Here is a 71,756-nt window from a genome sequence, read left to right on the forward strand (position 1 = left end):
GGGTGGGGGGGTGGGCAGGGGGCGGGCAGGGGAGCCAGCGGAATAAATGCAACAGATGGGTCCAATTGTACTGCCTAGGCAAATGAAGGAAGACATCTGTAGCTCCCGAATACTGGTGGTCTGAAACGCAATTAGCCCTCTGTGAAAGGGGCCCCTCACAGCCCCCTCGGCCAATCCCCTCCGAGGCACTGCTCACGTTACAATGGCCTTGACCACAATCCATTGAGTAGAAAAAGGAAAAAAGAAAAGAAAGAAAGAAAGAAAGAAAGATTAATCCAGGAGTTGCTGGGCGGTGGGGCTGCAAGTAGAGTTGCTATGCTGGAAAGGAAAGATTACTTACGTTTCTGCTTTTCTCGTTTTTTGCTTCTCAAGATATCTACTGTAGGTCCTTATTCAAGAGAAGGAGAGAGGGGAGGGTCTCACTTTTTCGCTTGGTGAGGTTATATGGACCCACATCTCCAGTGGTTATTAATCTGCAAATTGCTCAGAAACCTCAATTTTCCACCGACTTGTTTGGGAAATAATGAATGAAGACACAAGTCCCTGCAGTTGAGACTGGGCCCCACCCCCTGCCCCCTGAGGAGTGAGAAAGCTGTTATGTGATAAGACCCCTTCTGCAAGTGATAATTATGATGGCTGCTGTGAGTTCCAGGGAGTTGTCTTGCACAGTTGGAAATGTGAGTTCTACCCTATTCCTCTGAGTTCCTGCCTCCGAATTTCCTTCTTGTCCTGAGTCGTGGGAGCCCCACTGAAGAACTGGGAAAGGATTTGGGCCTCGGTTATTCTTGCATATTTATGATTGGTGGATCCTGGTAGAAAAGCGGGTAGGGAGTTCAGTACAATGGTAGGGACTACCCATGGAGGGGGTAAGACAGGAGTACCTTTAAATTACCCTCCTGGCTTTGTTCCCCTCTGGGCTGGTCCTTGGCTGTCTGATGGGGAGATGGCCGCTCCCCCGAAGAAGGTGAAAGAAAGCCCACATTCTGGCGACCCCTTCTTGGGTTTCTCTGTCCGTGCCCTGGAGAGCCATCAGACGACTCTTGAAGCGCCTGGGCCGGTGTCACAGGGTCCCCTCCAGGACATCCACAGCAGCTCAGTGTCTCCCTCACAAAGAATCTTTACAGACTAAGAACCCTGGGGCACACTCCTGTGGTTTGTTTGGTTTTATTGTGGTAAAATATACATAATGTAAATTTTACTATTTTAACTATATATATATAGAAACGGAGTTTCGCTCTTGTTGCCCAGGCTGGAGTACAATGGCACAACCTCAGCTCACTGCAACCCCTGCCTCCCAGGTTCAAGTGATTCTCCTGCCTCAGCTTCCCAAGTAACTGGGATTACAGGCATGTGCCACAACGCGTGACTAATTTTGTATTTTTAGTAGAGACGGGATTTCACCATGTTGGTCAGGCTGGTCTTGAACTCCTGACTTCAGGTGATCCACCCGCCTCGGCCTCCAAAGTGCTGGGGTTATAGACGTGAGCCACCACGCCCAGCTATTTTAACCATTTTTGAGTGTACACTTTAGAGGCATTTAAGTATATTCACATTGTTGTGTAACCATCACCACCATCGATCTCCAGAACTTTCTCATCTTCCCAAACTGAAATTTTGCAACCATTAAACACCAACTCCTTATAGCTGGCTCTCCCCAGCCCCTGGCACCCACCATTCTGTTTTCGGTCTCCATGGATTTGACTACTGTAGTGACCTTGTATTAAGTGGAATCATAAAGTATGCGTCCTTCTGTGACTGACTTATTTAACCAGCATAATGTTTTCCAGGTTCATCCGTGTCATGGTGTGTGTCAGAGTTTCTTTCCTTTCAAGGCTGCATAAAATTCGGTTGTATGGATATGCCACATTTTGTCCATCCATTCACCTGTATATAGATGGACACATGGGTTGCTCCCACTTTTTGGCTATTGTGAAAAGAACTGCTATGAACACGGGTATGCAGATACCTATTCCAGTCCCTGCTTTCAATTCTTTTGAGAATATTCTCAGAAAAAGAACTACTATATCATATGGTAATTGTGTATTTAATTTTATTGTTTTTTTAATCTTGTTTTTTTTTTTTTTCTTTGTACCTCAAGTCTGGAAGCTCCACACGAAGGAGATATCAATTCAGTCCCCAGCAGATGTCATTTAAAGACCATATTGATGATGATTTCTAATAACCTGAGAAAATGGATGCTTGGATTCATTTTGAATTCAGGTCCTAGTTGTTTTGGTTTGCTTTAATTTAGAATTATGCATGATACAAGCCCTGGGTTCTCTGTAACACTGGACTGGTTGCTGAAGCTGGTTTGGGCTTCACATTCCACTCGGCTCAGGTCTCCATCAAAGCCTGGCTGTCCTGGTCTTTTTCTTTCCCCAGGTCGGCTAAAGTTGCTTTAATGATCCAGCTCTTTTTGATTTTTGTTGTTATCATTGTTTTCACAATTATTCTCGTATGTGTTTAGACAAAATAGTGGACACTTGCACTTAATTTTTCAAGCTTCATTAAGCAAGTGCTCTAAGATTCAGGGATTGTTCTAATTAGTCAGCACCTGACACCATTTGGTTAATCAAGGGAGCCAGAATTGAAATGAATTATCTGCACTGGAATAGAGATGGTTTGAAAATATTAGCAACTGCCCCCACTCCCAATTTTCTGGGCTGACTCTGATTTTCAAGTGCTGTATTCTGTTGTGTTATTTCCATGAACTCTCTGCCCTGCACAGTCCAGAAATCATAGCATTTTATCATCCAAACTACCTCTCCTGTCCTGGAAATAAAACAAAAATATTGTGTCTGGCCATAGGCCCCATGATTTGGGGAAAAAAAAGTTACTCATACCTCAAGAGTGCAGAAATCACTGGAGCCTGAGGGAGGTAAGTGAATTGCCTCTGCTCAGGAATATTCCTCAAATCTGAGTCAGTTCCTCCAAGGAAGGGCATAAAAATCCCAAAAGGCATTTTGCCTCAGGGCCCTTTGGAGCAGGTTGACCAATCAATGCTGTTACCTCTTTCCTGGGCCTACCACTGCACCCTCTTTCAAGGGCCAACTACGCCTACTGAATTATGTGGACCTTCACCCTGCTCCCAACCAGGCTAATTTCTCTATTAGAAATTCCACCCCCAACCCAACCCACATCAGAGGTCAGGATCCAGTGGGGACTGGCTGATAAGACCAGCATTCTGGAGGAAAAGGGCAGGGCTGCAGAGCTAACGGATCACACCTGGGCCATGCAGGTGTGGCCATTTCTGCAGGAGCCTCCAGGGCTGGTTCTCCAATATCCCTCACAGAAGCTGCAGCCCAGGCTTTGCCCACAGCTGCAACTGGCTAGGAGAAAAGGGAGCTCTGACCTGCCAGATAGAGGCCTGCCCTCCTGGTAAATGGGCTGCACTCCTGCTCCTCATCATGGGAGTCCTTTCCCCGCCTATGTGGACCAAGGCTCCACCTGCAGGTATGGACTCCCCAGGTACACTTTGGCCAGCACCAGCGTATCTGGATGAAAGGAGCCCCATGTGCTTACTTACTGCACATCCTGCACTATAGGGCCAGGAAGCACTTTGAGATGCAGCCCTATTGAGCCTTCAACCACCCAGAGAGACCAGGAGTCAGCACCCTTACCCCATTCATCTTTGCTCACACTTAGTCCCTCCTGTGGCCCAGACTCAGTTCTAGGCACTGAGGACAGAGAAAGGAACAAGAGACAAGGAACCTGCCCTCAAAGAGCTTACATACCAGAGGGGCAGCTAGTTGGTAGCTAATATGACTAATATGGCTGTCAGAAAGTGATAGGTGCTGTGATAGGTGCTATGAAAAACTCCGAAGTCAGGAGCAATAGAGACCACTGGTGCTCAGCCTCTACCAGTTCTCTCTTTCAGGGCACTGACCAGAGAGAGGCTTGTATTCTCCCCAACCTGCAGTTAGGCAGAGCCATGAGGCTAGGAATGGCCAATGAGCTGTGAGTCCAAGTGATCCCTGCCACTTCTTTGTTTTGTGTTTTTGTTTTTGTTTTTTCTGAGACGGAGTCTTGCTCTGCCGCCCAGGCTGGAGTGCAGTGGCCAGTTCTCAGCTCACTGCAAGCTCCGCCTCCCGGGTTTACGCCATTCTCCTGCCTCAGCCTCCCGAGTAGCTGGGACTACAAGTGCCCGCCTTGTCACCCGGCTAGTTTTTTGTATTTTTTTAGTAGAGACGGGGTTTCACTGTATTAGCCAGGATGGTCTCGATCTCCTGACCTCGTGATCCGCCCGTCTCGGCCTCCCAAAGTGCTGGGATTACAGGCTTGAGCCACCGCACCTGGCCGATCCCTGCCACTTCTAGGCTGCAGCACTAATTGCTAGTATGAGACTCTCCAGCTGTCCTGCTCTGTCACAGTGACCCACAATGTTCCAGAGAGCATATTGTCATTCAGCCTAGTTCCCTGAGGGAAAAAGTGGGAGACAACCCTCCATCAATCCATGGTAGACATATAGCATGAGCAAGAAAATATTCTTTGTGCATTCAGCTGCTGGGGTTTGGGGTTATTACTGACACACAGCCTAGCCCATTCTTTTTTTTTTTTTTTTTTTTGGAGTCAGGGTCTCCAGTCTATCGCTCTAGGATGGAATGTAGCAGCACAATCAGGGCTCATTGCAGCCTCGACCTCCCCGGCTCAAACAATCCTCCCCACCTCAGCCCCACTAGTAGGTGGGACTAAATGCACGTGCCACCACACCCAGCTAGTTTTTTAAAAACATTTTTTAGTAGAGAAGAGGTCTCACTATGTTGCCCAGGCTGGTCTCAAACTCCTGAGTTCAAGTGATCCTCTTGCCTTGGCCTCCTCAAGCAGTGGGGTTACAGGCATGCGCCACCATACCTGGACCCTTAGCCTATTCTTATTAAAACACACTGTCAGGGGCTAGAGTGGCAGTTTTCAAACAATTTGATCTCTTAAAAATTACTGAGGATCCTGGAGAACATTTGTTTGTGTGAATTGCATCTATTGATATTTACACTTTTAGAAATCAAAAGAAAATTATTTATTTTAAAATAACACCATTGTATGTTAACATATAAAATTCTTATGAAAAATGTAGTTTGCAAAACAAAAAATTAGTGAGAAGAGTGACATTGCTTTATGTTCCTGAAAATCTCTTGAAATAAATGGCTAAATACAGTACAACAGAGTTCATATTATCTTCTTCTGCATTCAAGCTGTTCTGCGATGTTGTTGAAGTATATGAAGATCCAATCTCACACAGATACGTCGCTGGAAAAACAAGGAGCATATAAACCTCCTTAGAGGATCCTAGGGACCCACTCCCCAGGGGTCCTTGTAACACACTTTAGAACCCCTGGGCTGAAGAGGACTGAGAGAACTGGCAGCTAGAGTAGGATTGCCCAGCCCAGAGGCAAAGGCGCACTGAAAACAGTGGGTCAAGAGACGATGGGCTGCAAGATTGAAACAACTGAACTTTTTGAATTGGGGCCTGGCTCTTTGGAGGCTCTGATAGGCAAGAAGGCCAGAGCGGGCAAGGAAACTGTGAAGCCAACGACTGGCCAGTTTTTACAGCTTTTGCCAGGTAGAGCAGAATGTGGGGCTATCTGGGCTTCTAACACCAGCCTCACTCTCTGCCCGCTTAGACATTTAGAACAGTCTTCACCTTTAAACATCTCCCCACCATTCTCTGGTAAAATTATTTGTCAGTTGCTAAGGTCTCATTAGAAGATGGACCTCCTCAGATGCTCCCCAAAGCATCTGCAAAGGATGAGTCAGGGAGAATTTCAGCCTTATTCTCGGTTCCTGGGATGTGCCCCAGAGACTCCAGGACATCAAAGACTCAGCTCTGCTGACCTTAGGACCAGTGGTGAGGAACTGGGACGTGGGCACAGGGGTCAGGGCAGGGGCCCAATACATGACCAGGAGCATGGCACACATCCCCTGATCCAAAAGAAGGACAAAGGAACGAGTCCTCCTTCCTTGTAAATAATTATAAGTGAAAGTAGACATTAGTAATAAGAATCCATCTCCTTTATTAAGTTCTAACAAAATGCCTGGTATTTCCTCCCAACCTCCTTCAGAGGCAGATATTATTATCTTCATAGATATTTAAAAGCCCACACAAGAGTGTGTACAGGTTGTGGATTTTCTTTTTTGGTAACTTGTTATTTTAATAATTTTGAACTTTCAGAAAAGTTTCAAGAGTAGTAAAAAGAACTCCCAAATACTCAGATTCACCAGTTGTTCACATTTCCCAGCATGTGCTTTCTCATTCTGTCTCCCGATAGACAAACAGATGCCCACTCTTAAAAAACTGAACTATGTGAGAGCAAGTTGCAGACAGCATGACACTCAGCCCTAATACTCCAGTGTGTATTTCCTGAGAAAAGGACTTTTGTTTGTTTGTTTGTTTGCTTTTTGAGACGGAGTCTCGCTCTGTCACCAGGATCGTGGTGGCACGATCTCTGCTCACTGCAACCTCCGCCTCCTGGGTTCAAGCGATTCTCCTGCCTCAGCCTCCCGAGTAACTGGGACTACAGGTGTGTGCCACCAGGCCTGGCTAATTTTTGTATTTTTAATAGAGACAGGGTTTCACCATGTAGGCCAGGATGGTCTCAATCACTTGACCTCGTGATCTGCCTACCTCGTCCTCCCAAAGTGCTGGGATTATAGACATAAGCCACTGTGCCTGACCAGGACATTCTCTAACATAATTTTAGCACTATGATCAAAATCAGGCAATTCAACAGTGACACAATGCTATCATCTCACACCTGGTCCATAGTCAAGATTATCCCACTGTCCTGGTAATGTCCTTCACAGCTACTTCTCCCAGGCCAGAATCTCATTCAGAATCCTGCATTGCTGGGTTCTGCACACCTATTTCCTGTCTCCTATGTCCCACTCTGTTGTTTTGGCGATGAAATTATTTTCTGTCCTCTCTTTTATCTCCTTTCACTTGGATTAATTCTTCAGCCTTTCTTTATTTTTCATGACCTTGACATTTTGGGGGAAGTACAGACGAATTATTTTGTATAATGTCCCTCAAGATGACTTTTCTGTTCTTTCCTCATAATGACATTCAGGTTACATGTTTTGGCAGGAATACCAAAGAAGTGATGTGTATCGTATCAGAAGGTGCTTGATGCTGAATTGTTCCATGTTGGGGAAGTTAATTTTGATCACTTAGTTAAGGTAGAGTCTGCCGGGACTCTCCACTGTAAAGCTTTGTAACTAATAAGTGAAAAGATATTTTGAGACCGTAAATATCCTGATCCTCACCAAACTTTCACTCATTAGTTTGAGCATTTATTGATGATTTTGCCTGAATCAAGAATTGATTTTGCAAATAATATTATTTAATAACTTATTGTTTGCAAAATGGTGATTTTTGAATTTCATCATTCTGTGTTTATTAGTTGGCATTTTACTGCACAGAAATGCTTTTCCTTCTATTCATGGATTATTAATTTATTTATGCCAGTTTGGACTCATAGATTCTTCTTTTATTTGACTGGGTTACAATCCTTTACTATCATTATTTATTTGATGTTTAAATTGTTCCAGATGCGGCTTGTGGGAGCCTCTTCAAGCTGCTTTTCCTGTCCTTTCGTGCCTCCATCCTTTTTTGCACACTCCCTTATTCTCTGATGTAACAAGGTGCTGCAGGCTTATCTTGTACTTTTCCCGTCCCAACCCTGAAATCAGACAGCCTACAAGGAACCCTGGTTCTTTTTATTCGTCAATGGCATTTAGAAACTGAAATCTGAATAAGTGTGCTCATTGCTACTGTGGTTTTATTGTTTCTAGACCATTTCATTATACAGAACTAGGAAATATATGTATGTATATATACATGTGTGTGTATATATGTGTATATATACACACACATATATATACACACACACACACATATATCTGTGTGTGTGCGTATCTCCAATCTTCCAGCTCCAATCCAACTCCATAGAATTATTCCTAACCTTCCTCAGTTCACTATTTGTGACTTTAATATATTCATTTATTTGTTCAGTCCTACAATACACAGTATATGGCTATACCCACAACACTGTGAAGGCACACTTTCTACGTAGAGTTCAATATTGGTGTGCAGCTTTCTTTGCCTTTACACTGGGGGTATGTAGTCAAAAGTATTGGGTCCAACAGTTACTTGGGTTTCCTTTTCTTCCTTTAGTATGGTTATTCTGTTCCATAGAAGTACAAATTAGGTTTATTTGCTTCTGTTTGTATTTCATTTTAATGTTTTCCCCCTCCTAGTTGATTTAAAGGAGCCTGCACCCTTAACCACTAACTTGTTATCATTCTTATTCAGCTGTGGGTCCAGGTAGTACAGGGCTTTTGGACTGCCCACACACTGCCCATACTACCTGGGCCCACACCTGAACAAGAATTATAACAACAGTTAGTGGCTAAGGGTTGTTGTAGAATTAGATTTTTCCTAATCCTACAATATCACATATGTTCACCCTGATTTATAATTCTGAGAGACCTTCCTAACCATCCATTCCAAACGTAGCTGCCACAGACCCTGTTCTCTTCTTCCAAACTTGAGTCCTACTACCTTACTTCCTGGCCTTTGCCCACACTGTTCCTCGACTCAGACATCTCCACTATGTCCTCTTAGGTGCCAAACCCTTCAAGGCCCAACCCAAATTCCACCTCCTCCAAGATTCTTTCGAGAAACCTTAGGAGAACCAGACCCCAGCTCAACATGGTTAGGATTATAGGCTGGGCCCAAGGAGGTGGGGGGGAGCCCCTGTGAATGAAATACCAAGTGGCCCTGGGTCATGTCCAGGCCCTAAGGTGCCACCCAAGTGGCTCCTATGACTGTGGGTGTTCTGCTCTGCTTTGGCTTCTTTGAGGGGAGACTCAGAGGCAGGAAGTTCTTGTGAAACTCATGCACTTAACCAAGTCCTCCTACTATGTGAATGGAGCCTATGGGGGGTGGGCCCACTGGCAGAGCCCTGGTATTAGGAACTGGAGCAAACCAGTTCAGTTCCCTCTGTGCAAAGTCCATCCCGGAGGGTGGGAGGCAGTGGGCTCTGGGATGTAGGGAATCTGAAGGCTAGGTTTGGGGCAGAATCCCCCTTCCTATCCACATATATACACCCCCAAGTCCAGATACTTATGCTCTCAGCAGCTCTGGGCAGCCCTGTATCAGGGCACATGCCCTCTGCAGAACCCCATATGGAGAACACAACACAGGAGAGGGGAACTTAGAGTTAGATGTCAAATAGCGTCACCCCATAGTTCCAACAGTAGCCCCATCACAGAGGTCTCTCTTGTTTCTTAGCCCCCACCTTGGTTCCCAGGACTCTGGTCAAGCCTTGGAGGATTCCCACTCTCCCTTTGCCTGGGCTTTGAAGCATGCAGGCCTCGTGGTGCTGAACGCCATCAGAGGCTCATGAGGGGTAGGCGCAGTTTGGGTTTTTAATGGCTTGCCACTGGGCACTCCTGCCTGGTCAACTGGTAGCCCTCACTCCAGATCCCTCCAGATACACACCCTCCTTGGATCCATGGCCTGCAGGATGCATCTCTAATGCCCCATCAGCCCTCCATGGCCTGTCGGTGTTGCAGAGACCAGCAGATGCGGCTGAGCCCTGAAAGGTAGAGTTTGGCATTCTGGACAGTCTGTTTCCACTTGGGGACAGTGAGTGAAATTTAGCTCTTATTACTCAGACAGTCCTCCCTCTGCATGCACATCTAATGAGGCAGCGTGTACCCCCGGACACACAAGCTGTTAAACTGCAGACAGGCTGCAGCTTTCCAGTAAGAGTGGATTTCAAGGGTGTATTTTTATAAGGAAGAAATGACATAAGCGTCCCTCTTTGTTATTTAAATTTCATGAAAATCAACTATAGATGGTGTGTAATTGAGCACAGAATAGGGCCCAGAATATATTCTGAAATAACGGGAGCCCTTTTATCAGGTTATATATGAAAAAAATAGTCAAAGAAAAGCAAAATCTCCGTGCAAAATAATGAACTATTTGAAGGAAGAAAAAAAAGAAAAAGGGGATGAAGTGTGCCTAGGAGAGTATTCAAGCAGCCGGTGTTTTTTTCTTGAGAAGTTTCTTGGGAGTGGCGTTTAGAGATGGGTTGGGTTACAGTCAGCATTGGTTGACTTGGGCTCAGAATCAGGCTGTACACAGTACCAGGCCAACAACATCACAGGAGCCTTCCGAGGTGGATTACCCTATGTGAGGCCTGGAAGCACTACAGGTCCTAAGAGGAGGCCTCCTACTGACTCTTCTCCCCACCCTACCCTCTGCACTCTGTCCTGTGGTCCCCAGAGGCCATGAACCTGGGTAGCCAGGCACTCTGTTGGGAAATGAGAGCCAATCTGGGGGCTTGAGTTGGGTGTAGCCTGGTGGCGCCTGTGATCAGGAGCTGGCCTGACTCCAGGAGGGTGTTCGCTTGCTGTTGTGGAAGGCTTCCTTGCACTGATATGTTCACAAGTGGCCCACAACAGGTCCCCTCTCTATCACTAGCAAAGGAGGGGCCTGACCCTGGTCTTCCCCAGGTACCCTACTCCATGTGCTCACAGCTGAGCTTCTCCTGATGGGCCACTCATCTCATGCATGAGATTTGCCTTCTCTGAACCTCCATTATCTATCCCACATGCCTAACGAGGACGAGAACGTCTCTTGAAAGGGTTGCTGTGAGGACAGCGTAGGAAACAGCGCTCAGCGTTCAGGTTCAGTAAGGTGCCAGCCACCTGATCGGTACTGAACGCAGACAGCACCTCCCCTTTCTGGCAACCCCAACCCCCTCCACTCATTCCCTGCCGCTCCTGCTTGCTCTGGTGGCTGCCTGCAGCTGGAGCTCCCTGCAGAGGCCAGGGCCAGCCCTGAGGCCTGGCTGCGGTGGACGCCCTCACAGCTAGGACGCCCATCTTCCGGAAAATGTACCCAGGCTGAACTTCGTCGTTAAACTCCGTAGAGCCTAGAGGTGCAAGGGGAAAGAACATGTACCCTGGAAACGACCCTGCTGCTGCCATCGCCACTGCTGGTGCTGGTGCTGCGGCAGGCCCTGGCTCTCCATGCAGCCTCCAGAATGCCCTCATCTACTCCCATTCATTTGTTGAGTACCGCCTGTGTGTTTGGTGGTGCCTGGTCTTCTGAGGCACAGCCCTGCGGGAACACTAACTCTAGCCTTCTTCCCAGAAGGCGCAAGGCCACCCAGTCCAGAAATCAAGTGCTCTCTGGTCCTAATTGCGGTCACACTGAGTTGCAGTGGCCTTGCGATGGCCTTGTATATCCTCTGCTAGGAAGGCTGAACACTCAGCACACAGGACAGACCCCGGTGCTCAGCAGGTGCTCCATAAGCGTCTGCTAAATGCAGGACTGGAGCAGTGCAGAAACAGCCCTTGCTCTGAAAGCGCAGGCGCTGCCCGGGGAGTTCCGCACCGGCGCGGACGGCGGATGCAGGGCGTGGAGGGGGCCAGGAAACGGGCTCAGAGCGCCATCTACTGGCAGTTCCTCAGACCGGCAGGAAAGGCCTTAGTCCTGCGGCGAGATGGGGTCCTCCAGCCCGCCCCTGCGCTGTTTGCGACGCTGCTCCGGATCCAGTCACTCTCCGACCACTCTGCAGTTACTTCGCAATCACCAGTAAACTTGGCCTCCTCCTTGAGAAGAGAAAGGTGGGGCCCAGGAGTAATTAGCAAGTCCCGAATTGTGCTGAGAATATCCAGCAAGGGGGCTTGTCTTTCACCAGTTTCTCCTGCAGAAGGGATTTCCCCAAAATTCTCTTTATTGGGAGGCTTTGAGCAGGAGCCAATGACTGCAGTTACTGCAGAACTGGGGCAAGGGCCTGCTCCCTGGGGGACCAGCAGGCGCTGGGGTTAGTCAGACCCGGTAGACATACCAACTCTGCCACTTACCAGCTGTGTGACTGAGAGCAAGTTACTCTCTGTGCCTTAGCTTCCCCATCTGTAAAGCAAGCCCCATGATAGTACCCCATGATAGGATAGTTATGAGGATGTAACCCAGATGTAACCCAGATGCCAGACACCCACTGTTCCCAAGGGTCCAGCTGCCTTTTAGTGTCCAACCGCAGAAGAGACCCAGCCTTCATCCTCCTTGGTCATCGTATAGCCAACTTTCATCCAGCTCCCCTCCCTCTGTACCCTGGGAATCAACAGTTTGAGCTTGCCAACCCTGGCAACACTGGCTGGTGGCTGATATTCCCTCATCCCACCTCCTGACTCCAGCTGCCCACTCTCCTTATCTCGGGTGATCTCTCGACATCTCATAACAAGTTTTCCCAGGCCCACCGCTCCCCAGAACACCTCAGCTCACACGTGGTCAAGACTGCTCCTACATCTTCAAGCAAAGTAGGACCAGACTTGACTGGGCTAATATTAGGAGGGAACAACAGAGAATGATGGAAACCTGCAAACTAACTCCTGAGTGCTACCAGGCTCAAAGTCCTAAAGCCACAGCCCACACAGGGCTTAGCATCCTCTCGAAGAGGGACAGCCCCAGCCATATGGCCCCCTTCTCCAACGACAACACTCCTCCAGCTTTCTGAGGCTCTGTGAGGAAAATCGCTTCCTTTCTATTTCTGCAATTTCTCACATTTGTGCCCTGAGTGAAGACAAGCTTTGCTGTGATTCTATAAAACAAAACTCTCAAGTGTTTTTCTTTTGCTGCCTGGAACTTCTCCATCCCAGAGCTGCAGTTTGGCTTTTTCTATGTAAAGTCAAATGTCCTGTTAATGTTTTTCCTTTTTTCAAAGCACGAAGAACAGCCTGCTCTCAAAGATGCCTCCTACAGAAACTAAAAGTCTAATGGGCCAGTCATGGTGCCTCATGTGTGTAATCCGAGCACTTTGGGAGGCTGAGGCGAGAAGAGGATCACTTGAGGCCAGAAGTTCGAGACAAACCTGACAACATAGGTTGGTCTCTACAAAAAAAAAGAAACAAAAATTAGCTGGGTGTGGTGATGTGTGCCTGTGGTCTCAGCTACTTAGAAGGCTGAGGTGGAAGGATGGCTTGAGCCCAAGAGGTCAAGGCTGCAGTGAGCTGTGATCACGCCACTGCACTCCAGCCTGGGCAACAGAGTGAGACTGTGTCTCAAAAAATAAAATAAAGTAAAATAAAAATAAAATGACAACGGTTAACATTGATTTTCTGATTCCTAGTCCACGATCCTGTGCTAAGCTGTGTGCCTGTTTATCCCTTCACCAGTTCCCAACAATGCTGTAAGGCAGTCACCATTTTGTCTGCATTTTTTAGAGGAGGAAAATAAGCATACAGAGGTTATGGGGGTCCCCCACATTCACATGGTTCAGTGTCTGTCTCCAGATTCAAACCCAGGCAATCTGGCTTCTTAAAGCTTCCCCTTTAGCTTAAAGGTAAAAGCACAGGATCTGAGATTTCAAAAATGCTGGAGTCCCATCTTGGCTGGAACACCCTATTACAAATGTGGGTGTTGAGTTTTCACAGCATGACTGGAGCATGGGAGGTGCCCAGCATAAGGGGCACCTGGAGCCAGCAAGGCCGGTAGCCGGGCAGTGGTGAGCCAGAGAGGCAGACTCCCATTCCACCCCTACCTCTCCAAGGGGTGATATCTGAGTAAGGGGTATCTGTTAGCCTTGCCCTGTCTCAGGCACCATCCTCAGTGGCTCACATCCCACTACTGCTGACATCCTTCAACAGCTCCTTTATTGTCTTGGAATAGAATCCAAACCCTCTACTAGAGTCTAAAAGGCCCTGCAAGGACTGTCTGTCCCTGCCTGGTTTCCAGCCTTCTCTGTTACTGCTCTCCTCTTCGCTTGTAGGCAGTTCCCCTGCTGCTTCAGGGCCTTTGTACTCAGGGCCTCTCAGCCTGCTGCCTTACTTCCCTCAGCCTCCGGTGAACCAGAATCTCCCCAGGGGAGGTTTCTGAATGCACAGTCATCCCCCACCGCAGCTACATGCTGACCACCCCTTTCGTTTCCTCCTTCCCTTCCAGACTATCTCTAGAATGCAAGCTCCCTGAAGGAAGGCTTGCCAACCGTGATAGGCTGAGTAATGGCCCCAAAGACACACCTACTTCCTAACCCTGGAACCTGTGAATATCTTCTCATGTGGCAAAAGATGGGATCACATTAAGGATCTTGAGATGGGGAGATTTCCCTAGATTATCTGGGTTGACCCTAAATACAATGACAGTATCCTTGTCACAGGAAGGTGGTGGGAGATTTCACACTTGGAGAAGAAGGCCACGTGAAGATGGAGCAGAGAGATTCGTCCCAGTAGAGAGACCCTGAGCACTCCAGTCTGTCTAGAACTAGTACCAGCCACCCAGGCTGTCTGCCTCATGCCCCAACTCATGTGTAGTCCTTGGCTTCTTCGTGGTGATTTCTGTTATTTGGTTCTGTGAGGACTCATGTCCTAAGGAAAAAAATTACATTTTGGCTAACTAGGGGTTACCACACCTCACAAAAGGACTGCAAACTCAAAGGCTTACAGGAGCCTAGAACATAAAATAAATATATGAAGCAGGCCTGGGGGGAACTGAGGCAGACCAGGATGGAGCACCAAGCTCATCCTGAGGGTAGCATGTGCACCAGCAGACGTGCCCTGCAGGAACCCGAGCCCAGGCCAGCCTCACCTCCTGACTTTTCAACTGAAGGTGCAAATTGAGGGTTTTATTTCCAGGCTTCCAATTTTAAAATGTTGACAACTTGGAAAAAATGTATAAAATATCATACTGGGTGGTCCATAGTAGCTGCTAGTTTCTTCTTTGTGGACAGGGACCCACTGAGGCAGAAGGCACCAAATCCCAGGTGGCTCCCAGCTTGATTGGGGTGCCTGACCTGAACATTAGGACCACTTTCCCTGCAGGATCCATGGCAGAATTCGATTCTCCCAAGTTGAAACATCAGAACTCAGTTGAATTCCGAGGCAGCCTCACATTTGCAACAACACTTCCAACAAATAATAGAGTTGTGACATTTGTCATTCCAACAATGACAGCAAATATCAGAATTGAATAAGAAGTTGTGTCCTTGATTTTCTCCTTGTTGTTGGAGAGTGGTGGGGGCAGGCGAGGAACTCAGCTTCTATCTGAAAAATCATCCAGGCCAAGGAGTTGTCAATTAAAGAATGAGAAAGGGAAGAGGGAAGGCAGCTCTACTCACATCTTGCAGGGCAGTTCTCCACCTGAGCCGAGGTGGGCAGAGTTAATGCCTCCGAGAGCCAGCAGGCTGAAAAGGTGACATAGAGGGAGCTCTGGCCCTGCAGGGGGAGCAACTATGCCAAGTCCCTAAGAGCTGACTGGGTGGCGACAGCTGTCCTCACCAAGCATCCTGTCCTCTGAAAACACACAAGCAGCCAATTTCCAGTGCGCAGAATTTGCCCAACACTGCCTTCTAGCACTCATGATGACATACCTTCTTATATTAGAGTAGGGTCTTGGAGGTTTCAGAAAGTTATCTGAGAGAGAAGACTGGGGAAGAATCTGGTTCTCCAAGTCATACTTGCCAATAACATGTGGGTGTGTTGGGGTCGGTGAGTAGGAGTGGGTAGGGGATGGGGGAAAGGGAAGGCGGATTAAGGGTGGCGTTTATCAAGCACTGGGCCTAGCATTCGAGCCAGGGTTCCCTGTTTCCAGGCTGACCAGATCATGGCTTATACTGAAGACACATTACGGCTTGCCAAGATTGAGCTGAGAGCCCCAGGCTTGATTTAAAGGTATTGGAGGCATTCCATGGTCTGTGGCAATCCCATCAGCAGTAGAACTTACCTGCAAATGGCTGAGCCACGATGGCCCCGAGCCTCGATTAGAACCTCTTCAGCTCTACAAGCCACTTCTTACTGCAGATGGGCTCATAGCAAAGTATGTGCCCATCCCATGACATGGCCAGCCAATTGCAGGCAGACAGCCAAAGGCCAAACACCAATGACAGATTCTGAGGTAGGTTCCCAACACGTACACAGCAGACACCCTTCAGGTCAATGGCCAACAAAAAGAAATAGCCAATGTCACTCAGTGAACCACTGGGTGACAAGTTCCCCAGGCCCAGTTGGTGATTTACGATTCATGAGGTGATGCAGTCCCAGGGAGCTTCTGGAAAACTACTTGGAGAGAGTTCTATAGGCAGGATTGCTCTTTTTCTCATCACTTTTCCATTTTCATGATATAGTTTCCTCCTGGGGCAGAGGGAGGAGGAAAATGCTTTTTATATTACAGTAGTGGCCATGTGGAAAAGACATATTTCCCTCAACATTCAATTCTGAATGAAGACGCACATTTGTAAAGCATATGTGAAACATGTCATGCACGAAGGGTATGAAATATTTATTGTCATGGCTTGGGTTCGTTTTGTGAAATATCATAGGACAGGGAGAAAACTGTTAAAAGTGAGAAACTGCTGGGGAGAATGGGAGCTGCTGGCCTTAAGGACACCTTCACAAAGCAAGGCACCAGACAGTGCTGGAAACAGAGCAGGGTGGCTGGAATATAGATTCATATGTGCTTGTGCTCGCATCAAGACTCTCTGGAAGGATACACAGGACACCATTACAGCAGTTACCTGTGGGGAGGAGTGAAAGAGAGACTTTCCTCTCTACTTTTTGTTTTGAAAAAAAAAAAAAAAGTGAACTATGTGAACATGTTACCTTTTCAAAATGGGGCATAAAAATAAAACAAAGCTTTTCATTTTAAAAGCCTCAATCATTGAACAGAACTAAAACATTCAGAGCATATTTTGATTGTAAAAATTAAAAAAACTTCGAAAACTAAATTTCCTCCCTCTCGCCATCCCTTTCTGTGTATCCAAAGGTTGTCCATCAGCTATCCTCCAATTGCTGCTGACCTGCTTCTCCAGCTCCTAGTCCTCTCTTTCAGGGCTGTCTTCCCCACAGCAGCACGCCAGCCCCATGCTGCTGTCCTTGGCTCTTGGCTCTTGTTCTGCACTCTGAGGACGTGGAGGACTGACCATGGCACTTCTCAATGCAGCAGTTCTGTGGAGCCAGTTCAGCAATCAGTCTCTCTCAGTGAACAAATCTGCAGCCGGGGAGCCCAACGGGGTGAGGTGCAAGTTTGAGAAGTCTTTCCAACCCTTGAAGAGTTGCAATTCAGCTGGGAAAAGGAGACTCAGTTGTCTTTCAGTATCTGTTTCCCCTTCTCCTATAATAATAGAACCCTTCTTTTGTCATTGATCACACAGCTCCCAGCCACCTGACAGCTAGGACTAGCCATTCCCTGAGACAAGGCCAATAGGATGCAAGCAGAAGTGATTGGGCAATTTCCAGGACGCGTCTTCTGAAGGAAAGGATGTGCTCCATGTTTGCCCCTGCCCGTTCCCCTGTTTGGATGTGGGTATGGTGGGGGGTGAGCCATGTGAGGCCACATGAGCAAGGGCAATGCTCTAGGGTCGGCAGCATGGCAAGGGGAAGGAGGCTGGGTTGTCAACACTGTGGAGCGGCCATCGGGGCCCTGGGCTGCTCACACCTGGCCTATTAGGTGACTCTTGTTTAAGCCACTGCTTGAGATTCAAGTTTTCAATATAACAGAGAGAGAGGGAAAGAGAGAGAACATGTAGAGAGAAAAATTTAGTAAAACGAAATAATGTAGTGAATCCTGAAAAGACAAAACAGTAGATTGCCACTTTGTCTCTCTTCGTCCAGGTACAGTCAGTCAATCAATACAGATCACAGTGGTGGATAGTTATTAGGTTGGTGCAAATGTAATTGCAGTTTTTGCCATTGAAAGTAATGGCGAAACCACAATTACATTTGCACCAACGTACTATTGACCCACTTATGCCTAGTGTTCCATTATTGGAACACTAAGCATGTGGGAATTATCTATATCCTACTGCTCAAGGTCATTACCAAGGTGTGATTGCAAAAATTCAAAAAATTCAACCTCAGGCATAAATGGGTTAAGCTCTCACTCTAACAGGCTCCATGTTCTGTGCTTTAGAAGCACAATCTCACGTAATCTTTATCGACATTTTGCAAAGAGAAACTGTGGCTCCATGAGGTTAAATGACTTGCCCAATTCCCTTGGCTCATGAGAGGTGGTGCGGGGATTGGAACTCAGTCTCCCTGACCCCAGAGCCCATGATCTTGGCCACTGAGCCACATGGTCTCCCAAAGGACCTAGGTTTCAGGTTCTCTAGATGTGATATATCCCAAGCTTACAGCTGGACACTTGGCCTCCTTAGTTTGATGGCGTCCCATGTCCTGGGGGCAGTGACAGCATATTTTTTATGAGGGACTGTGGCTGTGCCCTAAGATGTAGGACACTCAGGACAGCAGAGACAGGAAAATAAATTAGGTGATGAAGGTCAACATGCCACATCATCCGTCCTCTAGGGCTTTGGTGGAGTCAGGGGAGAGACTGGAGGGAAGACCCAAGAGGGCTCAGGGCTAATACAGCAGAAACTCTAAGTACCTCTGCAACAGCTTAGGAAGAAGTAGCCTGATCCAATTCCCTGTAGTATTCTGGGGTCACTGGCTCTCTCACACTTCTGCTCCTTTGCACGGGAAGGTCCCCCTCTTGGAATGCCCTCTTTTCTTATCAACTTAATCACTCCTACCAGTTCTTCAAGACTCAGCATTGACATCAGCTCCTCAAGGAAGCCCTCCTCCACCCCCAGGGGTGATTTTGCAGCTCACCAGGACTCCCCCCATGGCACTTGTCCTACTGGTGCAGAGCCGCCCAGGGCTGGGTGCAGAGGAAGCTGGGGTCTCTCAGGGCCCAGCCCTGAGAGGGCTTGGGAAGGGCAAGGAGGCTTGGGAAGAGATCCAGGAGCCCCACGGGAAACACAAACAAACATATAGGAATTTGGCTTCAGAGGCATGTGGGGCAGAGTCTTGAAGCTGAAATCTGGCAAGCATCAGGCTCCTGCCTCACTGCTGTTCTGTTCGTGGTCATCTATCAGTCCCATGGGTTCAGAGCACATGTACACATGGGGATGGTCCAGGAGTCCCAAAGCCTAGGGAGCCTACCACTAAAGCCGCCACTCCCTGGAAGATCCCAGCATCTCACTTCCCTACCCCAGACCCCAGGTCACGTGGGGTCTGTCATCTACTCCAAAGTGAGGTTTCTGTCATTCACTGGATTTTAAATTCCAATTTTTTTAAAACTGGTATGGGGGAATTAAAAGCAGACAATTCAATTTTGCAAAACAGATTCACAGAAATTGCTGCAGGGATTTTCCTTTCTTTTGGCAAAATCAAGCCAGGTTGTAATACCCATGGCAATGGCAGCTTCCTAGGGTGCATTGGAGGCTCACACAGCAGTGAAGCTGGGCTGGGCTATTTTTCTTGGCACCAGATTCCCCCTTGATTTTAGGGTTCTTCTGAGGAAGGCTCCAGCTCACGATGACTATTCCAGATTTGGGAGATGGCTTGAAGGTGTTAGAGGCAGTGGGAGGCGGTAGACACTCTGCATGGGCAGCACAGGCCCCTCAGGCTCCCACAGTGGAGCTCAGTGTTCCTGTGGGTATCAGCCAGCATTATAATGGATCAGCCTTCTGGAAAGAGTTTTAAATGAGGAGCAAATAGAAAAGTCCAGAAACGCTGTAGACCCTCTGGGTTTTGTGCATCTACCGTATTGGGAGCGTAGAACTTTGCTCGTGGGCTTTAAGTCTGCAACCCAAACTCATTAGAAACGGTGTTTTGTGGTGATGGTCTGGCTACAGCTTTATGTAGAAGCCCATTCTGGGGGAAAAAAGCATAATAATCTCATAACTCTTGCCCTCAAAATGTGTGACATCAGGAACACTTGGGAAAGTTCAGTGAGCGAGTGGCACAGAATCCAGTTCATGGGCAGTGAATGGCAGAAGCCCTGGCAGGGAGCTCGTGGCATAGAAGATTCATGGTTTTAGGTTTTTAATGCATTTTGAGATAATTTTTGTATATGGTGCAAGGTAAGTGCTGTGGTTTGAATGTTTGTGTCCCCCCAAAGTTCGTGTATTGAAATCTTAACCACACTTAACTGCTAAGTGTGGATTGCTGGTGTGGTGGTTCACGTCTGTAATCCCAGCACTTTGGGAGGCCGAGGCAGGCAGATCAGCCTGGCCAACATGGTGAAACCCCGTCTCTACTAAAAATACAAAAAATAGCTGGGCGTGGTGGCGGGTGCCTGTAATCCCAGCTACTTGGGATGCTGAGGCAGGAGAATCGTTTGAACCTGAGAGGTGGACGTTGCAGTGAGCCGAGATTGCGCCATTTCACTCCAGCCTGGGCGACAGGGTGAGACTCTGTCTCAAAAAAAAAAAAACAAAAAAAACAAAAAAAGAGTATGCCTATTAAACAATATAAAAATGGGAATATAAAATTAACAAAACCTGCAAGGTGAATTTGAATGTTTTTATTTTGCATTGTAACTAAGGTATGTAAAATATTCTACTCAACCAAATATAGTCAAATATGGTAAATTGTGATCTTCAATTATAAACTTAAGATAACTATTTGTAGGGAAACTGGACATCTACATGCAAAAGAATGAAGTTGCACCCTTACTTAGTCCATTTGGACTCCCATAAATTGGGTGACTTAGAGACAAGAGAAATTTATTTCTTACAGCTCTGGAGGCTAGGAACAGCAGAGACAGGAAGACAAAAGACCTTCATCACCTAGCTTGTTTTCCTTTTTCTGCCGTCCCAGCCTCCGGAGATATAAGAAAAGAAGGTAAAAGTACTGGAAGATTTTGTTTCTAGTGAGGGCCAACTTTCTGGCTCATAGATGGCAACTTCTCATTGCAATTTCACAGGATGGAAGGACTGGTGAGCTCCCTGTGGTCTCCTTTCTGAAGGCACTAATTTAATCACCTTCTCAGGGCTCCACCTCCTATCAACAATACCATCACTTTGGGGGTTAAGATTTCAATATATGAACTTTGGGGGGACACAAACATTCAAACCACAGCACTTACCTTGCACCATATACAAAAATTATCTCAAAATGCATTAAAGACCTAAAACCATAAAACACCTAGAAGAAAACACAGAGGGAAAGCTTTATGATATTATATTTAGTAATAATTTCCTGGTTAAAAATGACACCAAAAGCCCAGGCAAAAAAAGTTAAAAATAGATAAATAGAACTTTATCCAAATTAAAAACTTTTGTGTGTCAAAGGACACAACCAGCATAGTGAAAAGGCAACTGACGGAATAGGAGAAAATATTTGTAATTCACCGATCTGATAAAGGGTTAATATTTAAAATATCTAAAGAACTTCCCCAACTCAAAAACAATAACAAAATAGCCTAATTAGAAAATAGGTAAAGGACTTGAATAGATATTTCTTCAAAGAAGATATGCACTTGCCAGCAAGCATATGAAAAGATGTTCAACATCACTAATCATTAGGGAAATGCAAATCTAAACCACAATCAGGTATCACCTTATACCCTTTAGTATACTGTCCAAAAAATAAAAACAGAAAATAACAAGTGTTGATGAGGATATTAAGAAGTTGGAACCCTTGTGCATTGTTGGTGGGGCTGTAAAATGCTGCAGCCACTATGGAAAACAACTTTTTTTTTTCGAGACAGTGTTTCGCTTTGTCACCCAAGCTGGAGTGCAGTGGCATGATCTCGACTCACTGCAGCCTCGAATCCTGGGCTCAAGTGATCCTCCTGCCTTAGCCCCTTCCAAGTAGCTGGGACTGCAGGCACATGCTACCATGCCCGGCAAATTTTTATATTTATTTTTTTGTAGAGGGGATTTCACCATGTTGCCCAGGCTTGTCTCAAACTCCTGAGCTTAAGTGATCTGCCCACCTTGGTCTCCCAAAGTCCTAAAAAAAATTAATGACAGAATTACCATATGATCCAGTAATTCCACTTGTGGATATATACCCAAAAGAACTGAAAGCAGGGACTCAAACTCAAACAGATATTTGTATATCCATGTGCATAACATTATTCATGATAGCCAAAAGCTGGAAACAACCCAAGTGCCCATTAATGAATGAAAGGATAAGCAAAATGTGGTCCAGACATACAAAGGAATAGTATTCAGCCTTGAAAATAAATGAAATTCTAGCCGGGCGCGGTGGCTCAAGCCTGTAATCCCAGCACTTTGGGAGGCCGAGACGGGCGGATCACAAGGTCAGGAGATCGAGACCATCCTGGCGAACACAGTGAAACCCCGTCTCTACTAAAATACAAAAAACTAGCCGGGTGACGAGGCGGGCGCCTGTAGTCCCAGCTACTTGGGAGGCTGAGGCAGGAGAATGGCGGGAACCCGGGAGGCGGAGCTTGCAGTGAGCTGAGATCCGGCCACTGCACTCCAGCCTGGGCGACAGAGCAAGACTCCGCCTCAAAAAAAAAAAAAAAAAAGAAAAGAAATGAAATTCTGATACATGCTACAACATGGGTGAATCTGAACGATGTTCTGCTCAGTTAAATAAACCAGTCACAAAAGGACAAATACTGTATGATTCCAATTATATTTTATGTACATAAAATCTACGACATATTTTCTCCTATTCCATAGATGGGTGTCTTTTCACTGTGTTGATTGCGTCCTTGGATGCAAAAGTTTTTAATTTTGATAGAGTCCTATTCATCTGTTTTTAACTTTTGTTGCCTGAGGTATCTAGTCAAACTCATAGAAAGCAGAATGGTAGTCACCAGAAGTAAGGGCAGTGGGAAGTTGTTTAATGGGTATGGAAAACTTCTGGAGATTGTACAACAATGCAAATGTACTTAATACCACCAAAGTGCACACTTAACCATTGTTAAAATGGTAAATGTTATATTATGTATATTTTACCATAATTGAAACAAAAAGTTACTATTTGCAGAGAGACCAGTTTTTCTTCTCCTCCTACTTTCAGATCTGTACCCAGTACTTACAGGCCCTGGAACCACCTAACTCTCCACACAAAGGGTTTGCTTGCATGGTATGTTAGAAATCTGCCTCTGAAGACACACGAATTCCAGAATATGCCTTATTCCTAAATTTTAGTAAAATGCATTTATGCCAGGCTTCACCTTACTTAAAAATGAAAAGCCCATGTTCAATGTGTGTTATGTTGTGTTGAGACCATGTTTCCTGGCCAGCTGAGTCCTTTAAATAAACCCAAGCTGCTTCTTCAATCCAAGTTTTTGACTGAAAAAGAAAAAAGCTCTTTGCAAATCCTTTTGACCAAAGGAAAGTGAACCCCTTTCAAAGTGTTTAATGGAGATGTTGGCTATAGGGCAAGAGAAGTTGTGCAGGCACAATTATCCTCATTCTATAGTTGAGGAAACTGAGACCTGGAGAGGTAAAGCCACTGCCACAAAGTACGTTCCATGGAGGAGGCGGAGCTGGGCTCTCTGTGAGGGCTCCTTCCTGCCCTCTGGTCCCTCTGCTGGTCTGGATGCTGTGGGTAAAGGTAGAGGAAACCTCCCTCAGGGCAGGGCGGTAGGATGCCTCCCCCTCTTCCAAGTCCCTGCTCCTCAGGCAGCCTGAGGGTCTCCTCTTTAGCTTAGTAGACAAAAGGAGGTATGAGCTCATTGCTGGGCTAAAGGGCACCAGTCTCCTGTGGCCTGACCTCCTCAACCCAAGGTAAAAGTCAAGCATTCCTGTGAGAATTCCCAGGCATCCCCTCCCCAGGTCTACCCCAGGCATTAGTCAGGGCTCCAGTCATTATTGGATCTGGCATTTATTAGTAGTGAAATTGACATAGATTAGCAATTTGGCACTATAATGAAATCGGGCTTAGCAATGAAGCCTAGAATAGGGGAGGGAGTCTGGGCCGGGATGGCAGCAACTCTTAGGGATTCTTCTCCCTACCATCAATGGCTCCTTGGCAAGTAGAGGCCACACAGGTCCTGCTGGCCAGCCCCACCTCTGCAAGGAGGCCCAGCCAGCACTCTGAAGGGGAATGCATCAGTAAGCACCACCTCGATAGCCATATGCTTCCCGCTGGGGCTCAGGCCAGAGCCTGGTAGAGTTGGTCAAATCCTAAGTAATTACCACTCCAGCTCCATTAGCAGAAGGAGGTGGAGAAAGGGCTTGCCCCTTAGGGTGGCCATGGAGCACAGGAATTGAGGATAAGGATTTGGGGATCAAATCTGGGTTTGAGACACAGCTCTACCACTTAATATCTGGATTATCATGAGTGAGCTGCTTCCCTAACTGTGCCTCAGTTTTCTTATTTGTGAAACAAGATTACTACCAGAATCTATCTTGGAGTTGTAGTGGTGATTCAACAAGGTAACTCCTACAAGGGTTTTGCCAGAACACAGCAAGGAATCACTAAGTGGGAGTTTATTGTTGTTTTCAAATTCAAACACACCCTGACTGTGGTCACCATTTTTACTAGGCAAGGGCGGCAAGGCAGAGCCTTTCCAGAAGCAGGACCTCCCTCCACCGGGCACCATCCCACATCCCAGCAGTGCCAGCTGGACAACTCCTAGTCACTAAAGGAGCCAGCACCAGCTTATCCTCCTCCAAGAGGACTTCCCCGGTGACCCCTCCCACCCCTGGTGGGTTAGGTCTCCCTCCTGGGGTCTACAGTCATGTGTATAGCAACCCCCATCCCTCTGAGTTACCAAGGCTCTTTCTCTTCCCTGAGGGCCTGGTTGGAGCAGGATGCGGCGTTCTGTCCTGATGGTCACAGTGACAACAGCTCCATCCACATGCTGAGAGCCTCCCATGCACCAGGTCAGCCGGGGCTGAGCCTTGGGGTGCATTTCCCCACCGGGTCCCTCTCTCTGGGGAGGATGTTACAGGTAGTGGCTGTGCATCCTCGCTCTGCAGGCACGAAATCTGCATCCTCGGGCGGGTTGCTTCACCTCTCTGAGCCTCCTGTCCCGGCGCCCGTGACTGCGATGGCTACTTCCCCTGCCTCTGCTCTGACTCCTACTTTTAGCTCCATGCTCATTATGAGTGGGAGGGGATTGGGTGTGGATTCACCTGGGGTCCATTTAGGGCATTTTGAGTCAGAGAAAGGAGTACCTCCCCCGCCTCCTCCAGCGCCACCTCCTGCCATGGCTTCCCCAACCTTTCAAACTATCCTCCCTCTTGGGATCCAAGAGAGGATCAGTGGGTTTAGTGATGCTGCCACCTGGTGGCCACAGGCCATTGGGACTCAACGGACAGCCACATTAGCTTGCTAGGGCTGAAACCAAGCACTCTCCTCTGTGTCACTGGTGGCCAGCGGACTGGAGCACACATTTTGAGAAGGCCAAGCAGCTGGACTCCAGAGACCCCCTACCTCTGAGGACTGAAAGCTTCATGGTTAAGCCCAAGAGTCTCAGAGACTGTGTTCAAATCCTGGCTCTGAAACTTCCCAGAAGAATGACCTTGAGCAAGTCAACTACCTGCTCTGAGCCCCAGCTTCCTCATTTGTGAGATGGAGAGCCTTCCTGGATGTCAAGGACACAGGTCCCAGCAATTACTTGGAGAATTCCTTTTACTTTATTATAATCTAAAATGGAATTTATAGGAAACTCATGCACATTAGGAATTCAACTCTAAAGCCATGCTTATTTTAAGCAAAAACAGGAGCTGTCTGAAAACTTATGTTTTGTGTGTGCGTTGTTAAGTCTCCTCTGACAGCCCCTGTCCCCAGGGCGCATTTTTACTCTACCGCCAAGGTTTCTACTAAGAGCAGTTCTCACTTATCAATTCTCACCGCATGCTTGGCACTTTCCACATATCTCGAGTCCTCACAGCAACAGCAATTTGTCCCCATTTTACAGAGCAGAAAACTGAGGTGCAGAAAGGCTGCATAACTTCCTTGAGTTGTTACATGTAGGAGCAAAGCCTCAGTCAGACCTGAGTCCGTCTGGCAGCAGAAACCTCACTGGTCTAATGTTGGAGAAAGCCCTGGAGGTGGGAGTTTCAGGGGTTGCCTGGGGAGGCAATTGTTCTGTCCTTGAGCCCTCCCTGAGCACATGATGGGGGACATTTGCTGACTGATGTAATATGCCCCAGGATCCCAACACCAGATGCCCAACACCCAACCAGAGACTGTCCTAGCCAAGGGGGCCAGGCTGAGTGAAACCGGCACTTCCCCAGCTCTCGCCCTTCTGGGCTCTCACTCTCCCTTCGCGAGACTTCCAGCTCCTATCCGCCTCCGGTAAGCCAACAACCAGCACTGTATATGCATACTCCTTCCCACAAAACTGGGGCATTTCTCCTGGCTTCTAAAAGATGCAGCCTGGGCAGGACTTCTCCTTGCCAGGGAATTCCCTGGTTGTTTCAGTTCTCATTCTGGTTGGAAACCGCTGTGACCCAAGTTATTAAGGACACAGGCACCATGAACACATGTCCTCTGCCCAGTCACCCTCCCACGCCAGGGCTGTGAGCATGGACGTAGCCCTCCCCTCATGACTCACAATTGCAACAGAAGGCAATGGGAGGAAAACAGGCCCAGGGAGGAGATAGGACTTGCCTGAGGTCACATATCTAGGGTTGACAAAGCTCCCTACCAAGCTTCTGCCCACTACCTTACTCTGCTGGTGGGCAGAAATATCCAGGGATCACTGAGATCTTGCCCAGACTGGAGCCCCAAAGATGAGGCCCTTTCCCAGGGTCTAGGGACACTCAGCAGGCCAGGTGATATTTGGACCAGGGAGACTGATAAGAGAAAAGGCTCCGGAGCATGGCCAGCCACCTTCACACAGTAGGCTCAGCCCCATCCATGTGCCTTTGCAGCCCTTGAGGTGCCTTGGAATAGCCATTCACGTTTTCAGTCATTCATTGTCTATCACTCCACTGAGTAGGGGTGTGGTGCTGGCAAGAGGCTCAGGATCAAGTCTAGCTGCCTAGCCTGCATATGGCTTCTTTCTTGCCTTGGAGTGGCCATTTGGGGTTTTGGTCATTCTAGCTGCCTTGCCTGTACTTGGCTTCTCTCCTGCACAGAGCAAACAGCAGGTCTGGCATGCTCTTAGGACCACTCCTTTAGGTTACTACTGTCTTCCATAGGTTCCTAGAGAAGGAGTCATAGCAAGTCCCCAAGAATTGTCAGAAGAGGATTTTCTCAGTGATCTGAGCTTTGCTCCCCACCCTTCCCCAGTACCAGGAAGAGCCAGGGTACAGGGGATGGGGGAAGGATACAAGAAAAAGCAATTGGAAAGATGCAAAGACCATGATGGGGACTTCACTGAGCTTCAGTCACCTGTCTTGCTTGGTTTGCTACCAAACATCTTGTGGCTCTGGGGGCTAGCCCTGCCCCTCACTGCCCTCCCCCTAGACCCCCCACCTCTCTGCTTAACTTGCTATTGAGGAACCAGGAGCCACACTTGTTTCCAGACCCATAAGACTGGCCCCAAGTATGACCCAGAGGGAGTATGTGGCACAGCTATCAAGCTATCTGGACCATGGAGGTGTATTGTGGCTAGGCCTAAGGACTGGGAGTCAGCTCACCTAAGTCCTCACCCAGCTGTGCTACAGATGTACTGTGTAACCTTGGCTGGTCACTTCCCTTTGCTGAGCTTCCAGGTCAGTTGAGCATCTGGCCCTGAGGATCTCAGGGTGGTCAGAAAAGGCCCAGGTGTAACCAGCGAGGCCTCCAGAGTAGCAGCCCACTCCCGGGAGAAGAGCAGAGTCAGCAACCCTTAGAGGAAACAGCCTCCAAGGCCACCATGCTGAAGGGTCTCAAGTGCTTCAGCCTAGAGGAAGGCAGGAGGTGAGCTACTGGAATGCATCAGTGTCTGCCCAGGAAGAGTCAGTGCCAGAGCCCTTCTTCTCCCCTTCAATTTTACCTAACCCAGCTGCAGGCCTGGTCTGGGGCTGTCCTCACCCTCCCTACCTGGATGTCCTCCCTATTCCACTGTGCCTTTCCAAGCCTTCTCAGTCTTCATTGTCATTGATAATGTATCACTCCACTTCCCATCTATTAGCTTGTCACTAAGACATTATTATTCTTTTACTGATTATCCTAGAGATTATATCATGCATCTTTGAGTTATTAGTGTCTACCTTAAATTGTAGTTTTATTGCATCCTGGACAATGCAAGGACCTTGGGACACTATAATTACATTTTTACCCCTCCCACTTTTGATGTTATTGTTGTCATGTAATTATACATATATTCTAAACACATTTTAAAATGCCATCATCCTATTAGCAAACTAACACAGGAACAGAAAACCAAATATTACATGTTCTCACTTGTAAGTGGGAGCTAAATGATGAGAACTCATGAACACAAAGAAGGAAACGACAGACGCTGGGATCTTCTTGAGGGTAGAGAATGGGAGGAGGGAGAGGAGCAGAAAAGGTAACTATTGGGTACTAGGCTTAATACCTGGGTGATGAAATAATCTGTGCCACAAACCCCCATGACACAAGTTTACCTATGTAACAAACCTTCACATATACCCCTGAAACTAAAATAAAAGTTTCAAAAATAAAATGTCATTATTATTATTTTTCATATGGTTAATATTACTTTGATTTGTATGAATATATCCATTTCCATTGCTCTTTATTTTCTTCTGCATTTCTATGCTTTCATTTGGGACTACTTTTCTTCTGTCTGAAGAACACTAGAATTTAGAGTATGTGTACTGTTGACAAATTCTTCAGTTTTTGGGTGAAAATGACTTCATGTCATCTTTATTTCTGAAGTATTCTTTATCTGGATATGGAATTCTAGGTTGTCAGTTACTTTAGAGCAAAATATCTACAACAAACTAGGAATAAATGAAAACATTCTCAATTTGAAAAAGAACATTTGCAAAAATCCTACAGTTAACATCATACTTTTACTGATAAGAAACCAGAAGTTTTCCCACTAAGATCAGGAACAAGACAAGGATGTCCCCTCTCACTATTCTTTTTCAACATCATTTAACCAATAAGTTTTAACCAATGAAGTAAGATTAAAAGGGAAAAAAGGGTATACATATTGGGAAGGAAGAAAAAAAACTGTCTTTATTTGCAGATGACATAACTGTCCATGTAGAAAATCCAAAGGAATTGACAAAAAAGCTCCTGGAATTAGTAAGTGATTAAAGGACGATTGCAGGATACAAGATTAATACATAAAATCAATTACTTTCCTATGTGCCAGCAATGAACAAGTGGAATTTGGAATAAAAAACACAACGCCATTTCCATTAATATTCAAAAAGAAATATTTCTGTATAAACCTAACAAAACATGTACAAGATCTATATGAGGAAACCCATGAAACTATGATAAAGGAAATCAAAGAACTGAATAAATAGAGAGATATCCCATGTTCATGAATAGGAAGATTCAATACTGTCAGGATGTCAGTTCTTCTCTCCTTTGTTGATAGATTTGATGCAGTCTCATCAAAATCCCAGCAAGTTATTTTGTGGCTATTAACAAACTGATTCTAACGTTTATATAGAGAAACAACTCAGAAGAGCCAAGACAAAACTGAAAGAGAAGAATAGAATTGAAGAACTGGCAGTACCCAACTTCAAGACTTACTACAAAGCTGCAGCAATCAAGACAGTATGATATTGGTGAAAAAACAGATAAATAGATCAGTGATACAAAGTAGAGAGACCAGAAATAAACCCACATGAATACAGTCAACCAATCTTTGACAAAGGAGTAAAGAGAAAACACTGAAGAAAAAAAACGGTCTTTTCAGAAAATGGTTCTGAGACAACTGAACATCTATAAGAAAAAAAAAAAAAAATCCAGACACAAACCTTACACATATCATAAAAATTAAAATGTATGTATAGAACTATAAAACTCCTAGGAGATAATGCAGGCGACTTGAACACACTGGTGAACTAAGGATTTCTGGGCCATGTGAAGGGTTAGCACCTTCACATTTAGCCACTTCCAGGACAGCCAGAGCCCTCAGTGCTGGACATGCGACCATTTTCACCCCTTCCAAACTGCATGCAAACAAGCATAGCTTGGGCAATGGGGAGTGGGCATGACAGACCGCCTTCTCACTGTTCTGCAGGAGAGACCATCTTCTACAAGTGGCCATTTACTGCCCTCTCCATCCTCCCCGTCCCCAGGCCCTGCCCTCTCCTGAGACCCTCAGGGAAGTGCCATGTTGCCTACAGTTTCCTTGGCCAACTTCTATCCAGCCAGAATGCTCTCCTCATTCTCCCACACTCAGGGGGGCTCTCCCGTCCAGTAGCCCTCTGTCCCAAAAGGCTCTTTTTTTCTAACATGCCTGGGCTGCTTTGACCCCATCCTACTGGAAGGTGGAGAGGAACTTTGCAGATACCCTGGGTGCAAGTCCTAAGGTCCCTGGGGGTGGGGTAGGAGAGGCTGGCAGAACTGAAACCCAGGAAGGCACGCCATCAATCTCAGAAGGGGCCCCACGCTGCGGTTTCTCAATCTCTCAGCAGTGGAATAGCACTTCTGCAATGAAAAATTACACTTCTATTTTCTTTCCTAAAGGGAAAAAGGAAGAATGCAACAAAACTGAAGTGTGTTCTGTCATGTTCCTGAACCGTAGCCATAAGAGTCATCCCCAGCCCTACCCAAACCAGCGTACTCCCTCTCAAGAGCTCACAGCTGCAGGACTAGAGCCAGATGTGCCCTGGCAATAAGGTAAGTGAAAGCCAGAGGGACTTGAACCCATGGGGAGAAGGGAAGGCCTGGTGGGGCTGGGGGGAGGGCTCCCCCGAGACACACACTCTGGAGTGTCTTCCTCCTGCTTCATCCCAAAGGCTGGATTTGTAGGGCTGGGTTTCTGTTTCCCCAGAACACCTGGGATCCAAAAGACACAGGACAGCTTCTCATGGATGGGTTCCTCTTTGGTGGGAGATTTCTGTTAGTTCTGGGTGGTTTAGTGGAGCAGAGAGTAAGGCCACACAGCAACAGTGAATCTTTCTTCCTGAGGAATTCTTTCAGGGTCTCTGGGCCATGAGATTAGTTTCTGGGAGTGAACTCTTGAGTTTCCAGTCAGGCCTGACAGCATGGTTGCCCAGCCCACCTGTCCTAGGCTCAGGCTGTATCCCACACCTCAAGAAAAGGCTTTCTGGCCAGGCGTGGTGGCTCACGCCTGTAATCCCAGCACTTTGGAAGGCTGAGGCAGGCAGATCACTTGAGGTCAGGAGTTTGAGACTAGCCTGACCAACGTGGTGAAACCCCGTCTCTACTGAAAATAAAAAAATTAGTTGGGCATGGTGGCAGGCACCTGTAATCCCAGCTACTCGGGAGGCTGAGGCAGGAGAATCCCTTGAACCTGGAGGATGGAGGGTACCATGAGCTGAGATCATGCCACTTACACTCTAGCCTGGGTGACAGGGCGAGACTCCATCTCAAAAAAAAAAAAAAGAAAGAAGAAAAGAAAAGAAAAAAGAGAGGCTTCCTTCAGATTATGGCCAGCTGGGGTGTGGACAGAGGCATACATGTGTCTGTGCCTTAGGGGAAAGCAGGTGCCCTGAGGCCTCTGATAGTGAAAGGGTGCCCTCACTATCAGACTTAAAGGTCCCAGCCATTAACCTACTGCATCTAAAAGGTTCAAGACCTGGAGGGACATTGGGTTCAAGCCACCTGCAACAGGCTCGCTGTCCCACACAGCCTTTGAGACCTGATCCCATTTGTGGTCTCTCTGGGTGATTTCACCGTGTGTGTGTGGGGGCTTCTCATTCAGCCACTTGGCAAATGTGTCCCTGGACATTTATGGTGGCCAAGCCCTATTTGTACAGGGCAGTGGGACATGGGGCAGCAAGAACCACAGCCCAGACCACACCCAGTCCTCGGGAGGCCTCAGGGACAGGAAGAGAGGAGCTCAGGGAAGACAGGACAAGGGCCTACAGAACTTGGGCATGAAATGCAAAGATGGAATGAATGGGGAGTAAGGCTGGCCAGGTGTCCTGGGGGATTCTCCCTGTTGTGGGAGTCAGAGACAGTGAAAGGTCACCTTCCCCAGGGAAGGGAGCTTCACAGGAGAGGTAATATTTGAGCAGGGCCTTGAACCGTGGGCAGTACTTGGACACAGAGTTTGGAATAGAAGATGCCTTCTTAGGAGAGAAAAAACGTGAGAAAAAGCCTGGTACCCAGAGAATGTATAATTAGTTATTCAAATCTGCTCAAGCCTTGGTTCCTGTTGAAGGTGATGGCAGGTCCTGGGCCACATGGCATTGGTGGACATAGCAGAGTTTGTGTTCCTCAAACCCATGCAGGAACAAAGCTGGCCATTGTAAGTGGCCTTCCACCAAGTACCCATAGTAACCACTTGGAATGTGCTAGCTGTGTTTATTCTTCACCAGGGTTTCTAGGCAGCCTTTCTGGTGGCCAGGACTAGGCTAAGCCTCCCCCTTCTGTGTCCCTCCATACATCCTGGTCCTAGAAACACCTCTCTCCTCCACCTGTGGGTGCTCCCAAGAGTCAGGGCTCAGTTTGTTGTTGAATCTGCTTCTCCCGAGCAGCTGGTTCCCTGCTCGGCTCAAAGGAGGACTCAGCAAGCGCTTGTTGTGTAACTGTCAGATACAAGGAAGATGTAGCTGGTCTGCCTACCTTATCCTTTCCAAGAAGCAGAGCCAAATTGTCTCCAAATAACCAAAAAATTACCAAAGCCCCACCCTGCAAGCCAGCATGCCTGATCCCTTGCATAGACAAGGACAGACATACCTATACTACAGAAATCCAGAAGTCAGAGACAGTGGGTGGCGTGTTCTATTCAGAGTATGGGAGAGACTAAGCTCATGACCTTCCACACCAGTTCCAGCCTTGGCTCCATTCTGGCTTGGGCAGAGTGATTGTATGAACAGGCACAGGGCCCCTGAGGTGGGCAACTGTGTCTGGGCTCAGGGAGCCACAGAGGTCTCTGACTCAAGCTGAGCCTGTGTGTCCATGTTCCATCTTCCCAGGCCTTCATCCATGGAGAAGCCCCTCACCATCCTGCGAGTGAGCCTGTACCACCCCACACTGGGCCCATCTGCCTTTGCCAGTGTCCCACCACGGCTGCAGCATGACACCAGCCCTCTGCTGCTCGGACGGGGACCGGACGCCCACCTCCAGCTGCAGCTCCCACACCTCTCCCGTCGTCACCTGTCCCTGGAGCCCTACCTGGAGAAAGGCAGTGCCATGCTGGCCTTCTGCCTCAAGGCCCTGAGCCGCAAGGGCTGTGTGTGGGTCAATGGGCTGACGCTGAGGTACCTGGAGCAGATCACCCTGAGTACCATCAACAGGCTCTCCTTCTCAGGCATCCAGATGCTGGTTCGAGTAGAGGAAGGCACATCCCTGGAGGCCTTTGTCTGCTATTTCCATGTCAGCCCTTCACCCCTGATTTACAGACCTGAGGCTGAGGAAACTGACGAATGGGAAGGCATCTCCCAGGAGCAGCCTCCCCCTGGTTCAGGGCAGCAGACTTCAGGTTGCCTGGGATTTCTCCACGGCCCTTCCCAGACTTGGGACAGCCCTCCCCAGCCAAGACCTGGAGGAGGAACAGAAATACAGCTCCAGAGGGAACCCCCAGACAGTACACTCTGCTAGCCCTGCCACTAGAGCAAGTCTTTGCTAGATGAAACAGGACTTGAAGTATTTGAACTGCATCATGCAAGCCTGACAAGCAAAACCCGCTGGCTGCCTTGCTCATAATGAACCAATTCTGCAAACACTGAACCAACAGTCTGGGGTGGAGAAGCACCCTCTGTGGCCAGAGTTTTGCAAAGTAATGGGAACTTCATATTCTTTTAGAGGCCCTGAGGGGTTCTGGGGAGCCTCTCTCAGCATTTCCACACATTTCCCCCTCTTGTCTGACTAGGAGTTACTTTATGTGGTTCATTTTGCATGCTGCTTAAGAGCGGGAGTTTGAGGTTGCCCCAGGAATGCGTGGACACATGTAACAATTACATTTGTGGTAGCTTGGTGTTACCTTCAGCTTTCAAATACCCACAGGCACGCGGGGCTTAGGAAAGCCTGAGTTTAATAAACTGCAAGTATTTCATTAAGCTGGCACACCCAATAGGATTCCCTGATCCCCAGATGGGCCACATGCACGCCACGCTGTCATGCAGAGGTGGGGGTGGGAAATATAGACGAGGTGTAAGAGGAAATTGGAAAGGTGGGGCTCACATTTCTGGAAAAGATGCAGGCAGGGCTCAGGGTTTCCTGAGGATGGGAGCTGGGAGCTGGGAGCTGGGCCTGCCTGGAAATTCATTGTCCCCATCATCATCCTCATCCTCACACTCCCCATTCTCTGTCACTTCTGGATCAAGACCTTGGCTGACTTGAGGGCAAAGGTCCTCAGGGAATGAGGGGATGGGGGGGATTGTGTAAGAATTCAGCCCAGCAGTTATTTCACTCAGGGTGAGTCACACGCCAATGGGGGTGGGGGTGTTCCTTCCAAATAAGGGACTCGTTAGGAGCCAGGCACGCCAAAGGTGGGAGGATTTTCTCAGTGAACAAGGGGAGCAGCCACTTGCCACGCCATGCTGAGAAGGGGAGAGTGTGGTTTAGAAACAACATTCACCGGTGTGATGCAGGGAGGGATCTACATGGTCACCATGATCCCAGACCCCACTCTCCCAGGAATCTGAGGCGCCAAGGGCACAGCCCTGTTCCCCTGGCTGACTCGAATCCCTGGGTCTGTAGTTGCCAGCAATTTCTGTTTTCTGCCCAAGAGGAGGATTGTTTTGCACCCAGGGCAAGCTACAAGGAGGTCCAACTTCACTCACAGGCCCTCAACATCTTCTCTATGAGGAAAACAGAGGTGGGCAAGACCCAGGCTTGCCCTGGCTTGGGAAGCTTCCTCTCCAATAGGGATGAAGCAAAAACACTCAGATCACAGCCACAAGGCAGGGAGAGCAGGGTGGCTAGGAAGGGGCTGTCTGATGCTGTGAATGACCCCTTGGACCCCCAAAGCACTTCCTCATTCATTCAGCAAACCTTCACCAAGCACCCACCTTGTGCCAGATCTGTGCAAAGACACGGAACTGAACCAGGAGTGAGTAAGGCAAACTCCCTCAGGGAGTTTACGTTGTGCTCAGGTAAGTCAAGCATTCAGGAGTGCATTACTTATTTGATCACTACTGTGATTAGTGCTATAGTCATTGTATTTTTCTCTCTCCTCCAGCTGGGCTCACATACTCTTGTTAAGTGGCCTTGCCTGTTGAGTGCCTACCATGTGCTTAGGACTCTGCTAGGTGCTGTGTGTATTACCCTGTTTAAGGCTTATAACACCCCAGATAGACAATGGTATTAACTGCACTTTACAGATGAGGAAACTGAGACTCGGAAACATTACATATCTTGCCCAACATCACACCATCAGTAGCTATGTGACTTGGACAAGTGACTTATTCTGCCCTTGCCTCTATTTCTCCCTCTGGAAAATGGGTAAGATAATAGTACTACCTGCTAGAGTTATGAGGGTCTTAGGAGGTGGCACCTGTAAAGCACTCAGTCAGTGCCTGGCACACACTTAATAAGGGTTAACTACTATCATGAGACCTGGGAGAGGAGGGCTCACCATCCATACGGAAGTGAGGAAGACTCACACCCCAGTAAGCTGGCTCCAGAACTCAGGGGCTTACCTGTGTTCTCTGATGCCCCAACTCGGGATTTAGTTGTAGCCATGGACCTGGTGGGCAACCAGGAGGGGATTTTAATCTGTTCCTTGCATCAGAAGGTCCAATAGGCAGGGTTAGTGTAATGGGAGATGCCATGGTAGGGCTGGCAAGGAGAAGAAGCCACGTATACTTTGGTCTGATGAAAGGCAGCAGTGATCTGTCACCGACCAAAATGGTCCCCCAACTATGCATTAGGGAGCAGCAACCCACATACAGGACTCAAGAAGCCACGGCCTGGAGACTGCACCTGGACACGAAAGACTGGAGAGAGGAGTTGGTGGGGAAACCCCAGAGTCCCCAGGGTGCCACTCCCCAGCTCCACCAGACAACTTTGGGAATGAGCTGCTGCCCCTGAGTGGCCCTCTCCAGGGTTGTAGTGAGGGTCTCTCCCCTCCAGGGAGGAGCAAACCCTTGCCAACTGGGGTCCTGAGAGAGGGGGCAGTTCAATTCCTCCACAGGGGACTCTGCAACTAAGATCTTTGGAGCGAAGCATCTGCGAGCCTCTCAGGGACCCAGGATGAACTGCACAGCAGCTGAAGGAAGACAGGTCAGACCAGGTGGGAGGGAGCCAGGAAACATCTGGCTTGTAGTTTCAGATTCTACCTGTTCACAGTTCACACAGTCTCCCCAGGAAACTCACACCTTGCCCTACGCCAAGTTTTTAAGACAGTTAAGCTCTGCCCATCCGAGCCTTCATTTTTCTTGAGTAGAAAAATCACTGAAATCATCAGATCCATGGCACCCACCCTCACTTTCTCCTAACAGCTGACACTGTCAGGCTGGCTTCAGGGCCTGGTCTTCGCACTTGATATCACTATCCTTCACCTGCTCAGACAGCCGGAGCAGGCGGGTGAGTTCCTCCCAACAACCTCCACTGCATTCTCTCAGCTCCCACCGCAGGGCAGCCCATGTGTCTGAGTGAACATGTGTGCATGTGCACACACACAGGTATGCACAGACATACACTAAACATGAACACACAGTGCACATGAACCCTGCTCCAAGCTAGGGCCCTCTGGTCAGACTGCTGCCTGGGTTAGAATTCTTGTCCCCCTCCCTGACCACTTACTATAGTTCTGTGATCCTGCACAAGTGACTGAATCTCCCTGTGCCACAGTTTCTTCTTGTAGAAATGGGGAAAGATCACAGTACCTACCTCTTTAGAGTCACTGTGAAGGTCAATTTGAGGCATCACACATTTAAGGCACCCAGACATAAGGGTCAACAGGGTTAGCTATCACTGTCCAGTTTGGTGGGAGGAACTGAATGCATGTGGACACATGGACTCAGTCTACACACAGGCACAAAAGGAGCTACATTGGTTACATTCAGGCATACCCCAGAGCACTACAATTCTCTGAGACATTGTCTGGAAATCTAGAAATCACCTCCTTGCCCTTTAAGGTATTTTAACACTCACATTCCTCTGCTTTTCTAAGAATGTGAATCTTCCCCAGCTGTCCGTGAGAGACACCGCCTCCCCTCGAGGGAAACATGCAAATGCTCTATAAACAGCCACAGTGTAGGGCTCTGCCGTGAGGAAGTCACAGCAGACACACTAGACAGCATAGTCCTGGCTACAGCCTGGAGGAAGGGAGGCCCGTGGTGGAGCACTCACTCTGTGCTTGTCTGCCCAGTGAGACCTCAATTTCCTTGAAGACAAAGGTCATGGGTTGACTCTTGTGTTCCTGGTGGCCTTCACAGAGCTGAACAGAGGACAGACGCACAGACAGGTGAGGCTCTGGTGGTCAAGGCAGCAGTATCCTTAGATGCTAAAGTCTGAGCCAGGCCCCTTAGGCCCGGCATGGGCAGGGCAAGGCCCATAGTGGTGGGAAGCCAGTTGGCCAGCTGGGATGAGAAGACCACGAAGCCATGGGCAGATAGGAAGTAGAGGTGAATGTCTCTGCCTCCTGTAGGCCTCTGCCGGGACAGCACAGACCCTCTAGCTGGGGCAGAACAAGGCTGGTGCTTCCTTCTAGTCCTTGAGCCTGTATAGCTCAAACTCAAGCAGAACCCTGGGGTTGTGGGATTCTGTGTGGTGACGCTGAGGAAGGTTTATGGATTTGACAGGGTGCATGTCAGAGAGACAGTTCTCAGTCAGCACTTCCTGTCCCCTGCAGAGGCTCATAGGGGACAGCCCCTGCCAAGGAGACCCTGGAGGGACTCTGAGGATAACAATCAGAGGTTGGGCTGGCTGGACTGAGCCTGGGCCTGTTGTGCACCAAGTCTCCATAGGCTCTAGCCTGACCCCTCCCTCCACCCCTGGGCTATGCAGGCCAGCCTGTGCAGAGCACCCCTGATGCGTCCACTAGCAACATCCGCCTCACTGTGCCAACACTCCATCCACACAGGAAAGGGCCGAGAAGGCAATGTTTAACCCAAAGGAGTGAGTTTCATAGGAGGAGTGGCTTCAACAGTTTCACTGCAGGACATTGAGGGAATATTTCCCTATCCCTTCAAATGGACAGTCACTACAGAAACGTGTAGAGCAAGACTTTGTCAAGGGGTTGTTTCCAGGTCTCCCGGTGTCTAAATAGCAGAGTTGGGATGGGAACTGAGAACCGATTCTTTCCACAACCGCCCACTGAGTAGCAAGGCTGCAGCCAGCAAAGAGGTGTGCAGAATCAAGCAAGCTCCATGTGGTGGGGACAGCACATCGCCACCTCCACCGCCCCCTGCAATGGGCTGCCAGCTGGGTCACCTGCCTTCCACTGTATCTACTGTGTGAGCTTCTCCAGCTCTTCTCTGTTTTCTCTTCCTCAGCATCCACCCCGTGACACGTAGTGGTGGCTGATGTCGCCACAGTACCATGAGGTTAACAGCTCCTCCCTCCAGCTTCCTTCATGGTGGCAGCCTCACCTGCATTTCAGCCATTTGCTGGACACCGCACCAGACCCTCAAAGCCCATCCAAGACTGTGGGGAGTAGTAAACAACCCAGCCCAGTTAAGAGGAGATTCTGAATTTAATGAACTCTATTTGAATTGCAGGGCTGTGATTCCTCTTACCTTTAACGTGAACTCATAGGCGGATTAAAGTGAAATAAAACCTACCATTTGAGTTACATTCTCAGCTGATTGGAAACATGCATTGCCTCCCCATGACCGGACCGTGAGAAGGGAAGTTATTATCTTTCTTTAGAGTTTGTAAACTCTTTATGGCTGAGGCAGCTTTAATCCTGCTGGGGGAAAAAAAAAGGATCCGGGAATCAATTGCTCCCATTTACCTTTGTTTTCCAATCACATGCTCCAGTGGGAATAAAACATCCTAAGTGAGGGGATGTGGGGAGCCAGGTGATCCCTGACAGAAGAGTTTGATTATTTTCTTCTCTAGGCATGTGAATTGAACGAGCTTTAGAGTTCCATTTGGCAAGGGGGTCGTTTCACAAAAATGTGCACCCCAGTAAGGATATCAGCACTCCTGGGCCATTACTGGTTCCTCTGCCTTTTCCTTCCAGAGGAAATGCCCTCCATTCCCCAACCGTGCCCGCTGCTTTAAGGAGTGCCTGCAGCAAAGGGCCCAGCTCCAGGCATTTGGCCAGGAAGGAGTCCAAGTACAGGCAGATTTGAATCCAAATCAAATCAGTCCAGGAACGAGGAGAAAAACCTGTGGAGACTGGGGCTGTGGAGGAGGCTCTAGACTCCCTTTCGGCCTCTCCCATTTCTCTGACCCTCCCTGTGTGTGACTTGACAACTTAGTTCACATGCAGTAGGTCCCAAGCAAGGCTGGCAGCAGGGCCCGGGCTCTGAGCCAAGCACTCTAACTGCTGGAAGCGAGCCTGGCTGCGATGTCTGCCTCGCTTTCCTTTAAAGATGTGGAGGCAGGGGGTAGAGGTGGGAGTCTTCGGAATAAGGCAGAGGCAGGGGTCTTCAGAGCGAGAGCTCAGCCAGGCAGCCAGACACGAGGCTTCCATAATTGCTTCTCTGAGGGATCAGGGGCTGTCATGATGTCATTCACTCAGAGGGCTTGCTACAGATGGGTTGGGAACATGGACCCTATTAAGTCACCTTGTTTAGGGGGAGGCCTATCATTCAGGATCCAGTCAGAAATACAAAAACCAGTCTAAGTATGCAAAAAATGTAATTCAGGGAATTGGGTATGGAATCACCGAGAAGCCAAATAAGGGATGCAATTCAGAGATTAACAGAGATTGCTTCCACTGCTGGCTCCAGGCTGGAGGGCAACTGAGAGGGAGTGTTTCTGGAGTCACAGTGAGGAATGTCCAGCCCAGGGCTAGAATACTATGGAGGCCCCTAAGGAAGCTGGGACCTAGAGGTATAGGAGCCACAGAGGAGATGCAGCTGCCGCCAGCAGCTGATGAGGTGACTCTACTTGACAGGCTGACAGAGGAAGGAATACCTTGGCTTCTCTTCTTCTTCGTCCCCCCCCCTCCAAAACCCCAACCCCATTGGCTGAAGCCAGGCAGAGGCAAGCTGACTAGCAAGCCTGAGAAATGCAGCCTGTGGGGGTCGACTTTCCCGAAGTACAGAGCAGGGGATGAACGAGAGAGCCGTGGACCTGAGGACAAACAGCCAAATGGCCAGCACAGAGACCGTGGCCGTGTCAATGCCCCTCAGCCTCGCCTGAGGCCCTGGGGTGGCCAAGTAGGGAGAGAAGGACGGGGAGGCCACACTGCAGAGGATTCCACCATGCAGGGACCCCTGAGGGGCAAACATAGATCCCCACCATCACTGTCACCCCAACCTATGTGACCTTCAACATCTATAAGGAGGGAGGGAGGAGGGCAAGTACCACAGAGTGAAGCACAGAGAAGACCCAGGCACAGCCTGTCTGGGCCCACACACAACTCACCCAGATGCCCTGCTTTGAACACTAGCCCCTGAGATAGGCAGGGGGGCAGGGCAGAGACATCTGTCCTCAGGAAGCCAACAGGCCCAAATCCCACTGCCTTCCACTTACAGAATCCAGAAACTTCCTTCCTCCCCCAAGCCACTTTTTCCTCACCTATACAACGGGGATACTGTGAGTACTTACCTCACCTCTGTGAAGATGAAAAACACAACATGAGTGTGCCAGGTGCAGGGCTGGGTCCATTTCACATGCCAGTTGTCTGGACCCTCCCACCGGCAGGCAGAGCCCTGCGTGTGGCAGACGCCATCTTGGACATGTCTGTAGATGAGCAGCCACCTACACATAGTAGGTCCTCGGTTCTCTCTCTTGACAGGATAGAGAGTTGAGAGGAAGGATTTGGGTGGCGTGAAAGACCACTAGGGCCAAAGCTCTGGGAAGAACCTCAGTCAAACCACAATACAGCTCCTGACAAAAAGGGGAAAATACACGTTAAATAAGTAAGGGCTCTGAGTGAGAAGAGGAAGGGTCAGTGGTCTTGCTCAGTGAATGGAACCACAGTATCCAGGGGACCCTGAGCCCGGAAGCCCATGGCAAATTGCAGCAGGGCCATGCAGGGCCCCACACCCTGTCCCTCTGCTACCTGCCAACAGGGTTTCCTGTTTCCAGATGGGCCTCGTCTCCTTGGTGCGACACGACCACCCAGCCCTTCACCACTCAGAAACACACGCACGAGGTCCAGAGCTCCCAAACTTGGAGAGCTGCCCCGGGAGTATTAGAAGCAGGCAGGCTGGAAGCCTGATGGTAGAGGCTTCCAGATCCAGTGCTGGGCCTCATTACTGGGAAACACATGGTCGTCCCCTGTGGACACTCTTGGAGGCCAAGGAGGGAAGCTAATCTTCGGGGGTCTCTGTCTTTCAGTTTTACGTTCCTCTTCCTCTGGGCCTCCAGGGTTTGTGGTTGCAGTGCAGAATTCAAGTCAAAACATCAGAAAGCCTCATGTGGTCTGACTTCTCCTTCCCCTCTCCATTCCCCAACACATACACACACACATGCACGCATACACACATACACACACATGCATACACACACACACATGCACGCATACACACATACACACACATGCACACACACACACACCTGCGTACACATGTCCATACATACACACACATGCATACACACATACAAACACATGCATACACACATCCATACATACACACACACATGCATACACACATACACATGCATACACACATCCATCCATACACACACGCATACACACGTATACATGCATACATACACCCGCATGCACACACACACACCTGCATATACACATCCATACATACACACACACACACACACACACACACACATACTCCTCTGGGCTCTGTCTCTGGGCTCTGTCAAGCACCTCAGGTAAAGTGTTGGTTAGAAAACCACATGATAATTATGAGCTGAGTTTTGCTCCACAGTTAAAGAAAGGGAAAATACTTCCACTTGAGATTCTCAGCCCGCTTTACACACCAGCGTGAATGTTTTGACTCAGCTCAGGGGAAAACAGAAGCAGAGAAGCGACCCCACTAGAGGAATGGTAGGGGAGCATGCTGGGAAGGTCAGAGTGCTCTGGATAAAGGGATGCATGCCGTAAGAGATGGCCACAAGTTCCCGGGAAGGTTGGAACAGCTAAGTCTGATGAAGAAAGCACTGGATTGAAAGGAAGACATTCAGCATGGCCGAGTGATTCTGAGAAAGTCACCAGGAGCTCTGCATACTTTATTTTGCCAGTCTCTACAGTCAGAATTGTGCTGGCAAATGTTTAGCAGCTCTCTGAGTGGCGGGGGAGCTCTGATTATAGTGTTTGCTGATGTCCATGATGTAAATTGTCTTACCACGGTCAATTTCAAGGTATCAAAATGACATCACTGAATGTGGAATTGGAAAGAGATGCACAGGAAGCCTACCATCATGTGGCATTCCCATCACGCAGATACAATCAGTGTAAATAGCCCCAAGGCCATAGATATAGTAAGGTATAGTAAAATAATTAGGAAGCAGTGAGTTTTGATTTATTTATTCACTTTGTATTTAATATCATTTCGCCATAAGTTCATATAATTGTTAATAAGTTAGTTACATTGAAAATTTAAGTTTAGTGAGTGATTAAATATAATTTAATGATTTAACAATCAGCTTTTATGAAACAGTGTGAGACAACTCCAGCACACCACTGCATGGAAAAAGTTCCAGACCCTTGTGCTCAAGTGCTGGCTGGAAAAACAAGTTAATGCCTTGGAAAGAAACATGGTACCTAAGCAGAAGCCCTGGAAAGGCCGGAGTTACCATTCTAAGAAACACATACAATATTTTGCTATTTAAAAGTGAATTCGTTTATATTTATCACACTAGATATTTAAAATAACCTTGAGGATGTCAAACCATTCCATGGTATAGATGAGGAAACAGGATCAGAGAGGGAAAGGGAATGCAAGCCCACTCAGCTGGTCAGGGGGGCCCAGCATTTGGTTTACTCTAAATCCCTCTCTTGTCTCTACCACTCCCTTCGTGGCCTTAGTGAGGGGCAGCTCACACCAGCACACAACCTCTGACTGCACACCACTGTCAAAGCTCACCTAACAAGCGTCACCAGACACGGTTCACAACTGGAGTGCCTGTGCCCGGCCTGGACTCAGCCCCTTGGCTTTAAAGAAATATTAAGTAAGAGGCCACACTCACTTCTTTCCTAGGACCTCTGTCGCAGAGCTCAGGGGCACTGACATTCAGAGGCTGCCTTCCTTCCAAGATTGGAGGAAAACACAGCTCTCTAAGTCCCACCCCTTTCTCTGCCCTCTGGGATGCAGGATGTTGGTGTCTCTGCTAAACTGATCAGAAGGCAGCAGAGGGCTTTAAACTCAATTCTCTGAGCTGTAGCCAAACCCCAAGGCCTCCTGGACACCGAGAGCTTGACAGTGCCTGACTGGCCACCCAGGCTGTGTGCGGTGTTACCCAGCAGCCCCTTGGAGAGCCCCAGACAGGCCACCACCCCATCCCCCAACCTGGAGCAACCAGCACTGGATTCCAGGACCTCTGCTTGGGGCTCAGATCCCAGACCCCCAAACTCTCATGTGGCTGGAAACCAGCCCCTACAAAGTCCTCCCGTGCAAAGTGAGCCCTTCTCCCACCTCCCACCTTCCCCCACCTTGGCTACTGCCCCTCCAGCTTCTGGGTAGGAGACACCCCATCGCCCAGGCCACACCCCCTCAATCCTTTGTCATTTCAAATTTTCTGGCATGTAGGTTTGGTATGCTTGGTTCTTTTAAACATCACGCTTTATGGCCTTTTGCAGTGTAATTTTGTTCCTGTCCTGCCATTCAATCTGAATTAAATATCAAACAGATGTGAGTCATTTTTTTTGCTCTTTTTAAAGAAAAAGTTTAATATTAGAGAGCATGCCCTCCTATAAGATCAGGAAAGCCATTTGGAGAAATAAGCCCCTTCAAATTAAAAAAGAATCATATTGATTAACGTTAAGATGCTTTCAAGTGATACATTTCGAAGTGCTAAGGGAAGGTGTTTCCAGCAAGCTATAAAGCAGCCCGTAGAAGGAAGGGGAAGATATACGGCCCAAGGCTGATGGGGAAATTGGAGCTCTGAGAAGGGGCAACCCCACCTGGGAGGAAGCTCTGAGCTTGGAGATGAGGTTCACAGATGACGTTGGGGGAGACCATCTTCCCTGAAGGCCTTAGGTGGGCCCCTGTGCTCTGCAGCCTGTGTGGTCAGGCCAGGAAAGGAAGCAGGAAGGAGCTCCATTTTGCTCAGAGAGCCGGCCTGGCCTGAGTACCCATTCCTCTTCCTCTCATGCGTGTGCTAGCTTGGCCTGTCTCCCTCAGCCAGCTCTCCCCGGGATTTTGTACGTCTGGACATGCTGAATGGCTTAATCCACTCATTCCTGCTGCAGTCTCTCGGGTAGTGCAGTCTTTGGCTTTCTGTGGGTCTTGGACACCTCAGAAAATGATAGCTATGGCTTCTCTTTGCACATAGGAACACGCGCAACTTGCATCCAACCTCAGGAGCCCATGGTTTCCTGTTGTAGATGTTCCCTCTTCCCCCAACCCAAGAGAGTCAGAGCATATAGCATTCCGTTACCAGGACATTCAGTGCGCAGGGCCAAGGCCCTCCTCTCACAGAAAATGGGAACTTACGTTTACTGAGCACCACGTGCCTAGCACTGTGTAGGGGCTTTTGCATGAGCCAGAGGAGCTGGTCAGTCTCCAAACTGCTCTCCCTTCTTGGTAACATGCATACCTGGAACTCAGTGTTATTGGACCTGCTGCCGTTCATGGCTACAAGCCAGGGCTGCTCCAGTGCCGCCTCTGGCTAAAGCATTTCCATGTGGTCCTTTGACTCACTGCACCTAAAGGCAGCTCTCCAATGATGGCCGGCTCACTACAAATGGCATTTCCACGTGGCAGGGCAAGGAGCCAGAAGGCCTGTGATTCCAGCTGGTCTTGAACATCCTGGACCCTGGGACAAGGCTCTGCATACCCAAGGTTTGCTTCTGGGATGACGTGCAAGTGCCCAGAGACCATGGGGAGCATCAGGCCCCACTGATGAGAAACAGAACCAACACTTCCTAGAATCCCTCAGACAAAAGAGAAGTTGAGCGGAGGGATTTAGAGCAAAGAAAAGCCTAGACTTTGGAGTCAGACAGCCAAAGTCTGGATCCCAGCTCTACCACTTACTTGTTCTGTGACCTTGGGCAAGAGCTCAACCTCTCCCAGCCTCAGTTTCTTCCTTCTGTGAAATAGGAGTATCACAGGTCTTATATGGTGTCTGGGAGGATAAAATGGGGTGCCTGTGAAGGACTCTGCACCGTGCTTGACTGACACCAAGGACTCAATGTTTGGAAATTATCTTTTTGGCCCCTTCCCTCCAAGGTGACAAGCCTCCTATCTGATGGCGCTTGCTGGGGCCTGGGGGACTGGGAAGTGAGTCAGAGCAGGCTCAGCCCCTGAAGGAACCATACCAATGGCCACAAGAGGAGCCACAAATGCAAAAAGACTGTGCGTTACTGCCTCATAATTCCTGTTTCAGGGGAGGGAAGAGGGGGGAGGGGAGAGGGGAAGAAAGCAGCAGAAATATCTGCAAGTGGTTTTAGAAGAGGAACTGAAATTCACAAGCCACTGCTGCCATTCCAACGGTTATTTTCATCCATGGCAATTCAGTCAGAATGTACTGAGATTCATCCTCAGGACCTTGGGTGTGGGGGCTGTGGTGGGTGCAGCGCAGAAATGGTGAGGCCCGGCTTCTGCCCTCCAAGGACCCAGGACCACATCCAGATTCCAGAAGGACTCTGAGCTCAACCTGGCAAAGGCTGGTCTGGGCAGAAGGGGTTTCTGAGGGGGGGCAGGGATGAAGTCATACCTTGAAGGATGGGCCATCTGCTGAGAGAGAGGGAGAGCCCCCCGCTATGCCTTGCTGCCCACTGGGCAGGGCCCAGGGAAGAGGTAGCCAGCTCTCTGAGGTCTCCATTTAGCCGCCTCCAGCTTGCAGCTCACATAGCCCCACACGACAGGCATTTATTTGTGCTTCACTAAGAACAAGAAGTCCTTTCTAAAGGGGCTGCTCCCTGCCCAGCCTGGGAACTCGTAACAGCAATGAAAACACATTTCTCTTACTCTGCAGCTAACAGGGTCAGCAGAGTGTCACTCAGAGTCCTGAGGATGTGGGTGAAGCTCCACTCCCAGCCCCTTGTCAGGAGCCCAGGTCTCTCTCTAGGTGACAGGGGCAGGGGGAGACACGAGGCCCTAGGCTGTAAAAGGGGGCTGACTATGATGGTGGCTTAGCCCCATACCCTCCAAGATCCCCAGGATGCCCAGTCTGAGTCCAGAACTTCGTGTGGTGGCCACACTCATTCTGATGACTTTGTTTCCATGTTCCCTACAGGGCAAAAGCTCAGCCACAGGCTTTTCTCCAGCCTTTTGTACCACATACATTCTGTCCTGGACTGATGACATGCGGTCTCCTCCTATTAGGAACTTGATAACTTAGACACATTCATTTCTGTCTCTGCTCTTATTTAATTTTCATGTTTTAATATGCATTTAACTATGTGAATAACTGAAATATATTTAAATAAACATTTACTTACATGTCCCTCCAATCTTCCTCAGGGCACACACTTTCTCACAGTCTAATCAGGCTATACAGACTCATTTTCTTCAGTTATTTGTTGGACATTTCATAAGGCTCCATCCTTGTCATATTGAGCTTATTGGTTACACATTATTGTGTCACAATACACCCTAGTCTATAACTAACATTTTAATTGGTTAAAATGTTTTTGCAATGGTTAATGTAATGCTTCAAAGTGTCTATAAAATACTTTTTCTTTGGAACAACTCCCTGGAGAATGTTCCCAGGAGCTGCATGCTCTGTTGATCTTCTATGTGCCTGATGTTTTGCAGACTATCTCATTAATCCATGTGCTGATCCAGCAGAGTTTGCTCCTATGATACCCATTTTATAGATGGGAAAACCGAGGTGGGTAGGGTGGGAGTGGACATTTGCCCAGAGCCAGCCAGCGTGTCTTCATGAGCCATTTCTTGGGATGCCCCCCGCCGACTCCAGGTACACTCTGAGTGTAACGGGATCCCTGAGTGCCTTTACCCAGGGCAGTGAATGACAATGGTGGGATGCTTCTGTGGCAGTGTAGAGCTGGTATGAGATGAAGAAAGTTGCTTCTTCAGCCTCTGAAACCACCGCTACAGATGGCCATCTTGAACCAAGCCCAGGGCTGCCCTCCCCGACCCCTCCAGAGACCCTTTAAGTAAAGGAGGAGGTGGTTTTTGGATCTCTAAGCCCCTCTGAAGATGTGAAAATGGGGGCAGGTCAGCCACATGAAGCGCCAGCTACAATGTGTAAACACACCTCAGGGCGACGCTAATCTCCAGGTCAGGCCCTGGTGCCACCAGCCGCCCACGGCAGACACAGAGGCTGGGGTGGCTCTGGCCAAGGGCGTTGTGTGAGCTCGTGTCCACGGCAGAAGGTCACTGGGTTCCCAGGGCCAGGCAGCGGACCTGGTTGGCACCTCTGTCTGCCCTGCAGTGGTGTGAGTGTCCTGTCCAGCCTTCCCTCGATGCAAAGTTGCCACAGTTGCCAGGCCAGAGAGGGGCCCGGGGGCTCATGCAGGCATCTCAGCCCCTGGTTGTGCCCCTGGGTGAGGTGCACAGGGCTAATCAGAAACACCTGTGTACATGGAATTTCCTGCCCCAGTTCAGCCTTCATTTCCTCTGCCAGTAAAAACCCAAGACGTGCAAAGGTGAAAGAAACCAGCCAGTCAATCACCCAGACGACGGCCACCAGGGCCGCAGAGACAGGACTTTCTAAATTAAATTTTAATTCCCACCCGATGGCCCGGCTGGGACAGCCATGATTCAAACCGTGCAACTGGCTGCCTTGGCCAGGCAGCCCCTCACCCAGGTCCTTGCAGGAATTAACCCCGTCCCCTGGCCAGCGGACGGTGCTGTCTGCCTTGGCCATCGAGTTGCAGAATGAGACCCCAAGAATGAAAGGGACCCCCTTTCCCTTCAGCTTCGTTGTGCAGCTGCAAGGGTTGCCCAGCTGATTAGCTGCTCACTACTTCAGACTGTTTGAATTATTAGGTGCTGGAGAGATCAGAGCCCGCCAGTGACTCGGGGACATTTAGCAAGACAACATCAAAGCTGGGGGCTGCCCGGGTCCAAAGTGTAGGATAACGGTCAGAGCCTGAGGGTCTGGGCTCTGTCCTGGCCCAGTAGGTTTAGGTGAGGAGAGAGTCGTAAAAATGCCTCCGTTTTTCCAGAACATTTTTCCAGAGATTCCTGCAGGCTTGGGGAGGAGGGGCTTAGAGCGAGAAGAAGGGAATTATCGAGCTGCCCACTTTATAGTCAAACCAACTGCAGCATCTTCTGGGAAAATGACTTGTCTGACCACACAGCTGGCTGGGAGCAGTTTGCCAGGCTAAGCCCATTACCAGAGACTGAGTCATGACCCCCATCTCCTAACCTCAGCCAGACATGGGAGGGCCAGGGAGGTGGCCTTTAGAGGCAAATATCCAGGGCTAAGAACTTGAGCTTGGGAGTCATGGAGTCCTGAATGCAAAGTCCAGCTTGTGCCCTTCTGCAGGCTAACCTTCCCCAGTCTCAGCCTCATGGTTCACAAAATGGAAAATAACTGTAGCCCCCCCAGCCCTAACCCTCACAGGGTTGCTGCAAGGAGAACAAGGGCAGGGGGTGCTTTACGCTGAGGAATGTGATAAGCCAGGGGCCAGATGGGGCAGTCTTTGAGAGAGAGCTTCTGCTTCTCTGCTCGTGGAATATCAGCGACAGTCACCATGAGAGCAGGAATAGATGGCCCTCCCTTCAGGAGGATCTGAGCCCCTGCTGGACACCACTTCCTGTCAGCCTTGTGTCCGGCACCACCATGGTGAGACACATATGTCCCCCTCTCCATCCTATCTGATTGGTCTCCTTATAAAGGGGCCCAAACACATCACTGACGATGATGGGCGAGCCGGCAGGGTCAGGAGGATTGGCACAAATCCTCCCTAGTTTTGGAGAAGTAACTGCACAAGAGAATCTTTGGGATCTTCAGGGCAGCAGACAGGACTGGAGGCCATGGACCAACTTCCCAGCAGAAGGACTGTGTAGCACTCCCCAGGAAGCAAAAAGTGTCCCAGGGTTTCAAATCTGCCTTCTTTTAAATATAGCTTTATGATTTTTAAATGATACATACTCGTGCTCTACTGCAACTACATACAGTAACAACATTGCTCAACAATGTTGAGCAAAGCGAGCCAGACACAAATGAGTTCACACTGTGTGATTCCATTTATATGAAGCTTAAAAATAGGCAAACAGAATCTCTGGTGTTTAAATCAGGAAATGGGTCAGCTCTGGGGGGTGGTGACTGGAAGTTGACACTGGAGGTAGGAGCTCCTGTGATGTTGTTCCCTGATCTTGGTGCTGGCTACATGGGTATGTCCATGGAGTGAAATCCCCTGAGCCACACACTTATGACTTGTGCACCTTTCTGTATGTCTGTTATATCCAATAATAAATTTCCTTAAAATAAATGGTCAGGCTCATAGCAACATTGTATGTACAAATAAATAAATATGAAACATTGGGCCAGGCACAGTGGCTCATGCCTGTAATCTCAGAGCTTTGGGAGGTTGAAGCTGGAGGCTTGCTTGAAGCCAGAAGTTCAAGAGCTGCCTGGTTTTAAAAACTGAAAAAAAAAAAAAGCATAAAATAAATATAAAACATTGATCCTTATTGAAAAAATGTTATTTACAATAGAAAATTGGAAATGTGTCATTTATCCTACCATCCAGCTTCATTCTTGTAATGGTTTATTATATTTCCTTCCCGCCTTTTCCCATGTACTATGTGTGTATATTTGGTACTTTTAGTATTATTCTTATATGTAAAATTATAGGTCTAACTTTTTTCTTTGTGTTATACTGTGAAGATTTTTGTACACATCTTTGATGACTTCTAAAAACTATCCTGATGAGTGTACTGTGTCACCACATGGACACATCATGCTCTAACTTAGTGGTTCTCAACCAGAGTGGATTTTGCCCCTCCCCAGAGGACATTTCACAATGTCTGGCTGGGGAAGAGGATACTAGCAGCATCCAGCAGGTAGAGGCCAGGGAAGGGCTGTGTCTTGTTCACTTCCATTTCCAAGGGGCTGGTCCAGACCTGGCACCTGGTCGGGGTTCAGTAAAAGTCAGTGGGATGAAAGTGACCCTCCCTCTTTCCTCCCTTGCTTGTGAAGATGACCTGTACTTACATTTGAGTTTCTAGGCCAGGCTCTTGTCTGTCTTTTTCCCTGGATGGGACATATTAGAATAGTTTTAGAAAATGTGTCTAAGGGACTCAGGGCGAAAGTGCAAACCAATCTCAAAGAATACCTGAGTTGCCAGGCAACAAGAAGACACCAGCACACATTCTCAAAGATGAGCCTAGAAGATATTTCCTAATAGCCCAAGACAGTCTCATTACTAGCAATTTGCTTACTTACACTCAAGGAAAGACTAATTCAAAATATACAACATATTGTGCCGATTACTGGGAGTAGAATGCTGGAAGAGAGATCATGTACCACTGATGGAAGAAGTACAAACCTGACCCCGGCACTGGGAATATTAGGGAGAGAGAACCATCTCTCTCTCTCATCATTAAGGCATGACCGTCTTCAACAAAAAGCCAGAACCCAGAGTCACCTCCTGCCTCTGGCCTTTGCTGGACCTAGCAGAAGAGGCTGGCTGGAGAAATGCAGGGTGGAGAAGGAACCAGGACAGGGCTCTGAGGCCGCCCTAGAGATGGTTAGATGGCACTGCAGGGCCCCAGATCTCGGGGCCACAGGGTTGATTGTAGAGTCACTGCTAGTCCTTTGACCCCAAGACTGCCATAATCAGACTCAGCCTGGATAAACTAATGTGCCCATCTAGACTCCTGGACTCACTGGGACTCAGTGAGCCCCTGGACCCTGCATGGAGTGGCACACCTTCCTCCTCACAATGTGGAAAGTGCTCTGCTTTCAGGACAAGCTCTGAAAAGCAGCATGAACTTCTGTTTTGTTTTCTTGTTTTGCGCAAGAAAGCCAGTTGGCATAGCCTATCTGTGTTTCTAAAGTGGCCATGCATTACCTACATCAGAGACACTTCGGATGCTTGTTAAAAAGGCACATACTGGGACCCCACACTGGACTTCCTGACTCAACCAACCTGGGAGGAAGTGCCAGGAATCAGCATCTCAATAAACTCTTCAGGTAATTATTTTTTAAAGAAATGTGGAGATATGTGTATATGTGTGTATATATATATATACACACACACACATATATACACATATACATATATACACACACATACATATGCACATATGCATATATATAAAACTTAAAAATGTCATTTTAACCTTTTTAATATTCAAGTCAGTGTAATTACAATTCATATTGTTGCACAAACATCTTCACTGTTTTCAACATTGTGTGTATGTGTGTGTGAGAGAGAGAGAGAGAGAGAGAGAGAGAGAGAGAGAGACGAAGTCTCACTCTGTTGCCCAGGCTGGAGTGGAGTGGTGTGATCTAGGCTCATTGCAACCTCTGCCTCCAGGGTTCAAGTGATTCTCCTGCCTCAGCCTCCCCAGTAGCTGGGATTACAGGTGCCCACCACCATGCCCAGCTAATTTTTGTATTTTTAGTAGAGACAGAGTTTCACCATGTTGGCCAGGCCTGTCTCGAACTCCTTACCTCAGGTGATCTCCCTGGCTCGGCCTTCCAAAGTGTTGGGATTACAAGTGTAAGCCACCACGCCAGGCCAATTTCCAACATTATCACCCCAAACAGAAACCCTATCCCCATTAAGTAATAACTTCATGTTTTCCCCTTCCCCCAGCCCTTGTAACCGCTAATCTACTTTCTGTCTCTGTGAATTTACCTAGCCTAGACATTTATCTAAGTGGAATCATACCATGTGTCCTTTTGTCTCTGGCTTAGTTCACTCAGCATAATGTTTTCAAAGTTCATCCATGTTGTATCATGTATCAGAACTTCATTCTTTTTTATAGCTGAATAATATTTCATTGTATATATGCATGCTACACTTTGTTTATCTAGTTATTCATCTATGGACACTTGGGACATTTCCACCCTTTGGCTATCATGGATAAGGCTGCTATAAGCATTAGTGTTCAAATATCTACTTGAGTCCCCGCCTTCTGTTTTGTGTGTATGTGTATACCTAGAAGTGAAATTGCGGGGTCATATAGTAACTCTATGTTTCACTTTTTGAGGAACTGCCATATTATTTTCTACAGTGGCTGAACCGTTTTCTATTTCTACCCACAATGCATGAGGGTTCCAGTTTCTTTACATCCTCACCAATTGCCATCATTTTCCTTTTTTTTTTTCTGCCTAACGTGCATAGCTTTGAGATGTGGGAGGAAACCCAAGTGCCCAGAGAAAACCCTCACAGATATGTGGATAATATGCCAACTGCACACAGACAGTGGTCCCAGGCTGGAATTGATTTTTTTTCTCATCAATTTTATAACGAAGCAACATTGGATGAATGGACATTACGGAAGGACCCACTGTATAGCCATCTCAGTAGGTGCAAAGTGGAATCTCACTGTGGTGTTCTTCAGATCATTCTCACACACGCTAAAGTTGGAGAACTCTGTTGTCAATAAAACAGAACACTCAGCAAAGAGACAGGGACCCAGGGTAAAGGGAAGGGGATATTTGCCACTTTTCAAAGAGTTCATTTTTTTTTTAAACAAACGCTGGTTGCTAATGCTGAGTTCGGTGGCCCATCAAGGGCACTCCATAGTCCTGAAGTGAATTTGAAGAGTTTGGGGGATGCAAAGACTGGATTTAGAGTTGCGAGGCTGCAGGCAGGCTTGTGTGAGCGGGGCAGCAGGCCAGCGCGGATGACAGTGGTGCTGTGGAAGCCCATGGGCAGGGCTGCACTCTCATTAAGCTTTCGCTGGTGAAAGGGATTGAGTCTGAGCATCTCTCCAGGGTCTAATAATGTTATGAGTCGGCTTTGTGGGATAACTTTGCTTTTTTGGAAGCACTGTAATGAGAATGCACAATAGGAAAAGTGCCAACTGGCTTTTTAATAAAGTCATCTGAGGCAGGGGTGGAAGAACAACTTTCCTGCCTTCCCACCAACACAATTTGTGCAACAGGACTCAGAGGGGAAGATACCAGGCTTCGGGCCCATCTTGACAGACACCAAATAGAGGGATTTTCTTGTACTCCAGGACTCTGGTCCAGGCTGAGTAATAAATCTCTCCGGAAGTGGGGATTGCCTCCTCATAACCTTGTATCAGCCTGACCAAGAAGCAGCTGCCCATTAGTCGTGGGGGTTCTGAGGGACTGGCAAGGGTTGCGTGGTACCCAGAGCTGACCTCTGAGCCTCCGTAGAGGTCGCCGTCTTCCAAATCCCAAATCCTGCCAGAAAAAACACTCATCACTTTAGGTGTAATTGTGCTTATTTGGCTACACTGGGACAATTAGCAAAGCAGAGCTCTGTGGGTAAGAGCACTCTCAATGGGACTTGTAAGAGCCACAGCCAAGAGATCAAATAACCCCCTTGCTCTCTGTGCAGCAGGCCTGGATTCCATCAGAAGGACACGCCCAGCCAGCCACGATGTAACTTTGGTGCAGACGGCCAGCGGGGCAGTGAAGCAAGCAATAAAAAGGCCTAATCTCTTAAGGCAACATGAATTGTTGGCGAGAACACAAGGGGAAAGCAATGTTAGCCGAGGATCATTTTCTTCTTGTTACAGATGCCTGCTGACTGCTTGGAAAAACCAAAGTGGGAAGAAAATCCTGCTAACACTGGTGGGCAGCAAGATGCAATTTACAGGACTCGTTCTGTACAGTTAGGCTTCTTATAATGATTAGTGACTACCATTGACTGAGGGCTTCTTCTGCAACAGGTATTTTACATTTAATAGCTTGCCTAATCCTCATGATCCTGAAAAATTAGCAGTATTATCACCCTGTGTCAGTCAAGTTCAGTGTAAGAAACGGAAGTCACTCTAAGTATTTCAAGCAAAAGGGGATTTTCATAGAGGGAATCAAATGTTTATAAGATTGTGGTTAGGGCTGGAGGAGCACATGCAGAGGGGGTGACAATGAGCAGTTGGGTACGTGGACACATCACACAGCTGAGCTATCAGGAAGCTGCTGTAGCTACCACCAGAGCTACTGTCACAACTACTTCCCCCACCCTTGAAGCTGGTGACCATCTTCCTTGGCTGCCTCTAAACTCACCACAATCAAGTTTACCAGCAACCTCAGAGGGAGGAAGAAGACATCCCTCAGCTCTGCCTTGCAGACCTCTCACAAGAACCATGACTAGTGGAATTTATTTCCAGCCAGAGCCCTAGCTGCAAGGGAGTCTGGAAAGCTTTCCAGGATGTCCAAGGAAGGAGAGTAGAAGTGAGAATTAGAAGGTCTTGCAGCCCCATTTTTCATTTGAGTCCAGAGAGGTTAAGTCATTTGCTCAGGATCATCCAGTTGGTAGTGGAGCCATTATTTGAGCCCAAGTTCATAGGACTCTGAAGCCTGATCTTCCCATTGTTTTCCAGAGAATTTAGGAGAAAGAGCATTCTACATGCTTTAAGCATTCCTTTTAATTATAATTACATTGGATGGTTGTTATTTGATCTGATAAATTCCCAGTGGATTACTCTGAATTTTAGAGATAATGACTCAACTCTGGCAATTGTGACAAATGAATTGTTTCAGTATGAGGGGAGAGGGGGTAAAGAGGGGAGTGGTGAGAGAAAATAAAGGGGTCTAGTCTGGATTTAGCTGCAGAGCAAACCTGTTTTTCCCGAGATCCCCATTCCAAGCTCCAGGTTCTGGAGCCCCAGCCATGGGCAGCCTGAGGAGCTTTACAGCGTCATTGTTGAAGGGCAAGCATGGAAGAGCAACACTCACAGTTTAGTCTTACTGGCATTTAGATGCCATGGATTAGGGCATTTCATCCACACAACTTATGAAGGAGGCAACTATCTCCATTGAATTTCATAGATGAGGAGATTGCATCTCAGAGAGGTTGAATGACTTGTCCAGTGTAATGCAGACCATCTGTGGTAAAGCCAGAGCTGGCACCTGAGTCTGTTTCAGTCCATATTCTGAAATTCTTAGCCCTTGGCCATGTCTATACCTCCCCGACCTTACAAGTTCTGGCAGCCTCTCAGGCACACAAAAACCTGGACTAGTCCAAAAAGGCTGATTGCTGGTTGGGTGGAAACTGTTTGTGTCAGAGCCATGGTCACTGACTCCCCTGACTCCAGTCTGGAGAACTCAGTGGAGTGGGCTCCAGCAGGCCCAGGAACCACCTGGGGCTAGGCCATCTCTCTCTACCAGTGATTGCTTCCAGATCCATCACGCAGTCCGCCACTGCACCTTGTCCTGTGAGACCTGGGGTAAGTCCTGAAACCACATTGCTCCAGTTTGGGAAACCTTAATGGCTTGTTAGTTCAACCTTCCCATTGCACAGATGGAGAAGCAGAGACTCTAAGAAGGTACCCTCCCAAAGATAATTCCCATGGCTGGGATTGGGGAGGGCACACCCCAGGCCTCTTCATCCTCTCTTCGACTTTGGTGCTAACATTTTTAAAAAGAGGCATTATAGCCCAAAATAATGGGCCAGCAACTGAGCACCCCTTGAATTCCTCTGATCACTGAGAACTCCTCCACCTGCCCTTCCTTGCTGGTAGCTTTGGAGACAGTGGTAATGTTCCATTTCTCGACCTGGGTGAGAGTTACTTGGCTATACTGACCGGGTGAAAGTTCACTGGGCTGGACACTTTCTTTTTTATACATATTTTTCTGTATTATGTCATGCTTCAATTTAAAAAAAAAAATCTTACTTAAAAGTGATGTTGGCTGTACACCTTCCCCAGGACCAGAAAAATATTCCAGTGTTTTAATTGAAAGGTATCTTCTTCTAATCTTAAGAGGCTGAAAAAACTGTAGCCAGTGCTGCTGTCAACTCCAGAGTTAAGTAGACTTGGAGATGAAAAGGCCAAGAAGGTTCAAGGACTCTGACAGAAGCTGAGACATTCCTTTTACTTTACTTCAGAAGGCAGAAATGCACCCACACAAATGATACCTGTGGCAGAGACTTGATAGTTGTTTACAAGCTACATCTTCCTCTTGGGAAACCAGCTAGACTACACTTCCCAGCTTCCCCTTCAGGTAGGCACAGCCATAAGACTGAATTCTGGCCAACAGAATGCCCAAAGTGGGCAGACATGATGGATGCAAAGTCCACATCTGGCCCATAAAAACTCCCTTATACAACCCCTGATTGCCTTTTTCAATCTACTGAGTAATAGAAAATGCTCTGAGGCCTTAAGGAGGGTGGAGCCATTAGCTAGGAGGAGCTTGTGTCCCTGTGACCTCACATGGAGGACAGCCAGGTAGGTGAGTTACCTGACCGGGAAGACTTACGATGGGTCAGTTCATGAGCAAGACATAAACTTTATTATGCAAAGCACTGAAATGCATGACTTATTTGTGGCGGCAGTTAGCCTACTCTGAATAATACAACAGCCATTTTAAAATTAGGCAAATAATCTTCTCAACCTAAAGTCAGCCCCAAAGTATTTTTAAAAATCTGAGAAGCTACAGTGGCCTCTTGCCTGTTACCTATTGACTCATAAATCAGAAACAGTTTTAACAAGGGCAATTCACCTTTTTCCTAGGTCATTAGGGCAGCAGATCAATGGGGAAAGATTCTTATAAAATGTGAGATTTGGTAGTCCTTTTAAAAAAACTATTGTTCTGTCTCCTCCCTTGTTGACAAAGAGCACGAACAGCAACGTTCTGGACCCCTTTAATATAGGGGCTAACAGTTCTGTACCACCAGAGGGCGATACTATGTAATAGCTGATGCACGTAATACCTGAATCTTCATGACAGTGAGAAATGGAGTCAACGTTTCTAGAAAGGGGCCAGAGGCAGACACCAGAATTGTGGACAGGTTCCTGGACAATGGGATGGGTGACAGCACGGAAAGCTCCTTTCACACCTACCCCCCAGCTTCCATTTCCTTTGCAATTGTCCTCATAACTAAATCTGCCCATATTTTTCCAACACGTATAAAAATTCTCCAGCTGAAAGACCTGCTTGCATAAGGCAAGGAAAAAATGTGCTCAAGCTACCTCCTACCAAAACATCCATACACGTAAAGCTGTTAGAAAATGAAGACATTGACAAAAAAGAAGACAGGCACACAAGGGGACAGGCCCCATTTTGTTCTCTGTTGGGCCTGGGGCCTGCAAGAGTCTATAAGAAAACAGCAGTTTCTCCAGCATTACCCTGTGGTTTCCTGTTAAAACCAAGGGTTGAGAGTTCTGCTTCCTAGAATGGGGAGCTAGCTTTTTTCCAGGCCAAGCCTTTAGCTGAAAATAACTAGAAAAGGACAAAAATATGTCAGTTAATCTGTGTGATGGCATTGAAGAGCAATGACAGACCTGCAGAAGCAAGATCCAGGGGAGAAGGAAGCCCAATTTTCTTTTCTTTCTTTCTTTTCTTTTTCCTTTATCTTTCTTTCTTTTTTTTTTTTTTGTTTGTTTTTTAGACAGAATTTCACTCTTGTTGCCCAGGCTGGAGTGCAATGGCATAATTTTGGCTTACTGCAACCTCTGCCTACCGGGTTCAAGCGATTCCCCTGTCTCAGCCTCCTGAGTAGTTGGAATTACAGGTGCCTACCACCATGCCCTGCTAATTTTTTTATTTTTAGTAGAGATGGGGTTTCTCCATGTTGGCCAGGCTGGTCTCGATCTCCTGGCCGCAGGTGATCGGCCTGCCTCGACCTCCCCAAGTGCTGGGATTACAGGCGTGAGCCCCCACGCCCAGCCAAGGAAACCCAATTTTCAGCAGTCCTTCTCCTTGGGATATTTGCCAATTCAAACTTTTTGGTTGAAAAGCTGGTCAGAAAGGTCCAACTGAGAAGCTGAGAAGAACTTTTGGCCATCTCTCACCAGGGTGTGGATACAAAAATTAGAGTTCAAGATTTGCCAATCAGGAGAGGCTATGATAAGCAGCTCAGGTTTTCAGCTAGGATCTCAAATATCTACAGCATAGGAATAAGAGAATCTTGGCCCAGGTTTCCTAGAATACAGAACCCAAAGAAAAAGCTTGCGTACTTCCTAGGAAATACAATTGCAGGGAAGCTGGAGTGAGAAAGAAAGGTGAGTGAAGCAGAGAAGGATGAACATATATAAGGAAGTGGATCACTGAGCTTTACAACAAGCACAGCTGACTGCTCCATTTCATGGGAAATGCTATGTATCTCTGAACAGTCCTTCCAAGGGTATGTAGGTTGAGAATTTTCCTGCCAGTGCCTTGCATCTCTTGTCCCCTACAGTAAAAGTTCACTCCATAGAGGGTTAACTCCTACATTTTCATATTATACGCCAATCCCTTTAGCAGTCCCAAGACCGACATATCCCACACCCTTTACATCTGGGTATAGAAGCTGTAGGGGGAAGCTAGAGACACTTCACAGCAGACTCATGTGTTAGAATAATGCTGATTTGAATGCCTTTTTCAGAGTCAGTAACCCTTGTGTTGGCCAGGGCTGAACAGGTAACCAATAGCCCTAAAGACAGGTGAAACTCATAGGATCTGAGAAAGAATGTAAGAGGTATTTGATACGAGTGGACCAGAACTAGACCAACTCTAGCCAAATCTAGCTTCCAATATTAAATCATTTCAATCTCTGATTGAATTACGGAGATCTGACCCTGGAAAGGCAAGACTAAGATAAAATCCAGTGAGGGACTCCCTCTGGGTGCAAAATGCAAGAGGTCTCAAAAAAACTTAATACTTGTCATAAATAATCTATAACTGCAATATTATAAAAATCAAAATTAATGCAAAATATTTATGACAAAGAAATATCAAAATGTTTGGAAAATGGCGTTTTGATTGGAAACTGCAAGATTAATGACAAAAGGAACTGCGCAGAAATAAGAAACTTTACTTAGAAATAAGAAACTTTACCTGTTCCTCACAGGGTTATAGGTTAACAATTCTGAACTTGCTACACATATATGATGGGACTGAACAAATGAGTAAATGAAACAGAGAGAGGTGGTGGGAGCCAGGTTTCTCACTGTTAGAGCTAGAGGTTGCAGAGAGGCAAGAGGGGAAGACTGGAATGAAGTATGTGGTTTTAGATTAGTGCAGACAGCAGTATGAACTCATGAGTAGCTTAAAATAGATACAGATGGAGAGAGACAGGAATAATTACAGACATGTATGTATATAAATATAAATGTGGGTTATTACATATGTACATATATTTCCTAGTTCTGTCTACTGAGAGGGCCTAGGAACAATGATGTTCTAGCAACAGTGAGGATACCCAGTGCCCTAATCTGGGTTTCTGGTAAAAGCACCCAGGGATCCTTGGAGAAATGACTGATTCTAGGGCTGGGCTTGAAGCTCATCTTGTAGTACCAGAAAATAAGGAAGTGCTCAAAAAAAGCAAAACCATAGGGACATGACTCAAGAGCCAACCCGCAAGAGCTCTCAAGAACTAAATCTGGAACAATTTCAGCAACATGAAATTACAGTGTTGGATTATAACCCCAAGTGTAAAATACGTATCCATGAGGCCATACTGACACAAATTATTGAATAAATAAATCTAGGAATTCCAAATAATTTATGTAGCTACTCCCTGCTCTAGGTGGTGGACTTCACTGTCCTCTCCACTTTCAAATGTAAGCCATGCTCATTGAGTAGAGTACAAAGAGGGGGAAAACACTCGCTTTATTGAGGGAAAGACCTCGCCAGCACTACCGCAGCCCAGGAATAATCAATGATGAGTCATGTTGATGGCGTGTACCCTTGATATGATGTGATAAGACTGGCACTTCACCTCTGGTCTTCTTCCCCCAACCATGAGAAAAACATCAGATAACCCCACACTGAGGGACATTCTACAAAATACCAGTACTCTTCAAAGCTCTCAAGGTCTGAGAATTTGGAGAAACAAAGAAAGCCCGAGATTGTCACAGACCAAAGAAGGCTAAGGAGACACAAAGGCTGAATATGATATGGCAGAAAAAGAGCATTAGGGAAAACTAATAAAATCCAAAGAAAGTATAGAGGTTAGTTAAGAGTTATGCACCAATGCTGTTCCTTAGTTGTTACAAATGTACCATAATAATGTAAAACAATGGGGGAAGTTGGGTCCAATATACATGGAACTCTCTGTACTATCTTTTCAACTTTTCTGTAAGCTTAAAACTATTTAAAATAAAATTTTGATTTAAAATAAGATAACAGGTAAATCCAAATAAATTTTCACTGTTGAAAACATCAATAATAATGTCTTGGGGAGATTACAAATATATGTTTGATATTATTTATAATTAAATTATATTATAACAAGTAATATATTTATTATGATTTAATATATAAGTATACTTATTATGATTTAATATATAAATCATAATAAATATGCTACTTGTTATATGATTTAATTATAAATTATTAATTACATTATTTACATATTAAATCTTAATAAATATGAGCATATACAATTATGCATGTAATTAAAATATGCAACAATAATAGCCCAAAAAGGGAATAAATGGAGCTAGGGTGTTCTAAAATCCTTGCATAGTCTGGAGAATTGTAAAAATATTCATTTATATTAGATTTTAATAAATCAAAAATGCATACTGTAATCTCTAGGTTCATCACCAGTAGAATGTAGCTAATGACTAATAAAGAAGAAAGCTATAATGGTAAAAATAATACAAAAGGGAGTAAGAAAGGAAATTGAGCTTGAAAGAGGTGAAACAAGTAGAAAATAAATAGTAAGTTATAATGCTGAAACCCAAATACGTTATAAAATTAAACATAAATGAAGAAAGTGCTCAAAATAAAAGTGTAATTAGATTAGATACAATAGCACTGATAACCAAAACCTGCTTTAAATATATACTTAAATATAAGGATGCAGAATTACTTAAAGATAATAGGGTGACAAAAACATTTAATTCAAACATTAATTTTTAAAAGGTTGATGTAGCTAAGGGGACTTTAAAATGAAGCATTACTAGAGATAAAAAGGGGTAATGTATGTTTAAAGGATCAGTCTGCCACAAATATACAATTCCCAATTTGTATACACTTCATAGTTTCAAAATATAAAAAACAAAATTCACAAAACTAAAAGGAAAAAAGACAAATCTACAACTAAATGGGTGATTTAAATACATTTCTCTCAGTAATTGATAAAACAAGCAGAAAATAATAAGCAAGGATTTAGAAGATTTGAACAATATGATTAAAAAGTTGATCTAATCAATGTATACAGAGTATGACCTCCCAGCAGTGAAAGAATAAATACACTTTCTTTTTAACTGCACATGAAAATTTGCCAAAATTGAACATACATTAAGCCACAAGGCAAACTGCAACACATTTCAAAAACTGAAATCACACAGAAGATATTCCCTACCCACAGTGGCATTAAGCTAGAAATAAATAACAATAAAGTTACTGGAAAATCCTCAAATATTTGGAAATTAAGCAATACACTTCTAAGTAAATCACGGGTCAAAGAAGAAACACAGTGGAAAGAAGAAACTAACTGAATAACAATAAAAATACAACACACTAAAACCTGTGGGATACAGTAAACCCAGACTTAGAGAGAAATGTATACCCTAGGATTCATATAAGGGAAAAGAGGAATGAGCATCTAGCCCCAGGAAGTTAAAATTATAACAGCAAATTAAACTCAAAGAGTTCCACTTTTTAAATTTTGAAGTAGATAGTGGAAAGACAACGCTTCTGCTAAAACGACCTAGAAAAATCAGACAACTTATAAAATTACATATTCAAAAGTATCAGAATTACAGAGATGATGGATTAAAGGAAGTAAAATTCCACTGAAAAGAGAATCTTTCAGGGTCAAGCTGAAGATATGTATCCTTGGCATATTCGTAGATCCTGGGCACAGGCCACAGATTGAGAATCTGGGGTGGGACGTGTCACAGGGGTCTCCTAGGTGCAGAGTTTCAGAAAAACGCATGCGACTAGAATTGTACAATTGGAGACTTGAGGGGCTTCAGACACATGGTGGGTTTCCTTTCTAAGACCTTAGCTGAAATCTCACACTTCACAGGTCAGGAGGCTAAATAATTAATCCAAAATCTTGGAAAGCTGAGAATTTTCTGTAGTCTTAATATGCCTGGTAGATAAAAATCTGCCTGGGGAGTGAGCAATGAGAAGCCCTAGAAGTGATAATAATTGACACTGACAATCTCCCACTCCCCACTCCCTTTCCTAGCAACTGGGCATACCTGAAAGCCAAGAATCCGGTCTCAGCACCTGGCAGAAAGCTGCTGCCGTAGAACTGAGAAACCAGCCTGAGGTAGTTGGAGAGTCTCAACTACACTGTTTTTCTTTTCAGAATGACTGCAAAATTCTGAAAGTACTCAAGGTAGGAGGCTAAAAATTTAAGCCTGAAAAGCAGAGTGAAAAGTTCCCATAGTCTTTAAGGAATGAGAAAAAAAAAAAAAAAAAAAATGACACATCGGTGTATCAGTTCTGGAGAGCCACAACCTTAAATGGGGACAAACCAGAGGTAAAGTGCATTGAACTTAATTTGTGCCATAGGTATAACTGAGTGGTATAATGAGTAAATTGTAGTAAATGCTATTAGTGACCTGATCAGATTCCTTTGGGCCATATCATTGTAGTACACAGTGACCTGACTTCCAACAATTTGATGGCTTTATTCTCAATGCTGAAGTCCACTCTACGCATGCACACAGAAGAGCCAGAGAATCAGTGTGTCCTGGGAGCAACCTTCAGTCAATGACTAAAGAGAGTTAATTAGTAAATATCTCCACACCTTCATCTGTCAGATGGGCAAACTCTTAGCATGTATTGTATATGGATGCTCAGTATTCTCAAGCAAAATAAAGCTCCAGTTACTTACAGGGAGAACTTGCTTGATAATGAACCCTTAGTTGACTGTATTTGCTCTCCTGTCTCACTTCTCCATTCCATTACCAATGTTTCCTGGAATCATATTTTACATGAAAAATCTGTTCTCAAATGCAAAATCAGGGTCCACTTCTAAAGGAACCCAAAGTAAGAAAGCAGAAGACAGGATCAATAAACTTGAAGACAGATTAATAGAAAATAGCCAAGCTGAATCACAGAGAGAAAAAAGAATGGGGGTTGGGGAAACGGGGGAATCAGGACCAAGTGTAAGAAACCTAAAGAATACAGTCCAAAAGCTTAACCTGTGTAACTGAAATTAACAAAAGAGGAGAGAAAGAATGAGGCAGAAGCACTATTAGAAAAAAATTATGGCTAATTATTTTACAAGCCTTAGGAAAGGTATCAAACCACAGACTCAAGAAAACTAGTAAAACTCAAACAAGATAAATGCAAAGAAAACCACACCTAAGCACATTACCATAAAACCACTGAAAATGAAGACTAAGAGAAATCATGAAAGTAAATATAGAAAATGGACACACCATCCTCAAAAAATCTCAGTAAGATGGAGAGAGAAATTATTACCAGAAATGAAAACCCAAAGTCAGTGAAATAATGTTTATTTGAAGTGCTAAAGGAAGCCAGGCATGGTGGCATGTACCTGTAGTTTCAGCTACTTGGGAGGCTGAGGCAGAAGTATGGCTTGAGCCCCAGAGTTCAAGGCCAGCTTGGTCAACAGAGCAAGATCCCATCTCAAAAAAAAAAAAAAAAAAAAAAAAAAGTTTCAAAATAAAATAATTGTCAACCAAGAATACTGCATTCGGTGAAAATATTCTTGAAAAATAAATATGAGGAGTTCTGGCTTCTGGTCAGACTAACCCTTTTGCAGATAACAACCTTTTAAACTCAGATTTTAAAATACAATTATTTAAGGGTATCGAAAATTGAATAAACCAGACAGAAATTAGATGTAAGCCCACCCTTGAAAAATGAACTGTAACAGAAGAATAGTAAATTTACTGAACTATAAATGGTGCACATGGCAGGAAGCCACAGTCCTACCGACTTGTGTTGTTAGAGAAATAGAGTGACCAATTTTCCCAGTTTGCCCAGGGCTATCAGAGCTAAAACAGGCACAACCCTGTGCAAACCAGGTCAGTTAGTAGTCATCCTACACAGAGTTCGGGGCTGTCAAAACACCCAGAAAGTTAGGAGCAGAATCTTCAAGTTAAGAATGTACAGAAGAGTATAAGCCCCAAAGTCTGCAGAGAAAATTAACCCTAAATCAAGTAAAGTCCCTGGTTGACTGGCTATCTCATGGCCAGGGAATCTTTAGAAGACTCAAAGTAAAAAGCAACAGCTGGAATCTTGAAAGAAGTAAACAGAGATTCCAGTTGCTGCCCAGCATAAAAGAGAAACAGTTTGAAAAGTTAACTTAATGGACTCAAAGTTAACTGTTTCCTAGAATAAAAATTATTCAGAGAAACACAACAGGATTCAGAATCTACAAAACACGAATCATGTTGTTCACCATTCAACCAAAAATAAACAGAACTGTGAAGAAACATACAAATATGACCTACATTGAAGAAGAATATCAGTTTATGGAAACTCAGATGTTGCAAATAATAAAGTCTTTAAATAACCATCATAAATAAACGTAAGTATTTAAAGAAGATGATGGGCACATTAATGGAGAATCTCAATAGAGAAAAAAGTGTTTTAAGCCAAACGAATAATTTGGATCTGGATAGTATAATAACTCAAATGAAAAAATCCACTGGATGAACTTGACAGCAGATTGGAAATGACAGAAATGAGAGTCATTGAAATTCAAGACCCAGCAAGAGAGGTCATCCAATCTAAAGAAAAGAGAGATGAAAGAATGAAGAAAATAAACAGAAATTCAGAGACATTGTGGCCAAATATCAAGTGGCTTACTGGTTTAACACACATGTGACATGCAACTGGATTCCCAGAAGGAGAGGACGCTTTTATTGCTTGTATTAAAGAAAAGGAAAAAGAACTTAAAATAAGCGATCTAAGTCTTTACCTTAGAAAACTTAGAAAAAAGACAAGCAAATAAAACCCAAAGTATGTAGAAAGGAGACAATAAAGATAAGAACAAAAGATCAGTGGAATTGAAAACAATGGGTAGAGAAAATTAACAAAGCCAAAAGTGGTACCTTTGAAAAAAAAACCTATAAAATTGATAAATCTTTAGCAAGACAAATGAAGAAAAAAGAAGAGAAAGCACAATTACCAATACCAGGAATGAAAGAGGGAATATTACTATAGTTGTTACTGAAAGGAGAAATAAGAGAATGTTATTCTCTTTTTTTTTTTAATAAGAATGTTATTCAAAGGCAAAAAAAAAAGAATAATATTATGAATAACTTTATGCACACAAATTTGATAACTTAGATGAAATTAAGATATGTTTTTGAAAACACCCTGTACCCAAACTTTCATAGAGACAAAAAATAGAATGGTAGCTGTCAAGGACTTGGGGGCAGAAGAGAGTGGGGAGTTATTGTTTAATGGGTTCAGAGTTTCAGTTTGGGGAGATGAAAAAGTTCTGGCAATAAGATGGTGGTGATGGTTGCACAACAATGTAAATGTACTTAGGCTACTGAAATTTTCACTTAAAAGTATTTAAATGGTAAATTTCATGTTATGAATATTTTTCTACAGCTTAAAAAATGATTTAAGAAACTGACACAAGACAAAATTTAAAATCTTACTATTCTAAATCTGTCAAAGAAATTGAATTTCTTATCAAACCCCTCTATAAACACACACATCTCTCTAGAATGAGATGATTTCACTGGTGAATTCTATCAAACATTTAAGGAAGACTTAATGCAAATCCTACATAAATGCTTTCAGAAAATAGAGAAAGAAGAAAACTTTCCAACTCAGAAGACCAGAGTAATTTTGATAACAAAACCAAACCAAAATATTATCAAAAAATAAAATACAACTATAAATCAACATTTCTTATAATAATTGATATGGAAAAAACCCTCAATATTATATTCATAAATCAAATCCAGCAACACATAAAATGGGTGGTATATCATTTTACAAAGTAAGGTTTCTTCCAGGAATATAAGGTTGATTTCACATTTAACAATCAGCTAATAAATTCCACCATACTAACAGAATAAAGGAGTAAAATCATTTGATGATGGCACTGCAGAAAAAGCATATGACAAATTTCATTGCCATTATGAAAATTCTCAGAAAATTAGAAAGAGAAGGGAATTTCCTCTATTTGCTAAGGAACATCTACATGAAACCTACAGCTAATATCATACTAAACATTTTCCCTCTATTATGAAAAAGCAAAACTAGCTTCTATCACCAGTTTTATCCAATGTTACATTAGAGGACCTAGTCAGTCAAATAAGACAAGCAAAAGAAATAAATTGCATTCACACTAGAAAGAAAGAAGTAAAACTGCTTCTATTCTCAGACAATATTTTTTAACCTAGAAAAATCTAAGAAATTAACCCCAAAAAAAAAAAAAAAAGAAATTAACACCAACAATAAAATCCCTAAATATGATAAATTAGCAAAGTTTTAGTATAAAAGGCTAATATATAATATTCAATAGTATTTCTACATATTAGAAACAAATAATTACAAAAATGAAAATCATTTGCATTAAAATAGCACCAAAAACTTAAAATGCATAGAAATACACTTAACAGAAGCTATACAAAATCTTTACTCTGAAAACCACAAAACACTGCACCAAGAAATAAAAGACCTACATAATATGGTAGATGGATATTCCATGTTCATAGATTGGCCAATTCAATTTTGTTAAGTTATTAAGTCTCCTTAAATTAGTCGATAGATTCAACACAATCTTAGTCATAATAGTGGGCTATTTAAAAAAATAAACATTAACGGCTGACTTTTAAATGTATGTGAAATGCAAAGGACCTAAAATAACCAAAATAATCCAGAAAAGATGAACAAAACTGAAGGACTTGTATTGTTTGACTTCAAGATTTAGTAAAAAGTTATAGCAATGAACAAAGTTTAGTGCTAGTATAAGGATAGACCAATAGAGGAAAGGAACTGAAGAGAGCCTAGAAATAGAATGGTATTTATAGAGTTAATTTGTTTTCAATAAAGGTGTCACATCAAGCCAATGGGAAAAGAGAAGTCATTCTATCAAATAGCACTGAAGCAACTGCATATCCATCTGAAATAAAATGAAACTTGACTTCCTAATCTCACACTTTATACAAGATGTAATTTAAGATGGATCATAGACCAAAATGTAAAAGCTAAAAGTGTAAATACATAAAAAGTCTATCACCTGGGGCTAGGCAAAGATTTCTTGGATAAAACTAGAGAGATATAATAAGAAAGAAATTTATTGATGAAAATTGAATTTATCAAAACTAAAATCTTATGTTTATTAAAAGATACCAGCAATACCATTCAGGACATAGGCATGGGCAAGGACTTCATGACTAAAACACCAAAAGCAATGGTAACAAAAGTCAAAATAGACAAATGGGATCTAATTAAACTAAAGAGCTTCTCTACAGCAAAAGAAACTGCCATCAGAGTGAACAAGCAACATACAAAATGGGAGAACATTTTTGCAATCTACCCATCTGACAAAGGGCTAATATCCAGAATCTACAAAGAACTCAAACAAATATACAAGAAAAAAACAAACAACCCCATCAAAAAGTGGGCAAAGGATATGAACAGACATTTCTCAAAAGAAGACATTCATACAGCCAACAGACACATGAAAAAATGCTCATCATCACTCGCCATCAGAGAAATGCAAATCAAAACCACAATGAGATACCATCTCACACCAGTTAGAATGGCAATCATTAAAAAGTCAGGAAACAACAGGTGCTGGAGAGGATGTGGAGAAATAGGAACACTTTTACACTGTTGGTGAGAGTGTAAACTAGTTCAACCATTGTGGAAGACAGCATGGTGATTCCTCAAGGATCTAGAACTAGAAATACCGCTTGACCCAGCGATCCCATTACTGGGTATATACCCAAAGGATTATAAATCATGCTACTATAAAGACACATGCACACATATGTTTATTGTGGCACTATTCACAATAGCAAAGACTTGGAACCAACCCAAATGTCCATCAATGATAGACTGGATTAAGAAAATGTGGCACATATACACCATGGAATGCTATACAACCATAAAAAAGGATGAGTTCATGTCTTTTGTAGGGACATGGATGAAGCTGGAAACCATCATTCTAAGCAAACTATCGCAGGGACAGAAAACCAAACACCACATGTTCTCACTCATAGGTGGGAACTGAACAAAGAGAACACTTGGACACAGGGTGGGGAACATCACACACCAGGGCCTGTTGTGGGGTGGGGGGGATGGAGGTGGGGGAGGGATAGCATTAGGAAAAATACTTAATGTAAATGGTGAGTTAACGGGTGCAGCAAACCAACATGGCACATGTATACATATGTAACAAACCTGCACATTGTGCACATGTACCCTAGAACTTAAAGTAAAAAAAAAAAAAAAAAAGAAGAAAAGAAAAAGAAATAGGCAAACCACAGACTGGAAGAAGTTATTTGCAAGATACATGACAGAGAAAGCACTTGTATACAGAATGCATAAAAACTCCTACAACTAAATAATACAAATGACAAAAAAGTCATAAAAATGAGCAAAAGGCCTGACAGATACTTCACAAAAGACAATATTCAAATAGCCAATAAGCCCATGAAAAAGTGCACAATATTATAGAGCATCAGGAAAGTGACAAGGATGTGGAATGACCCAAACTCTTATGTTGTTAGAAGGAACGTTAAATAGTACAACCATTTTGAGAAAACTCTTTGGCAATTTTCTTTTAAAATTAATTTTAATATTAATTTAGTTTTTTAACTTAAATAGCCTTAAGGATACAAATGGTTTTTGTATAAACAAAATATACTAATGGATGAATTGTATCGTGGTGAAGTCTGGAATTTCAGTGCATCTTTCACCTGAGTAGTGTACATTGTGCCTAACAAGCAGTTTTTCATTTCTTACCCCAACTCCCAACCTCCCTGCTTCTGAGTCTTCAATGTTCATTCTTCCATTCTGTATGCCTTTAGTAATTTTTTTTTTTTTTTTTAGATGAAGTCTCGCTCTGTCACCCAGACTGGAGTGCAGTGATGCGATCACGGTTCACTGCAAACTCCGCCTCCTGGGTTCACACCATTCTCCTGCCTCAGCCTCCTGAGTACCTGGGACTACAGGCACCCACCACCATGCCTGGCTAATTTTTTGTATTTTTAGTAAAGATGGGGTTTCACCATGTTAACCAGGATGGTCTCCATCTTCTGACCTTGTGATCCGCCTGCCTCGGCCTCCCAAAGTGCTGGGATCACAGGCATGAGCCACCAAGCCCGGCCGCCTTTAGTAATTTCTTATTAAGTTAAATATGCTTTTATATTTGGCCCAGCAATTCCAATTCAGCCATTTATACAAGAGATATAACAACATATGTCCGCAAACCACCTGGTACAAGAATGTTCATCTCACCTTTATTCACAATAATAAAAATTTGAAAAATGCAAAAAACCAATATCCATCAATAGGAGAATGGATAAACAAATCGTGGTATATTTATACAATGTAATGCTACTCAAGAATAAAAAGAAATGAACTATTAATATACGCAGCAACATGGATTGACCTCCTAAACATTATGCTGGACAAAACCGAGCGCAAAAGAACCATACGTATAATTACATATATTTGAAGTTCTAAAACAGGCAAAATCAATCTGAGGTGAAAAACATTAAAACAGTAATTGCCTTTGGGCATGGGAATTAACTGACAAGGTACTCAAGGGAACTTTTTGAGGTAATGAAAATGTTCTGTATCATGACACAGGAGGCATTAAGGGGTGCATCCATTTGTCAAAAGTATACAGCTGAAATGTCTGCACTTTCATATATGTACATTTTACCTTAAAATAAAAGAACTGCTAAAAGTCATCATTATCAGCATCATCAAGTGGAGGAGCCGTTGGCGTATAGAGATGCAAGAACTGCATAATTTGAGAATTGTTGTAGCCGGGAGATGAATACATGTGAGTTAGTTATGTTCGCCTCATTTTGTGTAAGTTTAAATTGTTCCGTAATAAATTTCTTATTAACAAAAGTGAAATAAAGAAGTTTCAGACAAAAACTAGGAGAATTATTTGCCTGCAAGCTTTTATTTAAGGAAACACTAATGGCAAATTTTCCAGGAAAAAGAAAAATGATTCACATAAAGACATACATAGACAAGGGGGAATAAAGAGCACTAAAAAGTATAACTACGTGGCTAAACATAAATTTATATAATTGTGCGATATAGTCCTAAATAATGTCTTATGGGAATTTAAAATATATATAGATTTAGGATTCACGAAAGCAATACAAAAGTTGGGAGTGAAAAGTTAAAATATTCTAAATACTTATTGTAAATATTCTAAAGTGTTGAAATTATTATTTTTTGGTAACTGTTAAGGATGCAACTTGTAATATGTAAGGCAACTACTATAAGAATAGTAACATATTGTAAAACAAATTTATCAAAAGAAGAACTGGAATATTAAAAATATTTTATTAATGCAAAATAAGACAAGAAATTAGAAAAAAGAATATAAAACAGGTGGGTTGGCCGGGTTTGGTGGCTCACGGCTGTAATCCCAGCACTTTGGGAAGCAGAGGCAAGCAGATCACCTAAGGTCAGGAGTTTGAGACCGGCCTGCCCAACATGGTGAAACCCTGTCTCTACTAAAAATGCAAAATTAGCCTGGCGTGGTGGCACATGCCTGTAATCCTAGCTACTTGGGAGGCTGAGGCAGGAGAATTACTTGAACCTGGAAGGCAGAGTTTGCAGTGAGCTGAGATCACGCCATTGCACTCCAGTCTGGGCAACAAGAGCAAAATTCTGTCTCTAAATAAATAAATAAATAATAAATAAATAAATAAAATAAAACAGGTGGCTCAATTAAAAATCAAATGGTAAGATGGTGATATTAATCCAACTGCAAGAGACAAACTTTAAATATGAGGACACAAAAAGTTTTAAAACAAGTGATTGGAAACATAGACCATACAAACCCTAAAAGAAAGTTGATATAACAATACTGACATCAGACCAAATCAATTTCAAGAAACATTATCAAAACTAAAAAGGAAAATTTCTTAATGATAAGAAGATCAATTCACTAGGAATATGCCACACACATATATTAGATATAGTAGTATATAATTAATAATACGATTTCGGTATATATAAAACCAAAACAGACAGAACCCAGTATATAATTAATAATATGATTTCAGTATATATAAAACCAAAACTGACAGAACCCAGTATATATAATTCATAATATGGTTTCAATATATATTAAAGCAAAACTGACAGAACCCGAGGAGGAATAGACAAGCCTACAGTCACAATGGAAGACTTTAACACACTATTCTCAAAACCTGATAGAATAACTAGACCAAAAAAAAAAAATCAGTAAGGACATTCAAAGTTTGAAAAACACAATTTAAAAAAACTAGAGCTAATTGACATATGTAAATGATTGCAGCCAACAATGATAGAATTTACATTATTTTCAAGTGCACATAAAACTTGTGACAAAATAGGTCCATGAGTTGAACCAAAAAGAGGCTCAACAATATTACAGTAGGCCGGGCGCGGTGGCACAAGCCTGTAATCCCAGCACTTTGGGAGGCCGAGACGGGCGGATCACGAGGTCAGGAGATCGAGACCATCCTGGCTAATATGGTGAAACCCCGTCTCTACTAAAAAATACAAAAAACTAGTCGGGCGACGAGGCGGGCGCCTGTAGTCCCAGATAATCGGGAGGCTCAGACAGCAGAATGGCATGAACCCAGGAGACGGAGCTTGCAGTGATCTGAGAGCCGGCCACTGCACTCCAGCCTGGG

At 45.5% G+C, this 71,756-nt stretch overlaps 2 protein-coding genes across 2 annotated transcripts; both read left to right on the forward strand.

Annotated features, from left to right (window-relative positions):
• The first annotated feature begins 30,249 nt into the window (after positions 1-30,249).
• TIFAB (TIFA inhibitor) lies at positions 30,250-33,791 on the forward strand. The gene is made up of 2 exons (XM_017871927.1): positions 30,250-30,441; positions 32,709-33,791. The coding sequence occupies exon 2, from the start codon at positions 32,719-32,721 to the stop codon at positions 33,331-33,333; it is 615 nt and encodes a 204-aa protein (XP_017727416.1). The 5' UTR covers positions 30,250-30,441; positions 32,709-32,718; the 3' UTR covers positions 33,334-33,791.
• A 1,806-nt stretch (positions 33,792-35,597) lies between these two features.
• On the forward strand, positions 35,598-36,333 carry DCANP1 (dendritic cell associated nuclear protein 1). The gene is given in 2 exon segments (XM_017871919.1): positions 35,598-36,122; positions 36,124-36,333. Coding segments are annotated over 2 exon segments (735 nt in total).
• Positions 36,334-71,756: the final 35,423 nt, after the last annotated feature.

The sequence above is a fragment of the Rhinopithecus bieti genome, unplaced genomic scaffold (genome assembly GCF_001698545.2).
Source record: "Rhinopithecus bieti isolate Rb0 unplaced genomic scaffold, ASM169854v2 scaffold_5889, whole genome shotgun sequence".
NCBI classification, from domain to species: Eukaryota; Metazoa; Chordata; class Mammalia; order Primates; family Cercopithecidae; genus Rhinopithecus; species Rhinopithecus bieti.

Excerpts from the sequence above, each read along its gene's own strand:
- TIFAB (XM_017871927.1), top strand. The coding sequence starts at position 32,719 with ATGGAGAAGCCCCTCACCATCCTGCGAGTGAGCCTGTACCACCCCACA.